Source organism: Muntiacus reevesi, chromosome 9, assembly GCF_963930625.1.
Source record: "Muntiacus reevesi chromosome 9, mMunRee1.1, whole genome shotgun sequence".
NCBI classification, from domain to species: Eukaryota; Metazoa; Chordata; class Mammalia; order Artiodactyla; family Cervidae; genus Muntiacus; species Muntiacus reevesi.
This window is the reverse complement of record NC_089257.1, coordinates 241004-309103: the sequence shown is the minus strand read 5'-3', so window position 1 is coordinate 309103 and position 68100 is coordinate 241004. Positions and strand designations below refer to the sequence as shown.

At 61.3% G+C, this 68100-nt stretch overlaps 2 protein-coding genes across 5 annotated transcripts in view; one reads left to right on the top strand and one right to left on the bottom strand.

Annotated features, from left to right (window-relative positions):
• The window catches only part of GLB1L2 (galactosidase beta 1 like 2), a 25455-nt gene extending 6219 nt beyond the window's left edge, over window positions 1–19236 (top strand). Inside the window, exons 7-20 of the mRNA XM_065944705.1 lie at window positions 5626–5718; window positions 7052–7133; window positions 10992–11062; window positions 12864–12948; window positions 14382–14519; window positions 14921–15001; window positions 15560–15666; window positions 16243–16383; window positions 16518–16589; window positions 16769–16847; window positions 17856–17943; window positions 18104–18215; window positions 18453–18569; window positions 18708–19236. Coding sequence (XP_065800777.1) covers window positions 5626–5718; window positions 7052–7133; window positions 10992–11062; window positions 12864–12948; window positions 14382–14519; window positions 14921–15001; window positions 15560–15666; window positions 16243–16383; window positions 16518–16589; window positions 16769–16847; window positions 17856–17943; window positions 18104–18215; window positions 18453–18569; window positions 18708–18794 — 1353 coding nt within the window. The 3' untranslated portion in view covers window positions 18795–19236. The remainder of the gene's footprint in view (window positions 1–5625; window positions 5719–7051; window positions 7134–10991; window positions 11063–12863; window positions 12949–14381; window positions 14520–14920; window positions 15002–15559; window positions 15667–16242; window positions 16384–16517; window positions 16590–16768; window positions 16848–17855; window positions 17944–18103; window positions 18216–18452; window positions 18570–18707) is intronic.
• A 1789-nt stretch (window positions 19237–21025) lies between these two features.
• On the bottom strand, window positions 21026–48900 carry B3GAT1 (beta-1,3-glucuronyltransferase 1). 4 transcript variants are annotated; one of them, XR_010664388.1, is made up of 8 exons: window positions 48642–48900; window positions 29160–29252; window positions 28905–29051; window positions 25208–25716; window positions 24513–24809; window positions 23594–23693; window positions 22908–23015; window positions 21026–22680 (listed from the first exon to the last, which is right to left on the bottom strand). XR_010664388.1 is itself a non-coding variant. In XM_065944180.1 (7 exons), exons 2-6 carry the CDS (start codon window positions 29161–29163, stop codon window positions 23607–23609), a joined length of 1044 nt encoding a protein of 347 aa, XP_065800252.1. In that variant the 5' UTR covers window positions 29164–29252; window positions 48642–48900; the 3' UTR covers window positions 21026–22680; window positions 23594–23606. The 4 variants fall into 4 exon arrangements, 3 of the variants coding, with proteins under 3 accessions (XP_065800252.1, XP_065800254.1, XP_065800253.1); XM_065944180.1 differs by lacking the exon at window positions 22908–23015; XM_065944182.1 differs by lacking the exon at window positions 22908–23015 and having other exon boundaries at window positions 24513–24641.
• Window positions 48901–68100: the final 19200 nt, after the last annotated feature.

The window sequence follows — 68100 nt, the reverse complement described above, 5'->3', positions numbered from 1 at the left end:
TACAGATATCTGTTTGAGTCCATTTTCACTTCTGTTGGATATATACCCAGAAGTGGTATTGCTGGGTCTTTTCTGTGTGTAAGATTTTGAGGAAAAGTTAAGTGTTCCACAACACACTGTTTTACATTCTCATGAACAAATACACAGAATTCCAATTTCTTAACACCCTGGCCCACACTTGCTGTTTTCTGTCTGTTTCATAAAAGCCATCCTAATGGATGTAAAGTGGTATCTCACTGTGGTTTTGATTTGAATTACTTAATAATTAGTGACGTGGAGTATTTTTTCATGTCCTTACTGGCCATTTATATATCTTCCTTGGAGAAATATTTATTCCAATTCTTTGCCCATTTTTTAACTGGTCTGTGTGTTTTTGTGGTTGTAGGAGTTCTTTCTTCAGTATCTATCAGTATCTTATCAACTGTATGACTTGTAAATATCTTCTCTCGCTCTGAGGGTGTTTACTGGTAAGTCCAGTGCATCTTGTTTTCTCCTTTGGTGCCCGTGCTTTAGGTAAATCATTGCCAAATCCAGTTTCCTGACACTTCTCCCCTGTGTCATCTTCTGAGAGTTTCATGATGTTGCTGTTACATTCTGGTTTATGATCTTCTTTGAGTTGCGTTTTTCAGATGGTATGTATAACGTAAGGGTACAACTTTGTTTTGTGCATGTGCATATCCAGTTTTCTTGCCGTCATTTGTTAAAAAAAATGAGTGACCTTTCCCCATTGAATGATTTTGCCTCCCTTGGAGAAAATCCTTTTGACCATATGTGTGGTCATATATTTCTGGGCTCTCTATTCTATTCCATTGGTCTATATATTTGTCTTGAGGCCAGGACTGCACTATTTTGATTACCGTAGCTGTGTGGTAAGTTTTGAAGTCAGAAAGTGTGAGACCTCTAATTTTGTTCTTTTTTTCCAGCATTGTTTTGGATATTCAGAGTCTCTTGAGATTCCATGTGGATTTTACGATGCCTTTTTCTGCTTGTTTAAAAACACTGGCGTTTTGATAAGGATTACATTGACTTTGTAGATTGCTTTGAGTAGTAATGACATCTTAATAATATTAAATCTTTCAGTCTATAAACACAGGATACCTTTCCATTTATTGATATCTTCTTTCTTTTGGCAACATTTTGTAGGTTTCAATGTATAAGTATTTTGTCTCCTTGATTAAATTTATTCCTAAATATTTAAATCTTTATGATGCTATTGTATGTAGAATTTTTCACTGATAGTGTATAGAAACCATTGGATTCCTTGTGCATTGGTTTTTGTATCCTGCGGATTTGCTGTATTTGTTTATTAGAACTAACAGGTTTGTTTGTGTATATAATCTTCATGGTTTTCTACTCATAAGATCATATTGTCTGCAAACAAGAGATAATTTTGCATCTTCCTTTCCAACTTGGATGACTTATTTCACTCTTTTTTTTCCTAATTACTCTAGCTAACACTCTCTATTCCTTGTTGAATAGAAGTGGTAAAAGCAGGAATCTTGTCTCAGTCTTAATCTCAAAGGAAAAGCTTTCAGTGAGTATGAGGCTAGCTGTGGGCTATTCACATATAGCCTTTTTAAAGGTGAGATAGTTTCCTTATATTAGTATTTGTTGAGTATTTTTATTACGAAATCATGCTGAATTTTTGAAATGCTTTTTTACAACATCATTTGAGATAATCATGTTTTTTTTTAACCTTCATTTCATTAATGTGGTGTATAACATTGATTTTATTGAACCATCCTTATATTCAGGAATAAACCCCACATTTTCATGGTGTATAATCCTTTTAGTATGCTGCTGAATTTGTTTTTTTTAGTATTATGCTTAAGATTTTTGCATCAATATTCATGAGGGACCTTGGTCTGTAGTTCTCTTCACCTGTTAACGCTTTTTCTGGCTTTGGTAATACCGGCCTCATAGAGTAAATTTGGAAGTGTTCCCTTTTTCCAAAATGTTTAGAATTTGAGAAAGATTGGTGTCACTTTCCTCACCAGTTATAAATCTGTTCAGATGTTTCTTTTTTCACAATTCAGTCTTGGCATGTTGTGTGTTTCTAGTTGAGTCTTTTCTTACTCTAACTAGAGATTTGTTAGTTTTGTTAATCTTTTCAGAGACTCAAGAAAAGATCGGTTGATTTTTCCCTATTGTTTTTCTAGTCTTCTATTTCACCTGCTTTCATATTTCTTATTTCCTTCCCTCTGTTACCTTTGAGTTTAGTTTCTTCTTTTCCAGTTGCTTAAGGTGAAAAGATGGGTTGTTGACTTGAGGTCTTTCTTCTTTTTTTAAGTGTTTATAGTGCTTTCATTGTATCCCACAAGTTTGTATGTTGTGTTTTTATTTTGTCTCAAGATATTCTCTAGTTTCCTGAGATTTCTTCGAGTCACCGATTGTTTATTCACAGTCTTGTGAATTTTCCAGTTTCATTTTTGTTGTTGGGTTCTACTTTCATCTTTTCTGTAATAGGAAATGATACTTTATATGATTTCAACCTTAAATTTTATTAAAACTTGCTTTATGGCCTAACATGTGGTTTACCCTGGAGAGTGATCCATGTGCATTTGAGAAAAATGTGCATTGTGCTGTTGTTGGGTGGAGTGTTCTGTATACACTTGTCAGGTCTAACTTGTCTGTAGTGTTGCTCAAGTCTTCTGTGTCCTTCCTGGTCTTCTGTCTGGTTATCCTATTGAAAATGGAGTATTGAAGTCTTCTACTGTTTTCTAGAGAGTTTCATTTCTCCCTTTAATTCTGCCAGTATTTACTTTGGCGCTCTGGTGTTTGGTGCACATATGTTTATATTGTATCTTCTAAATTGGCCCTTTTATTGTTGTGCAAATATGAATATCTATACACCTGTGTACATTAAATAATGTCTTTCTTTCCCCCTTCTAACAATAGTCATCCCCTGGTCTCTTTTGGTTACTGTTCACACAGAGTATCTTTTTCCATACTTTCTCTTTCAACCCATGTAGGTCCGTAGATCTAACACGAGTGTCTTGTAGACAGCCTATAGTTAGGTATTGCTTTTTTATGCATTCTGAAAATCTGTCTTTTGGTTGGGGAGTTTAATCCATTTATATTTAAAGTAATTACTGATAGGGATGCACTTACTTTTGTTGTTTTGTTATTTGTTTACTGTATGTCTTATAGCTTTTTTCTCCCTTATTTCCTTCATTACAGCCTTCCTTTGTATTTAGTTGATATTTTTTTTTTTGCAGCAGATTTTACTAGTTGAATTTTTTAAGTGACAAGTTTTGATTGTTTTTATTTCCTTTTGTGTATATTCTACAGATATTTTGGTTACCATGGAGATTACATACACTGTCCTAAAGTTATGACATTCTATTTTATATTGATACCATCTTAACTTCAATCACATACAAAAACTCCTACTATTTTACAGCTCCATCCCCTTTATATTATTGCTATCACAAATTGTATTTTTATATATTGTGTACCAATTAATATAGACCCATAATTATTTTTATATACTTGTCTTTTAAATCCTGTAAAGAATAAGAAATGGAGTTACAAACTAAAATTATAATAATACGGTTTTTTACATTTTTTCACATATTTACCTTTCCCAGGGAAGTTTTTTTTTGCCCCAGGGAAGTTTATATTCTCAGCTGGCTTTGAGTTTTCATCTAGCATCCTTTCATTTCAACTTGAGGGACTCTGTAGCATTTCCTATAAGACAAGTCTAGTGGTAATATATTCTTTCAGCTTTTATTTGTCTGACAATGTCTTAATTTCTCCATTATTTTTGAAGGACAGTTTTGCCAGATAGAGAAATCTCACTTGCTGGTTTTTTTCCTTCAGTACTTTGAATACAGTATCCTACTGCCTCTGTCCTGCAAAATTTCTGATGAGATATCCACTGGTAATTTCACTGGGGATGGTTAGCAGACATTCAGTCCACACTAAAAGGTCTTGGATGTTTGGTCTTATCCAAGCTATTTAGTGTGGGCCAAATAGGCTCATGGACATTTTGGGTAAAACTAGATTTCAAGGACCTTTTGGCATGAACTGAATGTCATATGAACCAAATCTCTTATGGACTGAATGTCTTGTGGATGTTTTGGATCAAATGTTCTGCAAGGTTGGGAATCCTTTGTACATGTCAAGTTGTGTTTCTTTTGATCCTTTCAAGAATCTCTGTCTTCTGACAGTTTGATAATATGTATTGGTGTGGGTCTCTGGTTTAATGTTACTTGGATTTCACTGAAGCTTGGATCTCTGCCCCTTTCTTCTCCTTTTGGACTTCCTATAGTGAGTGTATTTGTCTGTTTACTGATTTACATAAAGTCTCTTAGGATCTGTTCACTTGTCTTTATTCTTTTTGCTTCTCAGACTCAATAATTCAAAATGACCTGTCATCAAGTTTTCCACACTCTTTCTTCTGCCTGTTTGAATATGCGGTTGAACTCCTATGGTGGATTTTTCTATTTAGATAATGTACTTTTCAGCTCCAGAATTTCTGTTTGGTTCTTTTTGAAATCATTTCTGTCTCTTTATTAATAATCTCACTTTGCCCATATGTCCTTTCCTTGATTTCTGTCCGTGTTTTTTTTAGCTCTTTGATCATATTTATGACAGTTGTTTTACAATTCTTTGTCTTCTAAGTTCAGTGTGTGTGTTTCTTTAGAGACCATTTCTAGTTCCTTTAGACACTGTTTCTAGAGATTTATTTTGTTCTTTGAATGAGTTACATTTTCCTGTTTCTTTGTATGCCTTATTTTGGAGGGTTAAAGTTAGGCATTTATAAAGACAGTCCCCTCTCCCAGTGTTTGCAGTCTTCTGGAAAGACCTTTAGTATTTAGTGGGCTCCTGAGCCTTGAGATCAGCCTGGGATGCAGGTCTGAGATCTTCTCAGGTATTTTCTTGGTATGTATCCTGTCTGGTTTGTGTGCGTGCTTTTTGAAAAAAAAAAAAAAAATTCCCCTAGCTGCTTTTACATGTTGATTTCTCCAAGAGTCTCACCCTGGATTCTTCTTATGGTCTTAGATATTCTATCATATTCCTCTGCCTGTAATCCCTTGCTCCTGGGCATCCATGGGTCTGTAGTCCCCCTGAAATGTTTACAGGCTGTGACCCATCGCTGCCTTTTGCAGCTTCCAGCCTGAGGTCCAAACCATACCAATGTTTTTTGTCTGATCTCCAAGTCAGATGAGACAGAAACTAGTTCTCTGGGGAGCCCACAAATAGCCCTTCTGTCCTGACGGACGGGCTGGAACTCAGACTGTGTCCTTCTGACTGCACCTTGCTACTCCAGGGAGTAGGTGGGACACAGGTGAGCAAAATCCTGGAATGTGCCACCGTTTTAAATGTCTTTTTCTTGATTGGATGTTCCCTTGTTTGCTTAAACATTTGGCTTGTTTCCAGAGATCCTATAAAGTTACTTTAGTCAGTGGTACAGTCGTTTTCCTGTTGTTTCCCTAGGGGGACAGAGGCCTGGAGCTTCCTTCTCCCTGTCTCACTGATGTCACTCAATTGTGTATCAGACCTTTTGAGACTTGAACTTCTGAACGGATGTTCTGCTGTCACTGGTGCTAAGTGTGGTGACATTAGCTGGCGCGGTTCCCACCACAGCCTCAGCTTCTGACTGCTCTCTTGTTTTCTCAGTACAAGCGTGGGGGACCCATCATCGCTGTGCAGGTGGAAAATGAGTACGGGTCCTACAACAGAGACCCCGCCTACATGCCTTACGTCAAGAAGGTAAGAGTCAGCTCAGCTCGCCTCTGCGCCTTCCCTCTACGGGCTCTGCTGCGACGTGTGGGCCTGTCACCCAGCACCATTCACTAAGCGGTGAATCCTTTCTCAGACCTTGATTGCAACAAGGTCTTCACTTGTGCCCGCCACTGACTGAGTTTAACAGGGATTTCAGTACATATGGTGCTGCGGGGGCTGAGAGTAACAGAACTGCTTTGACTGAGGGCGTGGCTGGAGGCCTTCCTGGTGGTGGCGGCTGCTGATCTGACTCCAGCACTCAAAGCAGTGGCCCCTCCTCTGGCCGCATGTTGACTCCCTCTGGGGATTGTTTAAACTCACTGTGCCCAGGCCATATGCCATCCGTTAACCAAGGGCCTCTGGGGTGGAGCTCAGACATCCGATTCCAGTGAGCAGGTGGCTGGAGCCCCTGGCCAAGTGCGCGGCAGACCAGGCAGGGGCAGGGCCAGAGCGACACTGAAAAGAACAGGTGTGCTGCAGTCCACGGGGTTGCAAAGTCTCGGCTGCGACGAGTGACTGAACAACAGCTGCTCAGAACTGGCTCCTCTCACTCGGCAGCTGAGACCTGGAGCAGATGCACCCATTTTTCTAAGCCCCTACTCTCTCTTCTGTGAGTTGGGATCGATGAGAGGGTTTGCCTGTCCGAACTGTATGTGCAGCCAAGTCGCAGGCTCAGTGTTGCTCCAGCATCCAGTGAACAGTCAGCACACAGGACACTGATGACATCACTGGCACCAGTGCTTTGTACTTGGGAGGGTCGGCCCCCGTGTGCATTGAGAAAGCCCCAGTGCCTCCAACTGATCTGATGAGAGCTGCTCCAGCCCCTGGTGTCCTGGGCGACACCCCTGCTGTCACAGGCAGAGTCGTGTCCATCTGGGGACTCCTCTCGTCCCTGCAGACGCTTGGAGGGTCTCACCCAGTGTCCCCTCCTCCTCCGCAGAGGGGCCAGGCTGCCTCAGGGAGGGTGGTGTTCTTGAAGCCAGATGAGAGGGCAGGCTCAGGCCAGCAGGGTGTCTTCTGCTACAGCGCCTCCTTGAGACCCCCTGGGCCAGAGCCACGATGCCTGTTCTCCTGTGCCGGTGAGGCTGGGCCAGGCTTCCCCAGTCCCTGGGCTGCAGGGAAGGAAGCTGCCCGGGTGGTGACCCTGGTGTCTGGGATGGGGTGCATAAAGGGATGCTTGCCTGGTCCTGAAGCCCAGGGGAGGCTGGGCTCCTGGGACGCCCACTTCTCTGGGCCCCAGGGCCTGCTCTAGGCGGAGGTCAGAATGTGACATGGTGGGAGGTGTGAGGAAGGACAGCCTGTTGTCTGACCCCCCTCACAGGCCCTGCAGGACCGGGGGATCGTGGAGCTGCTCCTGACCTCAGACAACCAGGATGGCCTGAAGAATGGCATTGTGGATGGAGGTACCTGCCAGGAGGCCTTGGGGAGGTGGGGGGGCGATGTCGCCCTGGCCTGAGCTCTTGTGTGCTCCGGGCTGGAGGGGCCGACTGGTGGAGCACCGGGGACACCCAGGGCCCCGTGGGTGGCAGGACACGGGACAGCAAGGTGGGCGTCCAGCAGGGTCCACAGAGAGGCCAGGCAGACCACCGGCTGGTGTCCGGCAGGGACAGCTGGCTCACAGCTCGGTCCTCAGGCCCTGTGGGCACCCCCCTCTCGTGGTGCTGGGTCCCCGCCAGCCGCTCCCACTGGAGCAGAGGGTTTCGCCCCGTCTCCCTGCGCCGCGCCCTCCTGGGAGCCTGGCCTGTCCCCTCTGGGCGGCAGTCTCTGCTGGCGCCGCGCTCCTCGCGTCCACGCTCACAGCTCCCAGCGCCTCTGCTCGCCCGAGGGCCGTGGTCCTCTCTCCCCGACGCTGCCCTTTGCAAGGCCGCAGTGGCCCCTTGTGACACGTGCGGTACCCGCAGCCTCCGACCCGGTACAGTGGGCCTCTTCTCTCACTGGCATCCGGGCGGGAACCTCTGGGCAGCTCCTCTCGGTCCGCCCCTCCCGACGCGCCTCCCGAGGGGCCCACACGGTGGCGCTGTGTCCCGTCGGGTGGGGGCAGGACCCGGGCTGTGGGCTGCGGCGTCCGGCCCTGGAGCGCGCTTCAGCCGCGGGGACAGCAGAGGAGCTTCGAGCGGCGGGTGCGGGCTCTCCGGAGCCGCTGGTGGTCCCGCCCCTCCACCACGGACCCCGCCCCGGCACCGCCCCTCTACCGTGGCCCCTCCCCTCCACAGCGGGCCCCGCCCCCGGTACCGCCCCTCTACCGTGGCCCCCTCCCCTCCACCGCGGGCCACGCCCCGGCCCCGCCCCTCTACCGTGGCCCCTCCCCTTCGCCGCGGGCCCCGCCCCTCCACCACGCCCACCTCCCCGGCCCCGCCCCTCCACCGCGGGCCACGCCCCGGTCCCCTCCTCTACCGTGGCCCCCTCCCTCCACCGCGGGCCGTCCCCTCCAACAGGGCCCTCCTTTCCACCACGGCCGGTCCCTGGCCCGCCCCTGCTGCCCGGAGTGATTTTTTTCAGTTAGTTAAACGTGATTGGCACCCCACTCTAGTATTTTTGCCTGGAAAATACCTTGGGCGGAGGAGCCTGGTAGGCTGCAGTCCATGGGGTCGCGAAGAGTCGGACTCGACTCAGTGACTTCACTTTCACTTTCATGCATTGGAGAAAGAGATGGCAACCCACCCCAGTGTTCTTGCCTGGTGAATCCCAGGGACGGGGGAGCCTGGTGGGCAGCCGTCTCTGGGGTCGCACAGAGTCGGACACGACTTAAGCGACTTAGCAGCTGCAGCAGCAGCAGCAAACATGATTTAGACTTTCACCAGGTGTGAAAGGAATCTTGGAAATGCTTGTGAACTGAGAGGCTATCCTTGACTTGTGAATAGGCAGTGAGCGGGATCCTCCGTGCAGCACAGAGCTTTTCTGGGCGCTCGGTGATGACCCAGGGGTGGGTGGGCAGCGGCAGCAGGCCCGGAGGGAGGGGCATGTGTATACCCACAGCTGATCCACGCTGTTGTGCAGCAGACACCAGCAACATTGTGGAGCGGTTATCCCCGAACAAAAACTCAAAAACAAAACAATGAAAGAAACACGCGGTGCAGCCTCCGCGGCCCTTGCCCTGAGGTGCCCACTTTGAGCTGTTTACCTTTCCTTTTGACTCTGCCTCCGTGATCCTAAATAACCTGCACAGAGAGCCCTGTAGTGTGGATGTCAAGCCCCCTCTCCTGCCGCCCTGGCCCCGCGGCTTTCCTGGGTGCAGCTGTGCCCCCAGCTCTGTCTTGATGGCACAATGTTTGGGGCCTGAGTAAAGGTCCTCAGGCCGGCCGGGCAGCCCATCGGCATTCTGGACGGTGCTTGTGGCCAACTCGCTTCCAATGTAATCACCCATTGGTTTTCCTTTTCTTTCAAAGTTTTTCTGTCCCTTCTCTTCCCTGTCTCTCTTAAACACTTGACGAGCAGCTTCCAAACCCCGTCAGGGTGTTTTAAGACGCCTGTGCCTGTCGGAATCTGATCCAGTCCGATGGCGCTGGCCCCTCACTGTGTCCCCATCCCGATGGTGGCCCAGGTCCCCTGGAGACTGGGTCCGGGGACTTTGAAGTGTTGTCCGTCATTTTCTCCACCTGCTGCTGTGACTCGGGCCCTGTGTCTCTGCGGAGCCCGCCCTCCTCGGCGCGCTGTCAGCTGGACAGAGCAATCCTGGAGGCGGCTGCTCCCCGCTGTGCGGTGCCGCCTCTTCTCTGGTTCTGTCCTCTGTGGGTCCAAGGCACACGTTCACCCTCTGCGCCGAGTGGCTCTCCAGCTGTCTGTCTTCTCCTTTCCCTTCTGCTTTCTGAGCAGTTTCCTCAGCCACCTTCTCCCCAACCTTGTATTTCCTGCACTGTTTTCCTCGAATGCGTTTCTTTTCTGATGGCCTACTTGCCAGTGGCTGTGACCAGCGCCCCTCCCTGTGGGGTGACCGGACTGAGGCGGCTCTTCCAATCAGGGGAACCAGGTGTGGGTGTTGGGGTTGACTTTCACAGGATTAAGTGACTCTGGAGAGAACTCTTCGGGCCAACACGATGAGAATCTGGGGGCAGGAAGGTGCAGGTGCCATCTTCCGGGCTTCCTCTTCTGCAAGTGCCCAGACCGCTGGGGTTCGGCTTTCCTAGGGGGCCAGGCACGGGGTGCGGGGAGAGGTGGCTGGAGGGGGCCCCGGGCCTCGGTGGGTCATCACTCTGCTAACCTTAACCCTAACCACGCCCTCTTTGAGTCTCTGGCCGCCCTGCCCCTCCTCACCCTCCATGCTATTCTCTGGGCTCTGGAGGGGGGTGGGGGGTGGGGATGGAGAAGGTGCAGGGCTCCCTCGGCTGCTTTGACCTGTGGCTCCAAGGTTTCTGGGCCAGTTCAGACTGGCACCCTGTCGGCCTGGCTCTTCACTTTAGGTGAGGAGAGTCCAGATGTGGGGTCTTCTCCGTACCAAGTGGGCCTCCCGGGGTCCCAGCTGATGTTTGCTTTTTAAAAACTTGATTAATTTTTTATTAGAGTTCAGTTGCTCTCCAGTGTTGTCAAGATCTCTGTTTTGGTTTTAGTTTACTCAACACGTGGCCCCTGGGACCTTCCTTCCCCAACCAGGGATGGAAACTGTACTTCTGCAGGGGACACGCAGTCTTACCCACCAGACCTCCAGGGAAGTCCCATGATCACGGCTCATGTTCCACAGGAGACCACCCAGTGAGCATCCACTTTCCCGGGCACAGCAGAGCTCAGGCCAGGGCACGAGAGCTCCTCTGTCCAGGGACAGGAAGCAGGCAAGAGCCTCGGAGCCAAATTCTGCGTCCATGCCTGTGGGCCAAACATAGCACATTTTTCTCGGGCATGCTTTTCCCTAGTGGAAAGCCACAGGGCCTATCTCTGGGGATGGATCAGAATACTAACCCTCATCTAAGGTGTAAAAGGGGAGTCTTCTTAGATGGTCACCCAGTGCTGGAGGCTGGAGATGCAAAGTGAATGTCAGACTGCGGGCTCCTGTGAAGGAGGAATTAATGGAAACGCACGCTCAGGTTGTGAAAATTATGTAAATCAAACACAGCTGCTTTGAGAGCGGATCTCTGTAAGGCCCGTGCTGAGTCGTGGAGTTTCCAGGATGAACCAGGAAGGTCTCCTGGTGACAGAGGAACTAAACTCTTGGTTGGCAGTGGGAGACGGTGTCAGGATTTGTCTACCTGCTGGTGAGCTGAGACGTCAGGGGCGTTCAGTCCTCCAGGCGAGGGGGTGATCTCTGTCCCCTGTCTCCTTCCTGCCCGCAGTGCTGGCCACCATCAACCTCCAGTCACAGTCGGAGCTGCGGCAGCTCACCACCATTCTGCTGGGCGCACAGGTGCGTGCGCGCTCAGCCAGGGTCAGTGTCAGGGGCTTCAGTGGGCGGGGGACCACGGGGCTTGGCCTTCAGCTCTTCCCCCTTTCCCGTGCACGGCCCACCCCGCCCGCCCACCCCGCCCCGTGCTGCCTGCCCCTGGGGAGGGGAGCCGGGTGCAGGAAGGTTTGTGGAGGTGGGTTCCTGCCTCTCCATGAGAAAGGGGGCCTTTCTGAAGTCCTGGAACTTGAGAGCTCCGTGGACTCAGCGAGCCCCCAGTGTGCTCCGTGTGGGGAAAATGCTTCCCTGCCTGGGTCTGGCCTTGACCCGCCGGGACTCTCAGGGCCCAGAAAGGCTGTTGTCTGTTGTCTTCACCTGGCGGGGGGCACGGCCCGTCAGGCCAGCGCGGAGTGAGCCTCACGGGCGATGAGGCTTCAAGGCCGCCCTCGCCTGCCTTACGTGCGGGCCGGCGGGTGTCCTCTCTGAGACCCGCGCCTAGCGGGGCTGCTGGAGGGCTCGCCCCCGGCCCAGAGAAGAAGCCGTGGGGTGCTGGGGCACCTGCATCCCAGCCGCTGCTATCGAAAGGCAGGGGTGGGGTCCAGAGGCTCAGCCGCTGGAGGCTCGGGGCAGTGGGAAGTCTCCAGGGCCGGCCCGCCCCGCGCCTCTGTTTGGAGGGAGGGGCAGAGAGGAGGCAGGATGGGGGCGGGGGGAGGGAAGTGCGGAGGTGGGGCCACCCTCCCGCAGCCTGTGCCACACCTGCTGGCCGGGGTCTGAGGCCCCAGGGCCTCTGCCCTCAGGGACACTGAGACCCACTTGGGGAGAGTCCTGGGAGGTACGCAGTGCCCTCAAGGTCGTCTAGGACAAAGACGGTACTGTGACCCTCAGCTTCCCGTCCCTCTTCTGGGAAGCGGAGGTTGTGCTGGAACCGACTCGTAGGGCCGTTTGAGGGTCAAGTGGGTGATGTTTGGGGAGCACCCAGGACAGGCGTGCTCCCCACGGGCTCCTGTGGACTCATGCTTGGAGAAGTGGCCCGCGGCCGGCCAGCCTGCCCGCCGTGCCCGCCGCCAGCGGCCTCTCGCGCACTGCTCAGCCACGTGTTTTCCTCCAGAAAGGGGCCGTGGACCCAGCCCGGTTCAGATCGGAGGCCTCGTCTGGTGCTCAGGGGTTTGACACGAGCCCCACCGGCCCCGGTCCCTGCCCCGTGACGGGAGGGTGGATGCGGGCATCTCCGGGCGCCTCCTGGGCCGTGTGTGCTGACGGCGCCAGCTGCCTCGTCTCGTGTGACTGTCCCAGTAGCCGCGTGACTGGCTGCTGTTCGTCTGTTCTCCAGTTCAGGACACAGATTCCAGGAGAGAGGCCCCCGGCAGTCAGGTCAGGGCACGCAGGACAGTTGGTGCTGAGGCAGCCCTGAGCCACGGTGACCTGGGCTGTCGGCGGACAGTCCAGCCCTGGCCCTCAGCCTGGGGCCCCTCCCCGCAGGGGAGACTGCTGACCTGTGTGACTAGCGACCCTCGTTAGTGACCCAGACGCGGTACGAGTGCCCCCTCCGGAGGTGGGCAGCCCGGAGGAAACCGAGCCCATGGCCTTTCCCGTGGCGCGGTCGGGACCTTCTAATGGACCGTGACTCTGCGGTCCCCAGATGGGACGGGGATGCTCTGTGCGCCGGGGACGCTGACCGCCAGGCCGGCAGCCGCAGGAGCGCCCCCTGCGGGAGGGAGAAGGGCGCGGGGGCCGGAGCTGGGGCAGCTCCCTCGAAGGCCAGCCTGTGGCGGGGGAAGGGCTGGGCGGGCTGAGGTGCCAGCTAACTCCTCCCTTTGGCGCACAGGGCAGCCGGCCCAAGATGGTGATGGAGTACTGGACGGGCTGGTTTGACTCGTGGGGCGGCCCCCACTACATTCTGGACTCCTCAGGTGGGTGCTCGGCGGGACCCGTGCAGGCCTTGTCTAAGTCCTGGCCTCCGACGCAGGACTAAGCTCCAGAGGAGCTGCCAGTGGTGTGAGCTGGCTGTAGTGCGGCCCTCTGGGCGTCTGTGCGCACAGGCAGCTCCTGAGAGGGTCCAGAGTCCTCTGTCTCAACAGGGCAAGGAGCGGTCAGACGCTCCTCTGCGGTCTTTCTAATGGCTCTGGGGTAGTGACGCATGCCGGTTGCTGCCATCCAGCCGACACAGGACGTGTGTAAAGAGGAGATAAAAACCCGGAGTCCAGAGCAGACGCTTCCATGTGTGTAGCGCAGGCATTCTCTGTCTGCACTCTGAGTGCACGTGTAGGTGGAGGTGTGGGCGAGTGTGGGCAGGTGGAGGTGTGGGCGGGTGCGGGTGTGGGTGGGTGTAAGGTGTAGGCAGGTGTGGGCGAGTGTGGGCAGGTGGAGGTGTGGGTGGGTGTGGGCAGATGTGAGAGGCCCAGAAGCCCGGCTTCCTGCACTGTGCGATGTGGACGCCCCCACTGCTCTTGAGGATGCAGAGACACCTCCCTCCTCCATGACCTCTCGTTTTGAAGACCTGGGTGCTTCTGGGCTTCGCTGGTGTCTCAGCAAAGAACCTGCCAGGACCACAGGAGGCCCAGGGTCTGTGCTCACAGACCGAGTTGCAGCCAGCCTCCCTGCACATCAGCCGGGCGCACCTGGCATTTCCCTGGGGTGAATCCCCAGCTAGCACTGCTTTCTTCACCTGGGTGTGAGCTTCTCCAGGAAGAGGACTGTCGAAGATGTCCATTCCCCCCAGATTCATCAACGGCCACTGTTATTTATCAATAATGGTAACATTTGCTGATAGGGGCTCCCCTGTGGCTCAGTGGTAAAGAATCTGCCTGCAGTGCAGGAGACGCGAATTCAATCGCTGTATCCAGAAAATCCCCTGGAGGGAGGAAATGGCGACCCTCTTGCCTGGAGAATCCCAGGGACAGAGGAGCCTGGTGGGCTGTAGTTCATGGGTCGCAAAGAGGCAGACGTGACTCAGCGACTAAACAACAGCAGCGCCTTGTTCAGCTCTTTTCCTTCAGCCAGTGCAGGGGTTTAAAACTGTATGTGATGTTCATTAAGTGTGCATGTTACTCCTCCACTGATTCTGTGTGTGTGGCGGGCTCGTTCTCCAGCCTGGGTGGGCCAGGGGGCAGTCAGACCGTTCTTCTAATCAGGTCCCCTCAGTGAGCACCAGCTGAAGTCCCCTGAGGGGGAGTGGGGGCGGGAGGCGCGGGAACTGAAAGTCGCTGAAAGCCGGGCTTTGGACTCGGGGCCTCCAGCCACGGACTGCTGCTGGGTTCAGGGAAGCCACGGGCCAGAGCGGTGAGGGGCCTCCTGGGGGCTCAGGGCTCGTGACCACTTGGCCATGAGATGTTCCTCCCCGCAGAGGTCTTGAACACAGTGTCGGCCATCGTTGAAGCCGGCTCGTCCATCAACCTGTACATGTTCCACGGGGGCACCAACTTCGGCTTCATCGGAGGAGCCGTGCACTTCCAGGACTACAAGCCCGATGTCACCAGCTACGGTTCGTATCCCCGACAGGCACCCACGCCACTCCCGGGCACTTCAGGGGCGTCCCTCAGGGACAGCGGCTGGCACCTCCCACGTGAAGGTGAGGCTTCGTCCAGACCGTCACCGAAGCTTCCAGGGTGTAGGAGATCATTTGGCTAGGGAAGGAAGTGGGGCCCAGGCCAGGAGGGGTGGCCCTTGGGGGGGTAGCCCCTCTCCCTCCTTAGGGCCTAGAGATGGGGTGACCCTGGACCCCTGCCTGCCAAGTGGGGTCTGGACACGTGTTCAGCGTGTGGCATTCTGACTGACGGCCGGCTCACGTCAAGTGCCTTGCCTGCGGCGTTGCTGGGGCGAGGAGGCCACTGCTGAGCCGCCTCCTCCCGGGATGACGCCCGTGGCCTGTCTGGTGTCTTGCAGACTACGACGCTGTGCTGACAGAGGCCGGCGACTACACGGCCAAGTACACAAGGCTCCGGGAATTCTTCGGCTCCATGTCAGGTGCCTGCAGGCTGGCCGCTGCTCTGAGACCTCAGAAAACGGGCTTCCTCCCCTTCCCCATCCTCTCACACCTCCCTTCCCCACACCATCCTCCCCCTGTCCTCCCCCTCCCCCACCATCTTCCCCATCCCCCCACCTTCCTCCCACCTTCCTCCGCCTCCCCCACCTTCCTTCCTCCCCTCCTCCCACCAGCCTCTCCCTCCTCCCCGTCCTCCCCCTCCTCCCACCATCCTCCCACACCCCACATTCCTCCCCCCTCCCCATCCCCCTCCCCCCCCACCTCCCTGTGCAGGAACTTCCTAGAAAGGATAGGGAAGTCTGGGCGACTGTTCTCATCCGAGTAGGGGTGTTGCCAGCTTCACCTCCTCACAGGTGTCTTATTTCGAAGGGTGTGAGCAGCAAGCCCCTGTCCACCCCCCATCTTCCTGGAGGGTTCTCTGTGTGGCTGGCAGTGGTGTGTTCTGCTGGGTGTGGGCAGGAGCCGGGGCTGGCGGTGGCTGGGGGCGCAGTGACTGTCGGGGTCCTTTGGGGACACCCCGCTGTCTGCTTGTGGTGCAGGGGCCCCTCTCCCCGTCCCGCCTGCCCTTCCTCCCAAGACGGCGTATGACCCGGTGACACCAGCCTTCTACGTGTCCTTGTGGGATGCCCTGAGCCTGCTGGAGCTGGTGAGTGCGAGCCGGGCCCTGGGCTCAGGGCCTCACCCCCCGCCACGGACTGCGGGCTGCAGCTGGGCCCACAGGCGCCCTGAGCTTCCTGGAGCTGCTGAGCTGGAGGACGCAGAGAACCAGTCTCCACGGGGTTCCACCCCGGCTTCAGCTCAGAGTGCAGAGGACAGGCAGACGGCGAGGAGGAGGGAGGAGGGATGCAGGCAGCCAGAGGAGGAGCACGGAGGAGGGAGGAGGCCGAGGCAGGCTCCACCCCAGCCTTAGAGCTCAGAGTGCAGAGGACAGGCAGACAGGGGGAGGAGGAGGATGGAGGGATGCAGGGAGCCAGAGGAGGAGCACGGAGGAGCGAGGGGGCCGAGGTGGGGTCCACCCCGAGCCCCAGGCCCCAGTGCTCAGATTCCTCCTGTCCCTGCCCCCTGACCCTGATGAAGAATCGGGCAGGACTGTGGTGCATGCCCATGTGATAGCAAATATAAAGTGGTCATCCTCACCGCGCCCCGCGTGCTGACCCCATGGGGTCGCCCAAGGCGAGGTGGCCTCTGTCAGTCAGCCTCGCCCCGTCTCCTGTCCGTGCAGCCGGTCACCTCGGAGCACCCGGTCAACATGGAGAACCTCCCGGTCAACGGGGGCAGCGGGCAGTCCTTCGGGTACACGCTCTATGAGACCACCATCACCTCCTCCGGTGTCCTCAGCGCCGTTGTGCGTGACCGGGGACAGGTAGGGGCGACCCCCGCACCCAGATGCGCCCACGTGTGGAGATGTCCCCGCACCGCGCTGCATGTTCTCCCCGCCCCCGCGCCGGGATCCCCAGGCCCCGCCGACGCTGTGGGCCGTATCTGCTCCTCGGGCAGGTGTTCCTGAACACGTTCCTCCTGGGGATCCTCGACTACAAGACGACGACGATCATCATCCCCATGGTCCAGGTTGGCCCGGGGGCGGGGCCGGGAGGGGTGGGGCTGGGCGTGGCCGCAGAGCTGCGTGGGCGTGGCTCTGTGGTCCGGGACCCAGTCTCGTGCTCAGCGTTTAGGGAGAGCCGGGGCGCCCACGAGAAACCCCGAGGGGCTGCTTGGGGCTTCCTCAGGGCGCCCCGTGCTGCCCACAGGGGTTCACGACACTGAGGATCCTGGTGGAGAACTGCGGGAGGGTCAACTACGGGGACAGCATCGACCAGCAACGCAAAGGTGGGTCCTGGCGCCTCCCACCCGGCCCTCCCCACAGGGGCACCGTGGCACGGCGCTGCGCCAGGGGGGGCTCCCGGGTGGACGGGGGTTCCTGGAGGCCCTGGAGGGGGTGAGTCCTGGGTCCCCCTGGAGGGGGTGAGTCTGGGAGCCCCTGGAGGGGTGAGTCCTGGGGGCCCCTGGAGGGTGAGTCCTGGAGTCCCTGGAGGGGGTGAGTCCTGGGGGCCCCTGGAGGGGGTGAGTTCTAGGTCCCCCTGGAGGGGGTGAGTTCTGGGTCCCCCTGGAGGGGGTGAGTTCTGGGTCCCCCTGGAGGGGGTGAGTCCCCTGGAGGTTGAGTCCTGGAGTCCCTGGAGGGGTGAGTCCTGGGGGCTTTCTGAACCTTCTCTCTCTTCCTTATCTATCAAACCCGGGGGGGTTTCATGCAGTCTGAGATAGGAGCTGGACGAGAACCCTCCCCAGGCAGGGTCGCCTCTGTCACCTTGAGGAAGAGATGTGGTCAGACTGGGGCACCCGGGTCCTAGCACGACCCTCCCCTGCCCAGACCCCCGGGGCCTCCCTGAGGGGCTTGCAGCCGTGGCCGCCCCTTCCCCCCATCCTCCTGGGGTCCCTGGCCGGGTCACTGGTCTGCTCCATCTGGGCCCCAGTACACTGACCTCAGTAGCTGCAGGCTGAGACCTTCCAGTCAAACCCGTCCTTCAGGTCTCCTTTCCTGTTGAAAGCCTCAGCCCCAAAGGGAGTGCCCCCCAGAAGGCCCAGAGGCAGACTCCACCCCGGGCGCCCCCCAGAAGGCCCAGAGGCAGCCGCCACCCCGGGCGCCCCCCAGAAGGCCCAGAGGCTTGCGGCTGGCAGACTCTGCCTGCTGGCTTGCCGGGCTTTGGGATGGCAGGGGAGGAATTCGAATGTGAAGAGCCCCCTGGGGGAGCTGGCCTCTCTGGGGAGCCTTTTCTGGAACTTTCTGCCAGGTCCACAGGGCCTCTGTCCGCCCTCCTCGCTCACCTCCTCTTCCTACAGGTATCATTGGAAATGTCTATCTGAACGATTCTCCCTTGAAAAAATTCAAAATCTACAACCTGGAGATGGACAGGAGCTTCCTGCGGAGGTGTGTCCTGCCCTGTGCTGCCCGAGGGCAGAAGAGGCTGCCGGGCCTTGCCCCTGCCCCACCCCGGGGTCCCTGGGACCCCCTTCCCAACCATTGTCGCGGGCCACAGGGTGGGCGGTGACTCTGGACACAGGGCCCTTCCCTGTCCGTCTGCCTGCAGGTTCACTGGAGACATGTGGAAGCCTGTCACGGAACAGCCCATGTTCCCTGCGTTCTTCCTGGGGGCACTGTATGTCTCGGACCCCCCCTACGACACCTTCATGAAGCTGGAGGTGTGTAACCCCTGCCAGCGGCGTGCACACCACGTGTGCCCACAGGCTCCCCATCGTGGCCTCCCTGGTGGAGACCTCCGGGCTCGCTTCTCAGGGCCAGGCTCGGGGGTCCAGTTTGCGCCGGGCGCACTGCGGGGGCAGCTGTGGGCTGGGGGCAGTGCTGGCTGGTCCCTCTGAAGTTGAGAGCCGCCGTCACTCTGAGTTCAGCTGACTGATGCGTTCCCCCGCTTCTCGTAGGGCTGGGAGAAGGGGGTCGTGTTCATCAACGGCCAGAACCTCGGCCGTTACTGGAACATCGGGCCCCAGGAGACCCTCTACCTCCCTGGCGCCTGGCTGGACGCAGGCTTAAATAAGGTGGGGGATCGTCCCCCAGGACCCCTCAGCCCCGCCCTCCCTGCCCTGCGGCATCTCCCGTGGCGGGGCGGTGCGGGCCTGGGTGGGCGGGAGAGGACGGACGTTCCGGCCCGAGACAGGCTGGCCGTCTCCTCCCAGATCATGGTCTTTGAGGAGAAGAGGGCGCAACAGATAATCCAGTTCGTGGACACGCCCAGCCTGGGCCAGCACAAGTACCTGCACTGAGCCGCCCAGGCCCGCGACCCCGCTGACCGGCCTGTGCCCGCTCCGTCCGCCCTCGGGAGCCCGCCCGCGGCTGAAGTTGAGCCTCGCCCTGTAGGCTGGGAGGCGCGAGGAGGGGGCGAGGGGCCCTCCCGGGAGAGCCGCCCCACTCCTCTGGGCCAGACAGAGGCCCGGGGCCTGTTCACCGTGGGGGCCGGTGGGGCCCGGTCCTGAGTGCTTGCTCCTCTGCCCTCGGCCCGGCCGTGCCCTCATCCCCGTAGCCCCGGCTCTGAGCTGGGGGGTGCGTCGCTGTCCATGGAGGGTGGGGGGAGCCCGCTGTCCGTTCACGACTTGCCCAGGCCTCTCTGCCGTCCTGGGAGGATGCCAGTGCGGTGCAGGGCCTGCGCCCCGTGGGGTCGCGTCTAAGAGTCAGGCCTTACCTCCCGCGTCCACGTGTTCCCTCCTCGCTGGCGTGAGGCAGCACCCGCTGAGGAAAGGCCGCTGCTCTGGGGGGCGGGGCGGGGGGCGGGGCAGGCAGTCTCCTCCCGAGTGTCCATCCAGACTCCGGGGTGTGCCCAGGCGTGAGTCCTCTGCTGGGCTCCGGTTCACTGCCCTGAGTTGCAATAAAGTCACAGAGTTGAGTCCAGGCTTGCGTGTTGGTGTCTCTCTGACCTGGTCTGTGTGCGGGGAGCTGAGACGCGGGCTTGTGGGGCTGGGCGCACAGTCAGCCCAGCTGGTGGGGGATGCAGACCGTCTGGTGGGCAGGGGGCGGCTGTACCTGTGGGCGCGCATCCCCACGGACCTGGATTCCCCTGCTGCCAACGGAGCCTCTTCTGTAACAGCCCCAGTTCAAGGGCGGGTTCCTCCCGGGAGTGGGACATGGCTCAGGTCTGCTGGGGGCACTGGTGTGCCGCCCCCGGGCTCAAGAACTGGGTCAAGTGACCGGCAGAAGGTCACAGCGGGCTGGACCCTGTGGTCCTGCTGAAGGCAAACAGTGGAGCTCACTGAAGCAAACCTGTGAACCGTGGCTGGGCGGCAGGGAGGTATCCAGAGCACATCTTGATCTCGTCAAAACTCACCAGCCCTTCCTGCCCCACTTTCCGCGGGAAGCTCGAAGCTGAGTGCAGGAGCCGAGGCCCCTGGCTGGGCCCCACGAAGCCCGTGGGTGCGCATCCACCTGGGCGCGCCTGGGGTCTGCAGGTGAGCACGCCCTGGCATTGCTCTGTGCCACCTGACACGCAGCCCTTCCTGGTCGAGGTCCCTGGGTCCACCCGTCCTCCTGACTTCCATGCCCGGTGACTCCAGCTTGTCTGTCCAAGCACCTAGGCAGGACACGCCCTCCTGCTCACCCAGCCTCTGAGTGCTGGACGTCTCAGGCCCTCCCAGGCCTCCTCCCCCTCTGTCCATACTTGCTGCGGAGGCCATGTGCACGGGGCTTGTCAGCAGCCTTCATTCTTGTTCTCTGCAACATTGCATCCCTGTCCAAACTCCAGGGGCCCCAGCTGCTGGCCGCTCACCTCCACTGTGCGTGTGCGGCAGTCACACAACCCCACACTGTCCTCGCTGTGTGGACTCTTGAAGTCTGCCCGCATTGGTGGACGCAGCTCTCCGCTCTGTCCGGCTCTCCTTGGCTCCGTTCAAACCCTGCACCTGGCCCAGGAGCTCACCCTGCCGCGTGCGCAGACCTGACCACTGCCCTCATCTCTGGCTGCACCTCGCCCGACCCACCGTGGTCTCCGGCTGCCCGCCCGCGTCCTGTTCGTGCGGAGCACAGGAGGCAAGCGATTCTTCTAGAAGGCCAGCTGGACCAAGTCCACTCTCTGCTCCGAACCTCTGGCAGCCCCTCCTCCCACTCCCAGGCCACGAACTCACCCTGGTCCCCAGGCCGCCTGTCCAGTGTCCCCCACTCGTGTGTCTGACCCCGCCCCCGACAGCTGCTCTCAGGGTCTGTCTGCCAAGCGCCTCCCGCTGACAGAGCCCGCTGCCCTGGATTCCGGTCTCTGCTCGTCTGCCCGGAGGCCGTGCTGACAGCGCCCGTGCCCGCCCTGCGCCCCTCGACCGCCTCCTGGTGCAGACGGCGTCTGGAGCACCCCGGCTTTGTGCGTTCGCGTCCTCTCTGGAGGCGACCCCAGGCTTTCGGGGCCCACGCCGCGCCTGGAGCGGGGAGCGTCCAGGGGGCACCTCACGAGAAAGCAGGCGTGGCGGAGGAGGGTTAAGACGGTTAAAAACCATAGTTGACTTTTAATTTCAAAACAAATTAAATACAGTTAAATTAAAACAGACCGACGGTGCAGCTGTGGGGGCCGCCCACCTCCCTGTGTCCTCGGGGCTCTGCACCCCCACTCCCGACGGGGGAGCAAACAAGCTGTGGTCATGGACCCAACCCTGGCTCATAACGAACTCATTCCCAATGAAGACGGAAGCTGCAGTCCACCAGGGTTATAACTGTAAATAAATACACATGCAGCTAAGAGAGGGTGTTAGGTGAAGACAACCGAACTAGTATCTGCCAAAAAGAAAAAAAAAGAGACGATCCCGTTTTGTGGTTCATCACCAATTTCCTGAAAACCAGCCCTGTCTCTCTGGCCAAGACAGTGGCCCAGCCAGGCCAGCTGACCCAGCGTCCAGGGTTGGTCCAGGCGAGCGAGGCCGCGATGCCCGCCGCAAATTCACCCACTCAGCTGGTCGCTGTCACCCCCGTGGTTCCCAGGCACCCGTGTGCCCCGCAAAGCGGCTCAGGGCTGTGGGTAGGGGGCCGTGGATTGCTCCTGGGGCCACGGTGAGGAGGTAAACCCCTTTCAGCACAGGCCGCGATACTGTTTGGCGCTCGGCGTCGCTGCGCGGAGGCCACCGCCCCCGATACCCAGGAGCAGGCTCTCCGCAGCCCTCGGACCCTTCCGGCGAGGTTCAGGGGGGTGGGGGCTGTTAGCGTTAAAAGTAAACACCTGTTCAGGGGGCGCGGGCCGTTCCTCTGCCACTCAGGGGAGGAAAATTGTGCTTCCGGCGGTCAGGAGCGTGAGTGGGGGCTGGCAGAGGGCTGGCCCGCGGGGAAGGCAGGGGAACCAGCGCCTCCCTCCTGGCGGGGGGCTGCGTGGTGGGGGGGATGGGGTGGGACTGGAAGCCAGCTGACTGCGCGCCCCATTAGGGAGAAGCGAGGTTTTGTTTCCCACTGTGTCACGATCTGCCAGCAGTCTGGGCTCGGTCTCCGCCTTCCGGGTCCAGGTCACCGCCGTGCCCTTCTGTGACCCCTCCGCTAGGCCAAAGCCCCCGGCCGGGGGCGGGAAGGCCACCGCCCGGCCCTTCCTCTCTCTGCTCCTGGCCCACCTGCCCCTTGAGCCCCGCCGGCGGCTCTGGTGGGGGGCGCCTGCCTCCCCAGGCCCGGCCCGGGCGTGGCGGGGGCGGGAGGCTCCTTCCGCGCTGGGCGGGGCCGGGTGTTGGGGCGAGGGCCTGGAGGGGCTCTGCTCCCTCCGCGAGGCGAGGTACGGGCCGGCCTGCCGGGGGCTCAGACGGCCCCAGGCTCTGCAGGCGGGAGTGAGGAAAGCACGCTGGGGGCGGCCGGCCTCCTCTCCCGGGAGCAGCTCCCGACGCCAGGGGCTGGGGGCCGCCGTCCCGGGGCCGGGGGGCCCCGTGGCGCCAGGGCCGCTCCGCGGGGCTCTCACCTCCGTCCCAGCCGGGCAGTCCCCTGGTTCGGGGCCCATGGCGTCGACTCCGCAGGACTGCCGGGCGGGTGGAGCACAACGGGTCTGGGGGTTCTGTGCTTCAGGGTCTCCGTCCTTCGTGCCGGCCTCGGGCCGGGCTCTCTGAAGGCCCCACAGGGAAGGGAGGGGGGCAGCGAGTCCACAGGAGTGCGCCTCGGAGGGACACGGCGTGGGGAGAGCAGGCGGCCAGGAGCAGGTCTCAGAAGGCGCTCCTGAGGGGAGAGGGCGAGGGGGCGGCGTGAGGGGGCCGCTGGGAGCTGGGGTCCATGGAGCACCCCCACCCCCGACCCCCGAGCAGCCAGGAGCGTGCTCTGTCTGACCCAGTGTGGTCTCGTCTTGGCCAGGGGATCTGCCACGCTGGGGGTCACGACCCCGCGGTCTCCTGCACAAAAGCTGCAGCCTGACTCGGAGGCCCGAAGACCAAGAGAGCCCCACTCACAGCAAGCCTCCAGCTCTGCTGAGGTCACGGGAGGCCCCCAGGAAGGGCCTGGCTGAGCCGGTCACTGGCACAATCCACTCAGCTTTCCTGAGTCTCCTTCCTGTGCCTCTAAAGCATAGATGGAGCCTGTGAACTACTTCAGTGCAGGATTTTAAAGGACCAAATAAAAGCAGCAGCATTTGGGCAGCGCCAGAGACTGTTTCTGGTGCCCCAACAACCCCTTTTGCAAATGAAGAAAATGAGGGAAATGGGAACCTGGGAGCTGGGCCAGGCTCTGGAGTCCACGCTTCCACCTCAACTGAGGGGGAAACCATGCAGACAGAGCCCGAGTGAGTCCACACAGCAGGGCCTCATGTGGGGACAGGCTTGTGGGCAGAATGGGCCGCCACGAGGCGGTGCTGGGAGGTGAAGGCCTCCAAGCAGCAAGGAAGGGGCCAGGTGTGTGGGGACCCAGGTGTGTGGGGACCCAGATGTGCGGGGGCCCAGGTGTGCGGGGACCCAGGTGTGCGGGGAGCTTGCCACCTGCTGACTTCAGTCCTGCCTCCTCCACTACGTGGGGCCTTTGCCATGACTGTCATGATTAAAGACCAGGAGGAAACGCCTTGGCAGATTTACTCTGCACCCAAGCTTGGGTGGGCCACTGAACTGAACTGAACCCAGGGCGTCACTGGCTCACGTCCCCCTACCTGTGTCCGGGGCTCAGATCTCCACCATGGGGTCAGTGAAACCTTTCTTCCCCTCATTCACCAACACCGGTTTCTCAGTCCGCGTGTGCCAGACCAGGATCTGTGTGTACAGAGACAGGAGACCACGTGGGGCCAGCCCCGACCTCGCCCTCCTACCCTTGCCCCTCCCCTCCAGCTCTTGTTCCAGCAAGACTTTCTCCATTGTTCTGTATTTCTACCTACCCCCTCATTCTTGCTCTTTGTACATAGGCTGCCTTCACAATATCTATTGGAAACAGAAAATCTGCAGCTACAAAAAAGAGACAGCGTGGTCCCAAGTTTTCTTGCTTCTCATCCTTCCCTGTGCTTTTTGATGGGTCTTGAGGGAGACAGTTCTAGGGCCTCCAGCTCAGCTAAGTGCCAGCCTGGTCCCCAGCCGGAGAAGCCCAAACTGGAAGCAAGATGTATCTGTGCATGTGTGTTCATGCCTGTGTGTGCATGTGTACTGGGCGTATGCATATGTGCACATGTGTGCATACATTTGTGCTTGTGTGTGCGTGTGCATGTGTGCCCGTGTCTGTACCTGTGCAGACTGGACATGTGCAAGTGTGCATGCAAACACATGTACCTGTGTGTCTGTGCATGGTGGTGCGTGTGCACTGGCATATGCATGTGTGTATATTCATGTGTATACATGCGCCCATGTGTGCATGTGTGTGCACACATGTAGGTGTGTCTGGCATGGATGTGTGGTGAGGGAGGGATCCACTCCTAGGCTCTGCCTGCCTGGGGGCCCCCTCCTTGTCCCCCCGCCCACCTTTAGTGTGGCTGCCTGAAGGGAGGGAGGCTGGTTGTCCACTGGCAGTGCAGGCCCCTGATTAGCAGGGCCTCGCAGGCAGGAGCTGGCCTGCACTGCGCTGCAGGCCCGGCGGGGGCCCACCTTGGTGCAGTTGGCTGCCTTGGGCTCCAGGTCGCTGAGGGTGACAAGCTCGCGCAGCAGGCTGCTCTCCTGGTAGCCGCCCTTCACGCCGCGCAGCTTGAAGTAGGCCTGGCTCCGCTGAAGGATGAGCTGCAGGTTGACCGCAAATCCCGCCATGTCTATGGCAAATGGCCGGTGGGGGTCGAACACCGTCTTCCAGCCGACCACCTTCCCTGCCCCGTTGACCCTCGGGGCCTCGTACCGAAGGCCCCCGACGAAGGCGACGGGCCACACAGACACCCTCCTGGTGCTGCGCATCTAGAGGGGAGAAGAGTAAGGACACCTGGGCCGCCCAGGGCGGGCATCTGCGGAGGATGGCCAAGGCTGTGAGCAAGGCCACCCTGCAGGCAGCTGGTGCTTCCCTTGTCACGTGACCTGTGCTTTGTCATTTGCTGCAAAAGCTCTGTCTCCCCGATTTAGAGTCTGAAAGGACTCCCTCCGCTACCCCAATGTCCTCATTCCCAAACTCGGGGGGTGGGGGGACACTGAGGGTGGACGGGGAACCCGCCTCCCCTCCCCCATTGGAAGCCCTCCGCCAGACAGCGCCCTGAAGCCAGGCTGCAGCGGGTTGGCCGGTCTGGGAGCCCCATGCAGGCCTCCACCCCCTTCGCCAGGTTCCCCGCCCTCCCTGGTCTGCGTGCATCTGCAGCCCGCACCTCCTCGAAGAGCTCCAGGCTGTAGGTGTTGTCGTCGTCGGCGAAGTACACGACGCCGGGCTGGCTGCAGTTGCGCGGGAAGGTCTCCCGCAGCCAGCGCAGCGCCAGGTTGCGCTGCATCGTGCCCCGAGGGATGCGCGGGTCGCGCGCATCCCCCCGCAGCTTGTAGTTGCGCGGCGTCTCCACGTGCAGGTGCGTGTAGTTGAGGCCGGTATCGCGCAGCAGGCGTGCCGTCAGCGGGGTGCGGCGCGGCGCGTCCTCCACCACCAGCCAGTGCAGGTTGGGCACGTGCAGCAGCGTGTTGGCCAAGCGAGTGAGCTCTGCCTTCTGCACCGGGCGGCTGTAGGTGGGCGTCACCACGTGGATGGTGGGCAGCGTGTCAGACCAGGGCGGGGGCCGCGTGTACACGTACTCTGTGCGCACCACCTCCACGATGTCCCGGTCGGACATGCAGTACTCCCTGGGGTCCGTGCCAGGTGGCGCCTCGCGCCGGGGGTCACCACTATCATCTGCAGATTAGAGAAGGGGGTGTGGTGCTAGGGGTGTGGGGACAGTACTGGGGTACTGCAGGTACAGGTACTGGGTACAGGGGTACAAGAGTGCTGGATCCAGAGATACTGGGTACTGGGGTACTGGGGGTACAGGTACTGGGTACAGATACCAGCTATAGGGGTACTGGGTATGAGCACTGGGTACAGGGGTACTGGATACAGAGATGCTGGGTACAGGGGTACTGGGGGTACAGGTACTAGGTATGGGGTACTGGGTATTAACACTGGGTACAGGGGTACTGGGTGCAGGAGTACTGGGGGTACAGGTACTAGGTACAGGACAGGTTCTGGGCACAGGTACCAGCCCGCCCGGCTCTCCCCTGCTCCTCCTGTGGGAGAGTCAGTGCATGCCTGTCTGCGGTCCTGGGGGCTGCGGCTGGCGGTCAAGGCTGGCTGCCTGACACCCTCCCCCGGGTCCTCCTCTTTTTGACTCCCAAATGACACAGAGATAACCTCTCCCTACACCTGGCTTTCGACAACTTGGAGCTGTTTAAGGGCAGCTGGCCAAACTGCAGCATCGCGCCCTGGGCTCCTGTCTGTGCCGGGTTTTGTATGACGAAGCGCCTGCCTTGCGGCCCATGCCCTCCTCCCCTCCCAGAGCTGGCCGAGGAGCCCGGGCACCAGCACTCGTGCCCGGGGCAGCTTTAGTGCTTCGGTGCTATGCGCCTTGTGGCCCCAGAGTCCAGGAGCACCTTGCCTGGGTTCCAGATAGGCTGGACGGGATCAGAGCCTCCCTCTCAGGCTGTCGCCTCCGTCCTCCCCTCCCCGTCCCCCTCCTGCTCCCCCAGGGGGAAGGGGCCTGCAGGGGGCTGCCCCGAAGGCACTCTGGGGCCTGACCCAGAATCGAGCTCCCGAACCTCGCTGCAGAGTGTGGGGCTTCACCACGGCACTCTGTCCCGGGGGTCTGCCCCTGGTGGGCAAGATGCTTCTGGATCCCGAGCCCGTCCCTTCTGACCGCCGATGTCCCGTGTTTGGGCCAGAGGGTGGGGTGGAGACCCGCCTCGGCTGCCTGTGTGTCTCCTCACACCGCACATTCCCGTCATGCGCTCTCAGCCCCTGGGGCCTTGCCTGTGCCCCCACCACGCTGTGCACCCAGGAGGGGCGTGTGTGGAGCCGGGCAGAGGCCCGCCTCCGTGACACGCAGGCATGGGAGCCCTTGGAGGTGCCCTGCTCCCGCCAGGGTGGCTCTGATGGTCAGGCTTTCTCCTACATCTGTGTCCCCGTGGGGAGCCAGCAGCCCCTCACGGGGGGACAGCCCACAACCCCTCCCGTTCTGAAAGTGCCCCCTGCCCCCGAGGCCTGTCCGGCCACGTGAAGGACTTTGGAGCTCGTTGCTCCGGGGCCATCTCAGCGGGAAGCGGGACGGTCGGAGGCCAGACCTCGGGGTCCGAGCTCCGAGGCTCAGACTCCGGCTGGCTCTGCACTAACCGCACGACCCTGAGCCGGGCGCCTAGCCTCTGGTCACTGCTGGCAGCTGCTAAGGAGAGCTGATAACTGCGTCTCCTTTATCCAGGTTCTGTGTGGGTTCAGGGGCTTGGAACACAGCCCGGGCTCACAACATCTCCCCTGTGCAGAGGGGGATGGTAAGATGCTCTGTTCCTCGTGGCTTCTTGCAACTATGGAAAGGGCGGTGGGAGCAATCCCCTGCGGGGAGTGAAAAAGGCCCTGGGAGGCCGGGCTTCCTACGGCTCTCGTTAGCACGCGAGTGTGGGTGCAGGCGCTGGCGTGGGGCTGGGCACGGGGCTCCAGAGTGACAGATGCGTCCCTGGCTCTGAGAGAGTTCCCACGGGCTAATGACCCCCACTGGGGACACACAGCCCAGGTGGGAGCCTGCCCCCGGGCTGTGGGTGCAGGGTGGGGAGACCGGACCAGGCAACCAAGGGGACTTTCTGCAGGAGTTTTGGGTCAAACTGGGAAAAGAAAACTAGCTTGCAGAGAGCAGCTGCAGACCAGGACATAAATAAGGATTAGTGTATCCTGCTGTGAGCAGAGCTTTGGAAACCGAGGCTCGGGGAGGACACTGCACGTCACTGACCCCCGCCCTCGCCTGTCTGCCCTTCAGTCATGCCCCCACAGGCGGCTCTGAGCCCTGGAGCCTCTGCGAGCCCGAGACGGGCTGGGTCAGGGCTGCCGCCGCCTCCGAGTCCTCAGGGCCCCCATCGCCCTCTGCTTCTGCGTCTGTCCAGCATCGCGGCTGCCCTCTCCCGTCTCTAGGCAGGACCGGCTTGCTGAGCACGGCAGCCTGGGGCCCCTCAGCCCGAAGCGCTGCCGAGACCGGAAGTACGTGGTGTCCTCGCGAGGTGCTGCAGCAACAACCCTAAAAGGACAAGCAGCGGCCCTGGGGTCCGCGCTTAGGACTTGGCGCTCTCACTGCCATAGCCTGGGTTCTGTCCCTGCTCAGGGAACTGAGATCCCAAGAGCCACTCAGCTCGGCCTGCAAGGAGCAAGGGGAGGAAACGCCGGGAGAGCTCCGGTGCCTGATGGACGGTGGGCGCTGAGCCGTGCTCGGCCCGGCCCTCCCAGAGGAAGCTTCAGGCCCCGCAGGGATGAGCAGTCTGACGCATCACGGTGTGGGCCGCCCACCCCAGACTGGGGCTCTCGGCCCTGCCTGCTCTGGGGACTGGGGGCTGCATCAGGGCTTCCAGACCAGGGAAAGAAGACTCTCGCCCTGAAAGGCTTTCAGTGACACAGGCTGGGAATCCCGCCCCCCCAACCCCGAGTCCTCCATGGTGCACCCCCCAGCCCTTCTGTGGGGCATGCCCGACCCCTGAGTCCTCCATGGTGCACCCCCCAGCCGTCCTGTGGGGCATGCCCCACCCCTGAGTCCTCCATGGTGCACCCCCCAGCCCTCCTGTGGGGCATGCCCCACCCCTGAGTCCTCCATGGTGCACCCCCCAGCCCTCCTGTGGGGCATGTCCTCGGCGTGGGTGCAGAGGAGAGCCTGTGAGGCTCTGAGCCTGTGTGCATGGCACCATCCAAGCCCCAGGTCAGCCCCCAAGGGTGCGGTCGTCAGTCAGGTCGTCCCCAGTTCCCCTCTGGCTGAGCAGGGGAGACTCAGGCCTGCAGGCTGCGGCCGCCCCGTCAGGAGACTCAGGCCTGCAGGCTGCGGTCGCCCCGTCCGCAGAGCCCGGCAGGGTGGGACTCACCCTTGCGCGCGGTGAGCAGGGGCGCGATGGTGCTCTGGTGCCACACGGTGACCAGCAGCGTCCAGGGGAGCACGATGAGCACGATGGCGAGGACGTCCCGTCGCTTCGGCATCTCCAAGGCTGGCTGGGCCCACAGCTCCTCGTGAGCTGGGCAGTGGCCGTGGGGGGAGGAAAGCACATGAGTGGGCTGGTCTGGCCGGGCACGGGGCCGCGGGGAGCCGCACGCCAGCCCACGGGCCTGACCGCTCAACCCACCCATTGCCGATGCAGCTCTGCGGAGTCCGGCCCGACCGGAGCCTGGGAAGCGGTGCCGTCCGCGGTGGGTCAGGAGCCCTGCGGGATGGACACCTGCAAGAGGGGACAGAGGCTGGCCGGAGGTCTGGGGGGCTGCCCCGCAGGGCCAAGGACAGGAGGTGCCCCCTCGGTCCAGACACCTCTGGCGGGTTCCCCCGGCTCACCCCTGGGCCTGTTTGCTCTTTTATGAAGTGGGCAGTGCACACTCAGGGCTCAGACACCCTTGCCTCGGTTCCCCTGGCTCAGTCCTGGGCCTGTTTGCTCGTTTATGAAGAGGGCACCTACTTTCCAAGGCTTTAACGCCTGTGAGCCTTGCAGCCTGCCGCCGCGTGGACGCAGCGAGTGCTCAGGGTGACAGCCTTGTGGCTGTGATGGCCACAGCCTTGTGCTCTGACCTCGTTTCACAGCCTGGATGAAGGCATCTGCTCCCACTGAGTCCTCAGAGGACCGGCCAGTGGCGTTTGGAGGTGGGTTCTGGGAGGGTGCATCCTCAGCTAGTTTGGGCAGGACAGGGCCTGGACTGTGGCCATGGCCGGGGGTCAGCCGAGGCGCTCGGGGGTCAGCCAAGGGGATCGCGTGCCGACAGCTCCCCTCCGGGCCAGCTGAGCTCGTGACGAGGGATTGGCGCCCTGCCTCCTGGCAGCCTGGGGACTGTCACCCCCTCGTCCACCCTCCACTTCTGTGCTGAGAGCCCTGCAAGATGCCTCTGGGCCCACAGGGGCGGCCTGGGGGGAGGACAGCCACAGCTGGCCTGGTCTGGCAGGCCGAGTCCCCGAGCCCACCGTCCACCCAGCCGCAGGCAGGCAGACATCCGTCTCCCGTGGGACTGGGAGCCAGCCTGAGCAGGACTCTCGGAGGTGCTGTGTCTCTCCTCCCTGCCCGGTCCTCTCGCCTGCAGCCCTCCTGGCAGGCGGGTGCTCCCGGTGGCCGCCTCGGCCCGTCTGCATGGCCTGCTTGGAGCAGAAAGCAGACAGGTCCGGGGGTCAGATGGCACAGGCTCGGGGCGGGTTCCTGGACCCTGAGCTGCCTCCACGCTCCCGGCCGCGGCCCCGCGGGAGGAGGCCAGAGGCCACACTGCCTGCTCGTCCGGGTGTCGGGGTGCCTCCCCGGCCAGCCCCACTCACACTGAGCCCACGGGTAGGACCCCGAGCGCCGGGTCGGGCCCTCGGTCTGGCTGGCCGCCGCGGGTCACGCAGAGAGGCCTCCTCGGGGTGTGGGTCCCCCAGGGCTTTTCCAGCGTCTGGCCGTAGGGGCTGGCCTGGTCTGGGCACTCGGGCACCCGCCCCCACTGTGGCTGCCCCTGGGGAGCACTTGCCACTCCCTGAGTCCTCCCGCATTCCCTTCTGCCCGATGCTAGCCGAGGCCACAAGTGACGGCTCGTGCTGGGGCCAGACCTGAATCCAGACCCTCTGGGAGCGGGGGAAGGAGCATCAGGCCCCAGACCCCCTTTAGGGGCAGCCCCCTGAAGGTCCTGTCCCTCCGAGAGAGCAGGAGGGGGACAGAGGCAACGGCCTGAGGGGGACGCTCTGATCCCGTCCAGTCTATCTGGTAAAAACATCTATGACGGGAAGGAGGGAGAGGCAGGAAAGCTCTAAAAATAAACTTAACCATAAACCCAGTTGTGCATTAATTACTTTGGAAGCCATTACAGCTTGAAAACCCCATAACTTTAATGGAGGCTATTATAAGCACGGCAGCGAAGTCGTGGAGCTAATTACCAGGCGGTTATGAAGCAGAGCGGGGAGCCCCCAGCCTCTGGGGGAGCCAGTTGGCCAGCAGGGGGCCTGTGGGGGGCGGGCCTGGGGCTGGGTGGCTAAGACCGCGGGTCTGGGGGCCTTGGGTGGGGGCGTGGGGTAGGGCAGGTGGAGCACCCCAAACCCAGAGGCCTGAGTCTGAGAGGGGGCTGCAAGGATGAACGGGGGCCATGGCCCTGGAGGGGTGATGAGCAGCTGGCCTGGGGTCCAGCCTCAAGCAGGCCGCCTAGAAGCAGCTGGGCGAGCTTGGCTTCGAGGCTCACAGCAGCCTGCCTCCTGAGACTGCAGGGATTCGGGCAGAAAGCTCACCCGCACCCCACACCTGGGGAGGGGCTGGTTTAGTCCCACGGGTGGTGGGCAGGGCCCTGATGGATTCAGGGGCCATGTGGTGGCGGTGGCAGGGGGTGGGGTGGGGACGGGCAGGTGGCCATCAGCACCCGGAGGAAGGCTCCACACAGCTCTGTCCTGCCACTCAGGGAGGTAACTGCAGAGCTGGCGCATGCACATGTGAGTGTGTATGCGTGTGCACATGTGTGCCTGTGCGTACACGCGTGCCTGCATGCGCACTGTGTATGCGTGTGCATGTATGTACATGTGTGTATGTGCACGTGTGTGGTGGAGGTCAGTTACCGGGATGTGTACAAGCCACGCGCGTCCTGCCGACCGCCCAGCCCGCGGTCCTTTCCCCGATCGAGCGCCTGTCGCCAGCCAGCGCGGCTCTGCCTGCGAGGCCAAGGACGTCGCGGGAGCTCACAGTCCGCGGGGAGCCACCCCCCAGGGCACCGTGCCCGCGGCCTTGACAGTGACTTCCCTGAAGTGGTCCGCGACTGGGGGACCCTCAGTGAGCGGCCTGCACGGCGTCCTTCAGCATTTGTACGATGTTTCCCACGGTCTTCATCTCGCCTGGAGGACGTTTTCCCGGACTCTCCTCGTGGAACCTTTGGAGAGCATTCAACTTAATTCTCATAGAAACAAGGGCTTTCTTCCTTTCCGGCTTGAATTGCTTTTTTCTGCCATATTCTGTGTTGACAAGGGGCTTCCCTGGTGGCTCAGCAGTAAAGAATCTGCCTACAATGCAGGACATGCAGGAGACCCAGGTTCAATCCCTGGGTCGGGAAGATCCCCTGGAGGAGGGCTTGGCATCCCACTGCAGTCTTCTTGCCTGAAGAATCCCATGGGCAGAGGAGCCTGGTGAGCTGCAGTCTGTGGGGTTGCAGAGTCAGACAGACTGAGCGTGTACAGAGATGACGAGAGCATGCAGGGCCGTTGTAGATGGATGAGGAGCAACCTTACAGACTCTGGGGAGGCTGCAGCTCCCCGGCCCAGAGGGCCCCCCGCCTGCCTGCAATGCTGACAGGCCAGGGCGTCGGTCCTGAGTGGGTGGAGGGGACACGGCTGGGCCGTGAGGACAGCAGCCGCCCCCGTCCCTGGGAGCTGAGTGCCCGGGGCTGTGCAGATGTTGGGGCCGCGCGGGAGGAGGGGCTGGTTTGGAGAAGCTGGGCGGAGGTCAGCGGAGGTCAGCAGAGGTCAGCGGGCAGGATGCCAGGAAGGGCCGGCTCACCCCCGGCCTCAAATGGTCCCTGAGACCCGCAGGAGCCCTAACAGGACTCAGCATCGATCCCGCGGCCCCTGCACAGGACAAGCCTGAGGCCACAGCCAGCCGGCTCCCACCCCGAGGGTCCACATGCATCAGCTGGCCCCAGCCTCCTCCCCGGCCTCCTCGCCCCCCTGGCTCTGTGGGGAGGGGGCAGCACATGGCGGCCACTGTCCCCCGGCTCGGCCCTCACCCCCGGAGTGTGTGGGAGAGGGGGCCTTCCACCCCAGGAGGGCTCGGACAGCCCATGAGGCTGCAGCCCTGCCCTGGGAAGGCAGGGTTCCTTCTCTGCAAGCCTCAGCAGCCTCTGAGGCATGCGGGGCAGTCTCAGCCCCATTTTACAGGCTAGGAAACTGAGGCCTGGAGGGCCCGGGTCAGTCTCAGAGCGCGCACACCCGCCCTATGTGCACTGCTCCTGCCGGCAGGCCTGGCCTCTCGGGCAGCGCCAAGGACCCGGTTCAGCCAGGAGGGGCTCTCCCCCGGCCCTCACGGTGGGGGCTGGAGGGACCCCAGGCCTGGTGCCATCTTCCTCCGCTCTGGCTGAGACCCCAGCCCCCAGCCAGGGTGGAAGGACGCCTGCTCGGCTCAGGCTGGGCTGACAGCTTCGGGCTTCTTCCACGCAGGAGTCAGGAAACAGTCCGTAAAGTGGCTCCTTGGTTTTTCTTCCAGTTATTCAGAGATAGCTTTGGGATTGGGTTTGGATTCTGCCTCAGTAGAGAGTGGAGACAGGGTCTGATGTGCGTGGCCCCCTGCACTGCAGGAATCTGAATGGCACAAACCAGCGGCCCCAGTGGCTTGACTGACGTCTCCATTTTCGGGCAGAAGGTCGTCCACACGCCCCACAGCCCCCTAGCAGGAGGGCGTCACCTGGGGTGCGTCCTGGGTGTCCCGGGCTGGGCCCGAAGCACACGCGTGCCCTGCAGCGTGACTCAAGGTGGGGACACAGACCACAGGGAAAGTGGGCCACCCAACAGCAGCCGGCCAGGGGGTGCGCCCCCGTGGAGAGCCGCTGCTGGAGGGCCTCGGGCAGCTGTCCCCTCCACAAGGCCTGTCACGGCCCTGCTCAGGGGTCTGAGTATCCCCGAGCCCGCTGGCCACCTTGCAGGAAGCCTGGGCCCCACCTGGGCACTGCACCCCACCTCAGCACCGTCCGATTGTAGTTCAGCCCCACAGTGACCGAAGCACCAGCCCCCTGCCCCCGATGCAGTCTGTATTTCACTCGGGAGGCAGCGGGGCTGGGTTCATTCTGCGAGCTCCTCGGAGCCACTGCCCCGGGTGACGTCACACACGTGTGCACGTGTGAGCTCGCGGCCAGCACCACCTCTGAGTGAGTGCATGTGTGTCTGTGGGCACATGAGTGTTCCTGGGCACGTGCGTGGTCTCAGGGCGCAGAGGCCTCTGAGGAACATCCCCCAGGAGAGGCTGTGTGGACGCAGCGGGCAGTCACCCTGGCCCCGGGACACGGCCCCGCCCGAGTCCAGTGTGGCCGCAGAAAACACCCTGGAACACGCGCTCAGCACTCAGCCCCAGGCCCTGGAGGCGTGGGGCAGCTCAGGACACGCTCAGGACACACTGACACGCAGGGCATGGGGCCCCCGGGCACCACCCTAGGTGTGCGGGGGAGGGAGTCAGGGCTCTGAGAGGAAACCGAGGGCAGAGGGCAGGGGCCGGGCGCCTGGGACTGGGTGTCCGAGGCCGCGCTGGCCCAGGACAGTGTGCAGAGCCTGCGGGCCGTGGGCGCGGCTGCGCTCAGCCGTGCTGGGGTGTCAGCGCATGGCCGTCTGTCCCCCCACCCTGCCCCCGCTGTCTGGCCGTCCTGCTTCTCTCTGCCTGTTTCCCTTGGAGCTGGTGGCCTGCGGTTTGGGGCGGGGGGCGGGGGGCGGGGGGCGGGGGTCCCACCCACCCTGCGGTTTCCAGGGGAGACCACCTGGCGCTCTGAGCCCTTGGCCTCACCCCCGAAGCTTGCCCGGCCCCACGCACTCCGCGGCCAGCCCACACCCTGCGTGAACCCACTGGTCTTGCTGGTTCCGCGTCCGTCTGCAGCCCCCAGGCCAGGGCTCCTCCAGACCCCGACGGTTCCCGCACACCGTGGGGGCTGCACTGTGTCTCTGGCACTGAGTCTCCTTTGCAACGCTCACCGGGCACTTTGGGATCCGCTGAGGGGTCCGTGGAGAACCCGGCACAGGGCCTGGCCCACAGAGACCGCCACGAAGGCTGCGAGATGTGGAACATCACAGCAGGGACTGCAGCAGCCCGCTCGAGACTCCAGCTGAGCGCACGGTCGGGCAGAGACGGGACGCGGGGCCCCTGGCTCCTCCTGGCCCGGCCAGCCTCGGGCGGCTCTCACAGCAGGTTCCCCCCGCCCTCAGACGAGGCTGTACTCCGGGGAGGGGTGAGGAGCGGGGTGTGTGCCAGGGCTAGCCCTCCCCACCGCGACCTCCGGGCTCGCGGTGTGGGTAGGTGCCGGGCCAGCCCACCAAGGCCTTGGGGCACCCCCTGCGCCCCAACTCTAGCCCTGTCCCTACCCCAACGCCGGGCGCGGCCAGGGCACGCCTGGCACTTGGGGAGGGCAGGGGCGCCCCGTCTCCCTCCATCTCCAGGGCGAGCGAGCTGAGGCTCCTCCTTCGGGCTTGGGGCTGAGCTTGGAGGTGGGGGCCACGGACACAGGGCCGCCCGTCTCTCCTGCCACCCCATTCCTTTCCTGGGGTCAGCTGCGCCTGCGTCGTGAGACACTGGGAGAATTGAGCAGAAGGTGCGGCTCCAAGCAGGCGGTGACCCGGCAGGGGGTGGGGTGATGGACTCAGGGTCCCAGTCTCAGCCTAGACCCCACCCCAGGGGGAGGGGTGATGGACCCAGGATCCCCAGTCTCAGCCCAGACCCCACCCCAGGGGGAGGGGTGATGGACCCAGGGTCCCAGTCTCAGCCCAGACCCCACCCCGGGGGGGTGATGGACCCAGGGCCCCCAGTCTCAGCCTAGACCCCACCCCGGGGGGGCGTGATGGACCCAGGGTCCCCAGTCTCAGCCCAGACCCCACCCCAGGGGGAGGGGTGATGGACCCAGGGTCCCAGTCTCAGCCCAGACCCCACCCCAGGGGGAGGGGTGATGGACCCAGGATCCCCAGTCTCAGCCCAGACCCCACCCCAGGGGGAGGGGTGATGGACCCAGGATCCCCAGTCTCAGCCTAGACCCCACCCCAGGGGGAGGGGTGATGGACCCAGGATCCCCAGTCTCAGCCCAGACCCCACCCCAGGGGGAGGGGTGATGGACCCAGGGTCCCAGTCTCAGCCCAGACCCCACCCCGGGGGGGTGATGGACCCAGGGCCCCCAGTCTCAGCCTAGACCCCACCCCGGGGGGGCGTGATGGACCCAGGGTCCCCAGTCTCAGCCCAGACCCCACCCCAGGGGGAGGGGTGATGGACCCAGGGTCCCAGTCTCAGCCCAGACCCCACCCCAGGGGGAGGGGTGATGGACCCAGGATCCCCAGTCTCAGCCCAGACCCCACCCCAGGGGGAGGGGTGATGGACCCAGGGTCCCAGTCTCAGCCCAGACCCCACCCCAGGGGGGTGATGGACCCAGGGCCCCCAGTCTCAGCCTAGACCCCACCCCGGCGGGGGGTGATGGACCCAGGGCCCCCAGTCTCAGCCTAGACCCCACCCCGGGGGGGTGATGGACCCAGGGTCCCCAGTCTCAGCCTAGACCCCACCCCGGGGGGGGGTGATGGACCCAGGGTCCCAGTCTCAGCCCAGACCCCACCCCAGGGGGAGGGGTGATGGACCCAGGGTCCCCAGTCTCAGCCCAGACCCCACCCCAGGGGGAGGGGTGATGGACCCAGGGTCCCAGTCTCAGCCCAGACCCCACCCCGGGGGGGTGATGGACCCAGGGCCCCCAGTCTCAGCCTAGACCCCACCCCGGCGGGGGGTGATGGACCCAGGGCCCCCAGTCTCAGCCCAGACCCCACCCCAGGGGGAGGGGTGATGGACCCAGGGTCCCAGTCTCAGCCCAGACCCCACCCTGGGGGGTGATGGATCCAGGGTCCCAGTCTCAGCCCAGACCCCACCCCAGGGGGAGGGGTGATGGACCCAGGGTCCCAGTCTCAGCCCAGACCCCACCCCAGGGGGAGGGGTGATGGACCCAGGATCCCCAGTCTCAGCCCAGACCCCACCCCAGGGGGAGGGGTGATGGACTCAGGGTCCCCAGTCTCAGCCCAGACCCCACCCCAGGGGGAGGGGTGATGGACCCAGGGCCCCCAGTCTCAGCCTAGACCCCACCCCGGGGGGGTGATGGACCCAGGGTCCCCAGTCTCAGCCTAGACCCCACCCCAGGGGGGGTGATGGACCCAGGGTCCCAGTCTCAGCCCAGACCCCACCCCAGGGGGAGGGGTGATGGACCCAGGGCCCCCAGTCTCAGCCTAGACCCCACCCCGGGGGGGGGGTGATGGACCCAGGGTCCCAGTCTCAGCCCAGACCCCACCCCAGGGGAGGGTATGATGGATCCAGGGTCCCAGTCTCAGCCCAGACCCCACCCTAGGGGGTGATGGACCCAAGGTCCCAGTCTCAGCCCAGACCCCACCCCAGGGGGAGGGGTGATGGACCCAGGGTCCCAGTCTCAGCCTAGGCCCCACCCCGGGGGGGGGTGATGGACCCAGGGTCCCAGTCTCAGCCCAGACCCCACCCCAGGGGAGGGTATGATGGATCCAGGGTCCCAGTCTTAGCCCAGACCCCACCCCAGGGGGGTGATGGATCCAGGGTCCCAGTCTCAGCCCAGACCCCACCCTGGAGGAGGGTATGATGGACGCAGGGTCCCCAGCCTCAGCCCCAGAGGGTGGTTCTGTCCCCCAGGTGCATGGGACACAGTAGTGGTCTAGACAGGCTGAGCCTCACGAGGTGCGGGCAGAGGGCCGCCCCACGCGCGGGTTCTGCAAGGGGCCGGCTCCTCGCCTGGGGCTGTCCTTTCACTGGTCCCACCTGTAGCGGTGGCCATGCTCTTGCCTCCCCCTCCTCCAGGGCTGTCGAGCACACTGGCCCAGCGGTTGGCAGTAGATGGTCAGGGAAGGCAGGGCTCCATCCTCCCTGCCTCCCAGGCGCCTGGTTCTCAGAGCACAGAGGTGTCTGCAGCCCCGGGCAGGAAGGGCAGTGGGAAAACACCACCATGGACCGCCTCCGCCCCACAGTCTGGCAGTAAACAGCCTGCCCGTCTGAGGACTGGGCTGGCAAGATGCATCCACATGGAGTGACCCAGCCCAGCAGGGACCAGCACTGACGTTGCTCTGACACAGAGACCTGGAGGACGCTGGGCTCGGGAGGCACGGCACAGCTGGACCAAGCCCCTGACCCACTCACAGAGGCACAACGTTGTGGGACTTGGGCGCAGGGCAGAGGCTGGGGCCCGAGCTTGGGCGGGGGCTGGGGAAGCACACAGCTTCCAGCGTGAAGGATGGGGAAGTCCTGGAGCTGGACAGGCACGCACTGGGACGTCCTTGAGGCCCTGAACACTTAAGAGTCGTTATGGTGGTACATCCTAATTGTGGATTCTATGAATTTCTGCCACAGAAAAGAACCAGTTTCCAACAGCTGTGCTTGGATGGGTCAGCAGTGACACACTGGGGACTGGGCCGGGTGGCACCTGCATGGTCCCAGTGCCAGATCTTCCTTCTGGCTGGCATGGGGGTGTCTCCATGAAGAAACACACAGTGAGCACGTCCAGGGGACGCGCCCCACGGGTTCCAGGTAAGGCCCCAGGAGTGCGCAGGACATGTTGAGAGGATGGCATGCACACATGGACGTGCATGCACACATGCGCACAGTACAGACGGCTGGGTTTCGAGCTGGGGGTGTGGGGAGGGACAGAGGCGTGGATGCTGGCTCCCAGAGGGAGGCTTACGGGAACAGGAAAAAGTCCTTGTCGGCACAGGGTGAGTTAGGCGAGCAACACTTCACTTCACATTAGAGGCTCAGAGGATGAAAGAAAACTGAACAACCTGCTCAGAGGCCATAGAGCAACCAGAGAACAGAGGCCTGGGGGCAGAGGGTGTGCACACCATGTGGTCAGACTGTGTCTGCACAACGTGTGGTCAGATTGTGTGCACACCGTGTGGTCAGAGTGTGTGTGCACACCGTGTGGTCAGAGTGTGTGTGCACACCGTGTGGTCAGACTGTGTGTGCACACCGTGTGATCAAACTGTGTGTCTGCACACCGTGTGGTCAGAGTGTGTCTGAACAGCGTGTGGTCAGACTGTGTGTGCACATCGTGTGGTCAGACTGTGTGTCTGCACACCGTGTGGTCAGAGTGTGTGTGTGCACACCGTGTGGTCAGACTGTGTGTGCACACCGTGTGGTCAGAGTGTGTGTGCACACTGTGTGGTCAGAGTGTGTCTGCACAGCGTGTGGTCAGACTGTGTGTGCACATTGTGTGGTCAGACTGTGTGTGTGCACACCGTGTGGTCAGAGTGTGTGTGCACACCGTGTGGTCAGACTGTGTGTGCACACCGTGTGATCAAACTGTGTGTCTGCACACCATGTGGTCAGAGTGTGTGTGCACACCGTGTGGTCAGAGTGTGTCTGCACAGCGTGTGGTCAGACTGTGTGTGCACATAGTGTGGTCAGACTGTGTGTCTGCACACCGTGTGGTCGAGTGTGTGTGCACACCGTGTGCTCAGAGTGTGTGTGCACACCGTGTGCTCAGAGTGTGTGTGCACACCGTGTGGTCAGAGTGTGTGTGCACACCGTGTGGTCAGATTGTGTGCACATCGTGTGGTCAGACTGTGTGTGCACACCGTGTGGTCAGAGTGTGTCTGCACACCGTGTGATCAGAGTGTGTCTACACACCGTGTGGTCAGAGTGTGTGTGCAGCATGTGGTCAGACTGTGTGTGCACACCGTGTGGTCAGATCTGTGTGTGCACACCGTGTGGTCAGAGTGTGTGTGCAGCATGTGGTCAGACTGTGTGTGCACACCGTTTGATCAGACTGTGTGTGTGCACACCGTGTGGTCAGACTGTGTTTGCACACCGTGTGGTCAGAGTGTGTGTGCACACCGTGTGCTCAGAGTGTCTGTACACACCGTGTGGTCAGAGTGTGTGTGTGCACACCGTGTGGTCAGACTGTGTGTGCACACCGTGTGGTCAGAGTGTGTGTGTGCACACCGTGTGGTCAGACTGTGTGTGCACACCGTGTGGTAAGAGTGTGTGTGTGCACACCGTGTGGTCAGAGAGTGTGTGTGCACACCGTGTGGTCAGACTGTGTGTGTGCACACCGTGTGGTCAGAGTGTGTGTGTCCACACTGTGTGGTCAGAGAGTGTGTGTGCACACCGTTCGGTCAGAGTGTGTGTGTGCACAGCGTGTGGTCAGACTGTGTGTGCACACCGTGTGGTGAGACTGTGTGCACAGCGTGTGATCAGAGTGTGTGTGCACACCGTGTGGTCAGACTGTGTGTCTGCTCAGCGTGTGGTCAGAGTGTGTGTGTGCACACCGTGTGGTCAGAGTGTGTCTGCACACCGTGTGGTCAGACTGTGTGTGTGCACACCGTGTGGTCAGACTGTGTCTGCACACCGTGTGGTCAGACTGTGTGTGTGCACACCGTGTGGTCAGACTGTGTGTGTGCACACCGTGTGGTCAGACTGTGTGTGTGCACACCGTGTGGTCAGACTGTGTGTGCACATCGTGTGGTCAGACTGTGTGTGTGCACACCGTGTGGTCAGACTGTGTCTGCACACCGTGTGGTCAGACTGTGTGTGCACACCGTGTGGTCAGAGTGTGTCTGCACACCGTGTGATCAGAGTGTGTCTACACACCGTGTGGTCAGAGTGTGTGTGCAGCATGTGGTCAGACTGTGTGTGCACACCGTGTGGTCAGATCTGTGTGTGCACACCGTGTGGTCAGAGTGTGTGTGCAGCATGTGGTCAGACTGTGTGTGCACACCGTTTGATCAGACTGTGTGTGTGCACACCGTGTGGTCAGAGTGTGTGTGCACACCGTGTGCTCAGAGTGTCTGTACACACCGTGTGGTCAGAGTGTGTGTGTGCACACCGTGTGGTCAGACTGTGTGTGCACACCGTGTGGTAAGAGTGTGTGTGTGCACACCGTGTGGTCAGACTGTGTGTGTGCACACCGTGTGGTCAGACTGTGTGTGTGCACACCGTGTGGTCAGACTGTGTGTGCACACCGTGTGGTCAGAGTGTGTGTGTGCAGACCGTGTGTTCAGACTGTGTGTGCGCACACCGTGTGGTCAGACTGTGTCTGCACACCGTGTGGTCAGACTGTGTCTGCACACCGTGTGGTCAGACTGTGTGTGCACACCGTGTGGTCAGAGTGTGTGTGCACACCGTGCGGTCAGACTGTGTGTGTGCACACCGTGTGCTCAGAGTGTTTGTGCACACCGTGCAGTCAGACTGTGTGTGTGCACATCGTGTGGTCAGACTGTGTGTCTGCACACCGTGTGGTCAGAGCGTGTGTGCACACCGTGTGGTCAGAGTGTGTGCACACCGTGTGGTCAGAGTGTGTGTGCACACCGTGTGGTCAGACTGTGTGTGCACGGCGTGTGATCAGAGTGTGTGTGCACACCGTGTGGTCAGACTGTGTGTCTGCTCAGCGTGTGGTCAGAGTGTGTGTGTGCACACCGTGTGGTCAGACTGTGTGTGTGCACACCGTGTGGTCAGACTGTGTGTGCACACCGTGTGGTCAGAGTGGGTGTGTGCAGACCGTGTGGTCAGAGTGGGTGTGTGCAGACCGTGTGGTCAGAGTGTGTGTGCACACCGTGTGGTCAGAGTGTGTGTCTGCACACCGTGTGGTCAGACTGTGTGTGTGCACACCGTGTGGTCAGACTGTGTGTGCACACCGTGTGGTCAGACTGTGTGTGTGCACACCGTGTGGTCAGACTGTGTGTCTGCACAGCGTGTGGTCAGAGTGTGTGTGTGCACACCGTGTGGTCAGAGTGTGTCTGCACACCGTGTGGTCAGAGTGTGTCTGCACACCGTGTACTCAGAGTGTGTGTGCACACCGTGTGGTCAGACTGTGTGTGTGCACACCGTGTGGTCAGACTGTGTGTGCACACCGTGTGGTCAGAGTGGGTGTGTTCACACCGTGTGGTCAGAGTGGGTGTGTGCAGACCGTGTGGTCAGAGTGGGTGTGTGCACACCGTGTGGTCAGACTGTGTGTGCAGACCGTGTGGTCAGACTGTGTGTGCAGACCGTGTGGTCAGAGCGTGTGTGCACACCGTGTGGTCAGACTGTGTGTGTGCACACCGTGTGGTCAGACTGTGTGTGTGCACACCGTGTGGTCAGACTGTGTGTGTGCACAGCGTGTGGTCAGAGTGTGTGTGCACACCGTGTGGTCAGACTGTGTGTCTGCTCAGCGTGTGCTCAGAGTGTGTGTGTGCACACCGTGTGGTCAGACTGTGTGTGTGCACACCGTGTGGTCAGACTGTGTGTGCACACCGTGTGGTCAGAGTGGGTGTGTGCAGACCGTGTGGTCAGAGTGGGTGTGTGCAGACCGTGTGGTCAGAGTGTGTGTGCACACCGTGTGGTCAGAGTGTGTGTCTGCACACCGTGTGGTCAGACTGTGTGTGCACACCGTGTGGTCAGAGTGGGTGTGTGCACACCGTGTGGTCAGAGTGGGTGTGTGCAGACCGTGTGGTCAGAGTGGGTGTGTGCACACCGTGTGGTCAGACTGTGTGTGCAGACCGTGTGGTCAGAGCGTGTGTGCACACCGTGTACTCAGAGTGTGTGTGCACACCGTGTGGTCAGACTGTGTGTGTGCACACCGTGTGGTCAGACTGTGTGTGTGCACACCGTGTGGTCAGACTGTGTGTCTGCACACCGTGTGGTCAGACTGTGTGTGTGCACACCGTGTGGTCAGACTGTGTGTGTGCACACCGTGTGGTCAGACTGTGTATGCACACCGTGTGGTCAGAGTGTGTGTGTGCACACTGTGTGCTCAGAGTGTGTGTGCACACCGTGTGCTCAGAGTGTATGTGCACACCGTGTGGTCAGACTGTGTATGCAAACCGTGTGGTCAGACTGTGTGTGTGCACACCGTGTGGTCAGACTGTGTGTGTGCACACCGTGTGGTCAGACTGTGTATGCACACCGTGTGGTCAGAGTGTGTGTGTGCACACTGTGTGCTCAGAGTGTGTGTGTACACCGTGTGCTCAGAGTGTGTGTGCACACCGTGTGGTCAGACTGTGTGTGCACACCGTGTGGTCAGACTGTGTGTCTGCACACCGTGTGGTCAGACTGTGTGTGTGCACACCGTGTGGTCAGACTGTGTGTGTGCACACCGTGTGGTCAGACTGTGTATGCACACCGTGTGGTCAGAGTGTGTGTGTGCACACTGTGTGCTCAGAGTGTGTGTGTACACCGTGTGCTCAGAGTGTGTGTGCACACCGTGTGGTCAGACTGTGTATGCACACCGTGTGGTCAGACTGTGTGTGTGCACACCGTGTGGTCAGACTGTGTGTCTGCACACCGTGTGCTCAGAGTGTGTGTGCACACCGTGTGCTCAGAGTGTGTGTGCACACCGTGTGGTCAGACTGTGTGTGTGCACACCGTGTGGTCAGAGTGGGTGTGTGCACACCGTGTGGTCAGAGTGTGTGTGTGCACACTGTGTGGTCAGAGTGTGTGCACACCGTGTGGTCAGAGTGTGTGTGCACACCGTGTGGTCACAGTGTGTCTGCCCACCGTGTACTCAGAGTGTGTGTGCACACCGTGTGGTCAGACTGTGTGTGTGCACACCGTGTGGTCAGACTGTGTGTGCACACCGTGTGGTCAGAGTGGGTGTGTGCACACCGTGTGGTCAGAGTGGGTGTGTGCAGACCGTGTGGTCAGAGTGGGTGTGTGCACACCGTGTGGTCAGACTGTGTGTGCAGACCGTGTGGTCTGAGCGTGTGTGCACACCGTGTACTCAGAGTGTGTGTGCACACCGTGTGGTCAGACTGTGTGTGTGCACACCGTGTGGTCAGACTGTGTGTCTGCACACCGTGTGGTCAGACTGTGTGTGTGCACACCGTGTGGTCAGACTGTGTGTGCACACCGTGTGGTCAGAGTGTGTGTGTGCACACCGTGTGGTCAGACTGTGTGTGTGCACACCGTGTGGTCAGACTTGTGTACACACCGTGTGGTCAGAGTGTGCACACACCATGCAGGCTGCGATTCACTGGTCTAATTAAAGTTTCCTGTATATTTTCAATGCGCCACCTGTGGCCTGATCTAGCTGACCTTCCCTGGGGCCCTGGCAGAACAGTGTAGGTGCATCCTCCCGCCAGCTGTTCCGGGCGGACAGCAGAGGCCTGGCTGGTTGGTGGGGGAGTGGAGCCCGGTCCCATGGTGGGCCTCTTGCCCTCCGCCTGGGGGGCCTGTCTCCATCCTAAAGAGCACAGGGGACCTGAGATTGGAGGCGGGAGTTAGACCCGGCCACGTCCGGGACCAGGCACCAGGGTGCTCTGTGACCTGAAATAGGAGCGAAACATCCCTGGGCAGCTTCCTGGTCCCTAGAAAGAACACATCTTCAGATGCAGAACCCTAACTCTGGCCGGATGGTCTGCCGGGCCACTGCCGGCTCCCAGACCTGCTCACTCTGCCCCCCGCCCTCTCGGCGGACGTGGACGCCCCCACCCCGCTCCTGGGGTGTTGATCGGGGGCTGACTGGCGGCAGGGTGCGGTTGGGGCAGGACACGGCCACACGCCTCACGCGGCTGTCGTTTTAGATGAGGAGACGAGGCCCCGGGACTGAGTCCGCAGTGAGCGGCTGACACAGCCGAGCCTGGAGGCGGACAGCAGCTGGTCACGGGGCCTGCCCGGCCGGGGGCTCCTCTCCCTCAGGACCAGGGCTGGGAGCCAGGCAGAGACCCCAGGCCCCCACCACCCCCACCTGCCCAGACGCCCTGGAGGCTGGAACCTTGTGTGCTAAGCAGGGCCCTTTGGGGGGCAGCTGGGGGAGCTGCGCTCACTCGCAAAGGCGGACACGACCGAGATGGTGCCGGGCTCTCCGTCCGGCCATGGCCCCACCACAGGGAGGGAACGGGTTCAGGGCCGTGGGCGATGGAGGCAAGGCCACACCTGGGCCCCTCCGCGTTGCAGGCACACTGCGTGTCGTCCAAGTGTCTGTTGGATGAAACGTTAACTGAATGAATAATTTTAAAAATCGCTGGGAGTTCCCCGGCGATTCAGTGGAGAAGACTCCACGCTCCCAATGCAGGGGCCCGGGTTCCAACCCTCAGGAGACTGGACCCCACATGCGGGAACTAAGAGTCTGCAGCTGAAGTTCTGGTGTGCTGCAACTAAGGCCCGGAGCAGCCAGATTTTAAAAAAGGAGGCAAAAATACCTGCTGAGCAAAGCACCTACTGCTCGTGCTCCAAGTGAGTAACACGATTCACTGTGATTCTCCTTTCCACCTCACAAGCATCCCGTTATCATCCTGCTCAGAGACGAGACATGCGGGGGCACAGGCGGTCAGGGGCGGCCCCGGGGCATACAGCGTGGATGCAGAGGGTGCACGTCCCACAGCCCACGCTCTCCACGCCTGCAGGCGCAGGGCTGAGCCTAGGGCAGCGCTCGCCAGGGGCACTCAGGGACGCTGGGCTCATCCTGGAAGCGTCCGTGCTGTCCTGCGGGGCGGCCACAAGCCCCGTGCATGCCTGAGCTCACAGAAAGTGCTGGCATGACTGGGGGATGCCTGCCGGGGAATGGGGCAGCCATGCCACGTCCAGCTGGGCTCTGCGGCTCCCAGTGCTGGGTAAGTGAACAGACTAGCGCTCACCACTCCCCACGGAAGGAAGCAAAACGGGGGGTGGGGGGGTGGGGAGGAGGAGGAGGCAATGGCACGTGCTCAACCTTGGGCAGGGTCCACAAGGACCTCAGGCTGGGTCCCTCCTGACACCTGCCCTCTGATCCCCATGGCCCCGGCCCCTCCCCCTCCTTCATGAACAAGGACCAGGGCCCCTGTCCCCTGACTGTGGGGCGGGAGACCCCCTGCTTAGCGCTCTGATCTCAGGGAAGACATCCCCAGTCCAGCCAGCTCTTGGAGGTCCACCCTGAGACTCCCTGCCATCGAGCTTCTGGGCGGCAAAGCCCCAAGCCCTGCCAGGCGCCTGGCGGGGAGGCCACTGCCCTGCTGTCAGCTGCTGCGCTCAGGGAGCAGATTCATTTTAATATTGGCTTGAGCTAAACCTCATTAGGAAAGTAAATTTGCTGTAGCTGCAGGAAAAAAAAAAAGGCAACCCACACCGTCCTTCCTTCCAAAGCTAAGCTAAACAGAAAACCTGATCTGACTGGGGCCCGCTTGACGCTTTCCCTCCCTGGCCTGGCCCGGGGCCCGGGGCACAGAAGGTGCTCAGTGAGCGAGTGTGGAATGGGCTTGGAGCGCCCCCGCCCACCTGGCCAGCTGGCAGCACTCACACCAGTCGCCACCGGCCTGGGGTTCCTGTCAGCTGCATGGATTTCGGGGGGACACTGGATGAGACGTGCAAGGGCCGAACTGACCGCGGATTCCACACGGAAGCATGTTGCTGCCATTTGGCAGGGGGACCCTGAGTGTGTCTCCCCCAGCAGAACGGCAGGGGCAGGACCAGGCCTCGGGACTGGAGGTGGCAGTCTGAACGGAGAGTGGGCAGCAAGGCAGGTGAGGCGGCCCCAGGGTGGGCCTGAGAACGGCTACACCATTCAGAGCCTTCCGGATGCCAGGGGCTCACGGGGACGGAGCAGACGCAGACACTACAGTGACGCCTCTTGAGCGCTTCACCTACGGACAGCCTGGCAGGACAGGCTCCTGGGCCTCCGGGCCTTCAGGAATCAGGGCCTAGAGGCCTCTGCTTTCCCTGAAGCCCTCCAGGCCGATCACAGGGACCGAGGCAGTCTCGGCCTGGCCAGCCTGTGCCCCGCAGGGCACCACCTCCACGTGCCCACCCCACATGCTCAGCAGGCCCCGCAGAGGACTTCTGGCCTGCAGGCCTGGGCTGCAGGAAGGCTTCCCTTCTCCTTCTCCCCAGAAGGCGTGGGGGTGGGCACACGCAAGAGGGTCCCTTCTGCCCAGGGCTCCCCCTGAACCCCACGCTCCTCTGTGTCTCGGGAAGATCCTCCTTGGGGGGCCAGCCCCCTGCCCTGGCCGCTGGCTGCCGACGCGGGCATCTTGGAAGGAGGCCCGAGGCTGCCCCCGCGCTGCTGGGCCCCCGGTGCCCACGCTTCTGTGTCTTTGTCTGCTTTCTCCCGCTGCTGCTCAGCCTGCCTCGGACTCTCAGATTCTCTCTTCCCGAGCCCGGCCTCTCCTCCCGTCCAGCGCTCAGCAGAGGGGAGCGCTCAGCCCCTCCTCTGGCCAAGCTGGACCAACACGCTTCCCTGACTCTAGAGCCTGGTTCAGGGTCAGCTCACCGCTGGACCCGCCACACTTGTGAAGCTTCCGCCCTCCTCATCACCCAGTGCTCACAACCAGGGAAGGCCAGCCACCCGGGTCCCCTCGCCCCTCAAAACCATGGGGGGAAACCCAGGTGTGTCCAGAGACAGCGGCCGGGGGCAGGGCTGGCCCCCCGCTTCCTCCTCTGGAGCCCCCGGTCTCCACCAGCCCCCCTTCAGATGGGCCTATCTCTGCTGCTCATCCGGAACCTCTGTGTGTGCGTTCAGTCCAGCGCCCATGAGCTGCCAACACACCCCAACAAGGAGGGGCTCACCCACAGGCAGGCATGAAATGGGCACAGCAGCCGCTTGGCGCCAAAGGGGGCACGGATCCATCAAGCCTCCCTGCTCCACCACCGGGGCAAACCTTCTGTGCCCTCCAAGATGGGGAGAGGGGGATGTGTGCAGCCCCAGAAGCTTTGGGGGTGCTGGGCATGGGCTGGGTGAAGTGCAGTCTCTCTGAGGGTCTCACGGGGGAAGGGTCTTTGTTCTAAACAAAGGAAGGGGACTCAACGTCAGGTCCAGTGAGGCCACTAACAGCCCCCAGCTCAGCAGCTTTGGAGGGGACGCCTCGGTCTCTGTGCTGGAGGCAGGGAGCCCTGGGGGACAGAAGGTGGATCTGGGGAAGTGGGAGCCACAGTCCAGTAAAGTCACACGCCCATAGCCCCGTAACTCAGGGAGCTGTGAGCCCCACCCTGACGCAGCCACACACAAGATGTCACCGGCTGCCCCGGGGACATCCCCACCCAGTCCTGGGCAGCAGTGCACGTCAAGCTCCCAGTGGGTTCCCCACCCACCCACCCGGTACCCACGCGGAGCTGCCCCCACCAGCCTGGGGCGACCAGCCGTCTGCAAGGCTGGCCTCAGCATCCAGGCAGAGAGATCCCCAGAGTCCCGCTGCCCCAGCTTCTACAAGAATCCATGCAAGCAGCGTGGGGCTGGGACTAGGCCTGGCCACGGCAGGACAGGCACAGGGCTGGGGAGGGTGCTGTTTCTGCCAGTGCCTGCGCGGTGGGGGGCGGGTTCTCTCAGCCTCAGCTCCAGCCCCAGGCCGTCACCTCCTTCCTGGCCTCCCTCCATCCTCTGCTGCCTCACATCAGTCTGTGCCCCTAAGCTGTGGGCTCTGGTTGTGGGGGGGACTGGGGCCCCAGGCCTGAGCCCAGGTGTTGGGCTGGTGATGAACTCCCTCCTGACTCCTTCCACCCCCTGCACGCCCATCCTGACGCTGGACCCCCTCACCACCGCTCAGGCCCCGGCCTCACGGGAGAGTTGCAGACACTTAACTTGCCAGTGGCTGAAGCCTCTGGGCTTGGGGACGAGCCTGGGGCACCCGGCGCAGCGGTGCTGACCCCCGACTCCAGGCCGCCAGGAACCACCTGCTGAGGTGGGAGGAAGGGCCCCAAAAGGCAAGCTAAGAGCCCAGCCTGCGGCTGGCAGCTGCTGAGAGCCAGCTTCCGCTTCTTGACGCCCCGGCCAGCACCACCCAGGTCTTGTCTCGCAGCAGCCCCCCGACTGCGGCGGGCGCCTCCTGGCCCCGGCAGGATGCTGGCCAGCTCTCCAGCCGCCCCGCTGCGCGCAGCACCATACGCGCGCGCGCGCGCACACACACACACACACACACACACACACGGGCGCGCGCATAGGCGCCCGGAGGACACGGCGCGGGTGCCGATGCGGACGCATAAAGGGGCTCTGTACGCCGCGGTGGGGCCACTGACCTGCGGCGGCGAGTCCGGATCGTCCCCGGCGCGCTCCATCTCGGCGGCGGCCCCTAGGCGCCGGTCCCCGCGCCCCCGGACTGCTGGCCCCGGCCACGCGCGCCTCCGGCCCCGGGGGCTCTCGGGCTGAGGGTCCCCCGAGGCCCCTTCATTGCCGCGGGGTCAGCGCCGCCCCGGCCCGGCCCTTCTGCGCTCGGCGAGGCGGCGGCCGAGTCCGCGAGCGCGCGGGGGGCGCGGGGCGGGAAGCCGGGCAGGGAGGTCGGGGGCGCGGCAGAGCGGGGAGAGCCGGCCGGGCGCGGGGCGGAGGCGCGGGGCCGGGGCGCGCGGCCGGAGCCAGCAGACCGGGCCGGCGCGCAGTCCCCTCGGCGGCGGCGGACGCGCCCGTGCCGCCGCGGCTGTGACAGCGCCGCCAGCCCCGCCCCCGGCCCGCCCCCGGCCCGCCCGCGGGGTTGGTGCCCACAGCTAGCCCCGCCCCGCGCCCCGCCCCGTGCGCCCCGCCCCGCGCGCGAGCTGCCGGCTGGACCACCGCCGCGGACCGCCGGTACCAACCACGCGGGTGGGGGCGGGGGCGCGAGGAGGCGCGGACCCCCGGGTGGGTATCGCCCCGCGCGCCACGCCCTCCCAGGCGCAGGCGGCCCGGCTCTGCGCTCTGAAGCTGGGCTGCGGGATGGGGCGACACCGCCAAGCCTCGCTCCTCGGAGTTAAAGCCCCCCGCCTCCAACCCCGCCTCCATCCCGGCCGTTCCTGGCGCCCAGTTTGGCAGCCTTTCTCAAAGGGTGATTGTTTCCGGGGCCGGGCAGTTGGGGGGCGGTTCTCCGGGCCTGGGAGACTGAGCGCGAGGGCAGAGAGGGAGATGGCCGGTGGGGGCAGGTGGCGCCTGCCGGGACGCAGGGGTGCCTGGTGCGTGGAGATGGGGTTCCTCGGGGTCTGGCCCGTAGGGGGCCCCCCGTCGGGGCGCTGCTGCCTGGTCGGAGGCCAGCCCCCCACCTTCCCCGTCAGAGGAGCCTGGACTTCCCCAGAGAAGGCCACGGGCCAGGCGGTGTCGGGGGCGGGAGGGGTCACAGGAGCAGAGAGGTGCAGGCTTCCAGAGCTTCAAGGGCCCTTTGGGGACCCCAGGGGGCAGCTGGGGCAGCTGGGGCAGCTGGGGACCCCAGGGGACCCCAGGGGGCAGCTCCAGTAGTGGGGGACCCACTGGCCCCAGGGGACCCCAGGGGTCAGCTCCAGTAGTGGGGGACCCGCCGGCCCCAGGGGACCCCAGGGGCAGCTCCAGTAGTGGGGGACCCCAGGGGCAACTCCAGTAGTGGGGGACACCAGGGGCAGCTCCAGTAGTGGGGGACCCCAGGGGCAGCTCCAGTAGTGGGGGACCCGCCGGCCCCAGGGGGCTGAGGATGTCAGGGGCCTCCTCCCCTCCCTCGGTGACCCTCTCCCGACCCTGTGTCGGGCATTGCTGCATTGGAGGGGGACCATGGGGTCCTCGCCTGGCCCCTCTCTGGCCTGGTCACTACAGAGCGGTGGGGGCAGGTGGGAGCAGGGGGTTCGCGGTCAACTGCTTCGGTTGAGATCTTGAGGTGAGGCGGAGTCCCCGTGCAGGCTGCCTCAGGGACATTTGAAAACAGGGTGAGTGACTGCCTCCAGGGCCAGCCGCCCTTCCCCACCCCCTCTCCCATCTGCGTGTTTCACAGCCTGCTCTGCTGTCAAGGAGGCCATGGCAAATCTAGCCCAAGTGCCGCCTGCTGCATGCAGGGTCTCCTTGGTCGTGCGAGGAGACGAGAATGGCAGGGCCCTGCTCTGCTTTCTCTTCCCCAGCTGGAGCAACCCTGCTCCCTCCATGCACCTTCCTCCTTGGTGCTCCTGCGGGGGCAGGGGCGTGGGGAGCACGGAGCGGAGCAGCCCAGAGGAGGGCTTGGCCTTCTCTCCTTCCCGGGGAGTCGAGGTGTACTAAGGGCAGGCCAGAGCCCCCTGGAGCCCTGTAGGTCTCCCCCTCATCTTGCCAGCAGAGAGGTGTCACCCTCTGTGTGAGGAGTGTGAGTGATGGCTTGAAGGGGTCACCCCGTCGTCCATCACGTCCCCCAGGTGCTGAGCTTGTGGGAGTTCGTGCAGAAGCCAGGCCTTCAGGACGACTGAAGGCCCTGCCTGAGACCCCTCCCGGCTGGCGGTCTCCCAGGAACAGTAAGCGGAGGGGCTGGACCAACTGGTCGCGACCCGTCATGTCCTCGCTGCTGTGGCCCGCTGGGCCCTCCCTTGTCTGACAGGAGCATGGCCACACCGGCCGGGCTCACCGTTCTTGGAAGAGCAACGGTGACAAGAGACCCTTTTCCCAGGGCCCGCCTTGCGGTGTAGCCCTGGGCTCTGTTTATGGAATTTCTACATTTTAATTTTTAGAAGCAGCTTAACACAATAACATGGGATTAAGATTAGCATGCTAAGGCTCCCTGGGAACAGAACACCTGCCATTGGTTTCCGCGGGAAGTTTGGGTGACACCCCAGTGCATGGACTCGTACAGCTCTGCGGACACAAAGCATGCACGCAAAGGCGGGTACACACGCGCACACGCACACGCCCACGCCCTCCCTGCCGCGGGGCACCCGACCACATGCTGCAGACACGTGTGCGCACACCAGCCCCTCCGGGTGGTCGCACATGTCTCGCTGCCGGCCCGACGGTCTGTGGGGATGCCCCCCTCCCGCTCTGCATTTAGAGCCTCGCTCTGAACACCTGCGGCAGCCCCTGGGTCTCCGGACCAAGCCCTTCTGCTCAGAGGCCCCAGAGCCACCGCATGTGTTTGGTATGCAAGGCCGGTCTGTCCTCAGGGACAAGCCAGTAAGTGTTCATTGTGCAGTTTGGCCCGACGGGAGCCCTGCCTGGCTCCTGCAGCCTGCCCCCGAGGGTCCCGTAAAGCCTCCGTCTGCAGTGCAGACCGGGCAGTCCTCTGGGAGAGTCTGTGGGTTTTCTCCCAGTCACCTGGGCCCCAGTTTAGTATGAACAACAGCTGTTGTGCTTTTACCAGCTAATGGCTCCTTCTGCCCAGCTTCCCTCTATGCAGGAGTCCCTGATTTCTGAACACAGCCCTTCCCTCTCAGTGCACCACCCCACCCTGCTGCACCCTGCGGTGCTGGGAGGCAGCTGAGCCAACCCCCCTCAGCTGTCTCATTGCTGAGACCCCCGTTTCTAGGAAGCCATCCTCCAGCCCCTGGGATCTATAGCAGGGGGTTGGCCGACGTGACTGAAGGTCACAGGCTGTGGGTGTGCAGGCCTCCCCGAGGTGCAGCTGCCCCCCAGCCAGGGTGAGCCCCTGCCCGGCCGTGCCACGTGGTGTCTGATGGGCACGCATGCCATGGGCCGGCTGGCTGCCCATGGTGGCCGGGGCTGGCTGAGCTCTGGTGCAGGGAGCTCGAGGAGGTGGCCTTCCAACACCTCCCCTCTGCCGGGTTCGGGTCCGAGCTCTGGGCCGTCCTCATCTCCCTTGATGACTGGGAATGTCCTCCTGTGTCCAAGCCCTCAGCCACCTGCTCCCTGCCCCATCCAGGGGCCAGTGTTCTTGAACTGCAGTGAACCTCTGCATCCACACAAGGGGCTGTCCAGGGTTTCAGTGATGGAATTTTTGTCTTACCTTGTTTTTCCACAGCTGAGGGAGGTGTGGGAGACCCTGGAGGACCCGGGACTTGGAGGGCCAGCCTGCTGGGCGGGCGCAGGGAGAAACAGCAAGTTGCCCCTGGACCCGCCCGCAGGCCCCGACTGCACCAGAGCACGTGACCCCAGGCCCTCGGGAGCCCCCTCGCCCAGCCGTGGTCAGTCACCAGTGAGCCCCCGGCCGCTGCAGCCCATCCGGCTCCAGGCCTGGGAGGCAGCGACCTCCCACCGCCCACGGGCCTTCTGGGCTGACAGGAGGCTCTGCTCTGCACGCCCGTGGGCGTGCACTGACCCTGCTGCCCCCACAGGCCCTGCGGCTCGTCCGCTGCTGCTCTGGGTGCTGAGCGCAGGGTGATGGGGATCTGGCGGGAAAGCTGACTGGGACCTGGCTGTTTGCATACCCGGGCGCTGTCCCGCAGCCTCACCAGCAGGAATTGGTTCCATGATGTGAGGTGTCATTTATGAGGCGCTGGGTATGCTGAGGCTCTGCTAGAAATGCCTCTTTAGGTCAGGAATCTGGGGTGTGGTGTGCGGAGGATTCCATCAGGGCCACGTGTGCAGAAGGTGACAAAGCTGGTGTTTGATCCGCAGGCTCGTCGCAGGACTCAGCGGAATCAGCAGGCGAAGAGCTGAGGGGGACCCAGGGGGGGCTCCTTGCATCCCCGGGCCAGAGGGGACCTGCGTGGGGTCATGGCCCCCCAGACCCCCATGGGGTCATGGAACCCCAGACCCACAGCGGGGTCACAGCCCCCCAGGTCTGCAGCAGGGTTACTGCCCCCCAGGCCTGCATGGGGTCATGGCTCCCCAGACCCACGTGGGGACACGGCCCCCTGGACCCACAGCAGTGAGCGGGTCAGGCGAGGGGTCATGGACCCCTGGGCCCACACAGGGTCACTGCCCCCCAGGCCTGCATGGGGTCATGGCCCCACTGTCCTGCATGGGGTCACAGACCCCCAGACCTGCAGTGGGGTCATGGCCCCCCAGACCTGCAGCAGTGAGGGGACGGAAGCTGATGGAGCTGGGCTTGGGGCACCCCGTGTGTCTGAGAAAGAAGACTGAGCAAATGCAGGCAGTGTGGCGGGAGGTGGGGTTTGAGGCGAGTGTGCCTGACTGGCCCGCACTCCTGTCTGCACTTGTCTGCCAGGAGATGTGACGGGTGGTCCTGAGTCTGAGGCCCAGCCCCCCGGGGAGGCACCCCCGGGCCGACGCCCACCCTCAGGGCAGGGACGCACAGCGCAGGTGAAGAGGCCGCGGGTCTCCCTGGCTTTCACCCCTTCACCTGCTGGCTCCACTCACACTGCAAGCACGCAGAAGGCCCGGCTTCCCCCCGGTGGCTCTCCCCACCCTGCTCTTCCCACCGTGAATCCCTGGGTTCTTTGGGAGGAAAGAGCAGCCCTGCAGAACCCCCGAGGGATGGTGGCTGCGGCGGCACTCTGAGCCTGGGCAAGGCCTCCGCGTCTGCCTCGCTCACGACGCGGGGTGTGATGGCGGCTTGCGGGGGAGAGGAGGAGCGGAGACTGAACAGCTGCAGGTACGTTTCAGGCTCGGAGGTTTTTTGACCAGGCACTTTCTCAGAGAGAACGTTTGTGTTAAAAGGCTGCTCGGTCTGTCAGAAGCAGGCTCTCTCCTCCCTCGGGATCCCTCGGGCCTGTGATTTCCCCTCCCCTCCTCTCTTTCCCTGGAGCCAAGCGAAGGGATGGGGACGCACGGGACGGGGGATGCTCAGAATTCGTGGTCTGCTGCCCTTTGTCACCCTGCAAGTGGCCTTCTCTACTTTCGGGGACTAGGAGAGCTCATACTGTGGCCTCCCCAAAGCCTCTTTGGTCTTGAGAAGATGAAGGGTCTGGGCCCGGTGAGGCAACCAAGTGTCAGGATTTCTGGGAAGCAAGAAGGAGGCAGCAGGGAAGGGTGCGCGGAAGGGCTGTGAACAGTGAGAACCAAGCTTTTCCTCGACGTTGGGGAGAAGTGACGGGCCCAGGCTGCCGGAAGCGGCAGCCCTTCAGTGAGAGCCTGTGAGGCCACCCCGAGCCCTGCCCAGACGCGGCTGCTCCCCAGGGCCTCGGGATGGCCGCACCTAGGCCTCCACCCCACGCGGCTTCTGTCTGCGTGCACACGGGGTCTCGGCAGGGGCTCGGGTGGCCTGTCCTGGAACAGTGGTGATAGACCGAGGACAGGAGTCGGGGGACACTCGGGGCCCTCGGGGGCACCCAGGGGGTCCTCGGGGCCGAGCGCTTCAGGGGCACTCTGAGGGGGTTCTCGGGGGTCGCTCTGAGGGGGTACTCGGAGGGCGCTGTGACGGGGTTCTCGGGGGGCACTCGGAGTTCTCGGGGGGCACTCTGAGGGGGTACTCGGGGTCCAAGCACTTCGGGGGCACTCTAGGGAGGTCCTTGGGGGGCACTTGAGGAGGTTCTCGGGGGGCGCTCTGAGGGGGTTCTCGGGGGTCACTCTGAGGGTGTTCTCGGGGGTGCTCTGAGGGGGTTCTTGGGGGACACTCTGAGGGGGTTCTCGGGGGGCACTCAGGGGGTTCTTGGGGAGTGCTCTGAGGGGGTACTCGGGGGCGCTCTGACGGGGTTATCGGGGGGCATTCTGAGGGGGTACTCGGGGGGCGCTCTGAGGGGGTTCTCAGGGTCCGAGCGCTTCAGGGGGCACTCTGGGGGTGTCCTTGGGGGGCACTTGAGGGGTTCTCAGGGGGCACTCTGAGGGGGTTCTTGGGGGTACTCTGAGGGGGTACTCGGGGGGCGCTCTGAGGGGGTTCTCAGGGGGTGCTCTGAAGGGGTTCTCGGGGGGCACTCGGGGTTCTCGGGGGGCACTCTGAGGGGGTTCTCGGGGGTCACTCTGAGGGGGTTCTTGGGGGTGCTCTGAGGGGGTTCTCGGGGGACACTCTGAGGGGGTTCTCGGGGGGCACTCAGGGGGTTCTCGGGGAGTGCTCTGAGGGGGTACTCGGGGGCGCTCTGACGGGGTTATCGGGGGGCATTCTGAGGGGGTACTCGGGGGGCGCTCTGAGGGGGTTCTCAGGGTCCAAGCGCTTCAGGGGGCACTCTGGGGGTGTCCTTGGGGGGCACTTGAGGGGTTCTCAGGGGGCACTCTGAGGGGGTTCTTGGGGGTACTCTGAGGGGGTACTCGGGGGGCGCTCTGAGGGGGTTCTCAGGGGGTGCTCTGAAGGGGTTCTCAGGGGGCACTCGGGGTTCTCGGGGGTCACTCTGAGGGGGTTCTTGGGGGTGCTCTGAGGGGGTTCTCGGGGGACACTCTGAGGGGGTTCTCGGGGGGCACTCAGGGGGTTCTCAGGGAGTGCTCTGAGGGGGTTCTTGGGGGGCACTCTGAGGGGTCCTTGGGGGTCACTCTGAGGGGTCCCAGCACAGGTCTGACAGTCCTAGTTCTCCTAGTTCAGTCCCACTGTCTGCAAATGGAGGGTCATTCTAGACTTCCTGGCCTCCGATCCCTCATTCAGCAGAGCAAGCCCTCTCACCCCCGCAGTGCAGCCTCGTGTGTGCGTGTGTGCGCCTCGGCACTGGCCAGGGCCGCCCACAGTGGCATCTGTGCTGGCATCTGGATGCCAGCAGGGTCTGGAGTCCGAAGCCCCTCGGGCTTGGCAGGAGGGCCGCACATCAAGGGGCGGGCTCACATCCAAAGAAGGCCCTTTGCAGGCCCCAGGGCTGTTTGCTTAAAAGGGCAGGACTTTCCTTAAAGTGAGAGGCAGAGGAGGCTTCAGGTAGGTGGTTAGGGGAGGGCTGAGAGTGAAAGTGTCCGACTCTTTACGACCCCATGGTCTAATCACCCTCATTTGTTCGTCCAGCTGCCATTTATGGGGTGTCCGCTGGTCTCCGGGCAGCTTGTTGACTTGCCTTCCATGAGCTTACGGTCCAGCGGGGAAGGGAGCCATTAAAGAGACTCAAAACAGGACAAGGGCACTTCTGTGAAGTGGGTGGCACGCTGCCAGAGGTGGGAAGTGGTTCTCATCAGATTCCAGCCCCCTCTGCACGTCGGTGCACTCCTGGCCCATGGCTCAGCTCCAGGAGCCAGGAAAGAGGTCCCCAGTGGGCCATCAGGCTGCTGGAATCCTACCTTGTGAGCTAGCTTTTGCCTATCGATGCTGACTGTCTGCCTGGCCACCTGTGGTCACCCACACACCACCTGGCAGAACGCCACGACTGCTGTGTGTGAAGCCCAGCAGGTCCCAACATGAAACCACCTTAAGAGCTCCTAGCACTTTTTGCTAGAAGGCAATGGCACCCCACTCCAGTACTCTTGCCTGGAAAATCCCATGGATGGAGGAGCCTGGTAGGCTACAGTCCATGGGGTTGCTAGGAGTCGGACATGACTGGGTGACTTCACTTTTCTCTTTTCACTTTCATGCACTGGAGAAGGAAATGGCAACCCACTCCAGTGTTCTTGCCTGGAGAATCCCAGGGGTGGGGGAGCCTGATGGGCTGCCATCTATGGGGTCACAGAGTCAGACACGACTGAAGCGACTTAGCAGCAGCAGCAGCAGCAGCACTTTTTGAGAGGGACTGGGATGCCTACACTGTGGATTAAGACTTCAGGGGAAGGATGGATGTGTCCTGGCAATGAGAGGGCTTCTGGGAGGACAACTAGAGATACTGGGATGACCATTCCTCAGGACATTTCTCCTTATTTCCTGGTGAGCCGCTATCATCTTGTGGATTTCATCAGTCTCACCTGTGATAAACCAAGCTTCAGAAGCCTTCAGCAGTAAAAGGTGGACATTTTACTTTTACGCCTGGGCCCACAGAGGCGCACAGAGGAAAGAAAGTTGCCAAGACCACATTGCATAACCACTGGTCTCCCTGCAGCAGGCCCCAGGAGCCAGAGGTCAGGAGGCCTCCTGAGACAGAAGGCTGAAACCCTATTCATTCATGCCAGTGGTTAGCAGTGAATCTTTCTGCCTCTATTGAAGATCCCACAATTAAACAGGCAGAGAAATGTATTTCATAAAATGTGTATATTGTTTGTTTCCTACTAAAGCATTTTAATCTCTTTTAGCTTGTAGGCAAGATGAGCGATGCAAGGATCAATCTTTCAATGCACATCGAAAAGACACTGGACAGCAGCATCTTCCAGGGTGACTGCCTGCTCCCTCTGCATTGTCCTCTTCTCCACCATCCCCACCATCTCCACCATCACCACTGTCTCCACCATCACCACCATCACCACCATCTCCACCGTCACCACCATCACCATCTCCACTGTCACCACCGTCTCCACCATCACCGCCATCTCCGCCATCACCACCATCACCACCATCTCCACTGTCTCCACCATCGCCACCATCTCCACTGTCACCACCATCACCGCCATCTCCGCCATCACCACCATCTCCACCATCACCACTGTCTCCACCATCACCACCATCACCACCATCTCCGCCATCACCACCATCTCCACCATCACCACTGTCTCCACCATCACCACCATCTCCACCATCACCACCATCTCCACCATCACCACCATCTCCACCATCACCACCATCACCGCCATCTCCGCCATCACCATCATCTCCGCCATCACCACCATCTCCACCATCACCACTGTCACCACCATCACCACCATCACCACCATCTCCACCGTCACCACCATCACCATCTCCACTGTCACCACCATCACCATCTCCACTGTCACCACCATCACCATCTCCACTGTCACCACCGTCTCCACCATCACCGCCATCTCCACCGTCACCACCATCACCACCATCTCCACCGTCACCACCATCACCATCTCCACTGTCACCACCGTCTCCACCATCACCGCCATCTCTATCACCACCATCACCACCATCTCCACCATCACCACTGTCACCACCGTCACCACCATCTCTACCATCTCCACCGTCACCACCATCACCATCTCCACCGTCACCACCGTCTCCACCATCACCACCGTCTCCACCATCACCACCGTCACCACCATCTCTACCATCTCCACCGTCACCACCATCACCATCTCCACTGTCACCACCGTCTCCACCATCACCGCCATCTCTATCACCACCATCACCACCATCTCCACCATCACCACTGTCACCACCGTCACCACCATCTCTACCATCTCCACCGTCACCACCATCACCATCTCCACCGTCACCACCGTCTCCACCATCACCACCGTCTCCACCATCACCACCGTCACCACCATCTCTACCATCTCCACCGTCACCACCATCACCATCTCCACTGTCACCACCATCACCATCTCCACTGTCACCACCATCACCATCTCCACTGTCACCACCGTCTCCACCATCACCGCCATCTCCACCGTCACCACCATCACCACCATCTCCACCGTCACCACCATCACCATCTCCACTGTCACCACCGTCTCCACCATCACCGCCATCTCTATCACCACCATCACCACCATCTCCACCATCACCACTGTCACCACCGTCACCACCATCTCTACCATCTCCACCGTCACCACCATCACCATCTCCACCGTCACCACCGTCTCCACCATCACCACCGTCTCCACCATCACCACCGTCACCACCATCTCTACCATCTCCACCGTCACCACCATCACCATCTCCACTGTCACCACCGTCTCCACCATCACCGCCATCTCTATCACCACCATCACCACCATCTCCACCATCACCACTGTCACCACCGTCACCACCATCTCTACCATCTCCACCGTCACCACCATCACCATCTCCACCGTCACCACCGTCTCCACCATCACCACCGTCTCCACCATCACCACCGTCACCACCATCTCTACCATCTCCACCGTCACCACCATCACCATCTCCACTGTCACCACCGTCTCCACCATCACCGCCATCTCTATCACCACCATCACCACCATCTCCACCATCACCACTGTCACCACCGTCACCACCATCTCTACCATCTCCACCGTCACCACCATCACCATCTCCACCGTCACCACCGTCTCCACCATCACCACCGTCTCCACCATCACCACCGTCTCCACCATCACCACCGTCACCACCATCTCTACCATCTCCACCGTCACCACCATCACCATCTCCACTGTCACCACCGTCTCCACCATCACCACCGTCTCTATCACCACCATCACCACCATCTCCACCATCACCACTGTCACCACCGTCACCACCATCTCTACCATCTCCACCGTCACCACCATCACCATCTCCACTGTCACCACCGTCTCCACCATCACCGCCATCTCTATCACCACCATCACCACCATCTCCACCATCACCACTGTCACCACCGTCACCACCATCTCTACCATCTCCACCGTCACCACCATCACCATCTCCACCGTCACCACCGTCTCCACCATCACCACCGTCTCCACCATCACCACCGTCACCACCATCTCTACCATCTCCACCGTCACCACCGTCTCCACCGTCACCACCGTCACCACCATCTCCACCGTCACCACCATCACCAGCATCTCCACCATTACCACCATCACCACCATCTCCACCGTCACCACCATCACCAGCATCTCCACCGTCACCACCATCTCCACCATTACCACCATCTCCACCATCACCACCATCTCCACCATCTTTACCATCACCACCATCTCCATCATCTTTACCATCACTATCATCATTACCACTTCCACTATTAATTTGGCCAGTGATGTATAATTTCACATGAATTCTACAGGAGAATACTGTGTCTTGTTCATTAAATCAGCTCTTTAACCTGGTACAATGTTTGGTACATGATACATGCCTGACAAATACCAGATATTGTAAATGTTTATTAAAAGTGAATGAATGAATGAGGTTTATGTTAGGGTGTGTTTATTCCTAGGTGAACCCCAGGAGCTGGTCTCGCCAGCCCCCAATTGTGCGTGAGGAACTGGAGGCCCAGGGGAGTGGAGTCCTGACCTGGCCCTGTCTCGTGGTCTGACCTCCCAGGGACGAGTGTCCTGCTGTGGCCAGGCGCTCCTCCCTGGGCAGAAGCTGGGCCCTGGCCTCCCTGCCCTTCCTGCCTCCCAGCCCTGCCTGGGTGCCTCCGGGGCTGAAGGCAGCCCCCTGCCCACCAGCTCCCACATCCTGTCAGACTAACCTCGATATGGATAATGGCTCCTGTCAGCTCAGAGCCTGAGGGGCGAATTCTCCATTATCAGGTGGAGCTGGCACAGGGGGGTGGTTGGACTAAATAGATTGTATTTTTTAAATCATCACCCAGTTTCTAATTCTATCTGGGAGATGGACTAATTAGAACAAGAATTAGCTTCACAGCAGGTAAGCCCAATCCTCCTAGCCCTTGACCAGGAAGGGCGGAGAGGGTCTGTGTGAGATCTGAGCGCAAGGAGGCCTGTGGGTCAGAGAGACAGGGGAAGACAAGGGAGAACCAGGTTTCTCAGGAAAACCACGCGTTCTCTTTTGGTTGTGAAGTTTGAGGTGAATGTTAGACTTTCCACGAAGGATCTGAAGAGGCTGCTGGCTACAGCCGGTTTCCCTGGGCCCAGAGGCACTCCAGAGCAGCTGAGGGCTCCTGGCCCTGGGGCAGGGGAGGGGGCTGCCTGCAGCTGAGGGCTCCTGGCCCTGGGGCAGGGGAGGGGGCTGCCTGCAGCTAAGGGCTCACGGCCCTGGGGCAGGGGTGGGGGCTGCCTTTCAGCTGAGGGCTCACGGCCCTGGGGCAGGGTGGGGGCTGCCTTTTGGCCAAGGGGGCCAGTGGCATGCCCCCAGGCTCACGGGAGTTTGCTGCACCTCGAGAGACCTTGACAGCTTGAAAGGCCCCGCAAGGTAAGTTTGGGGAAGTGCTGGAAAGTGGAAACTCCAAAGGGGAACAGCTAGGGTCCCCAAGCAGGCAGGTGGCTCCCCCAGGGAACACGGGGGCCCCTGGAAGAGAAAGCCTCGTGTCCCACGTTGCAAGACTCAGGGCAGGCGGCAGCTCCCGAGGAAGACATCAGGGCCCCTGAACGGGGAAGAAACAACGCAGGATGACCGCATCAGGAGGGAAAGGAAGAAGGATACGCAGGGGCTGGAGCCTGGAGCCTTCGTGTGTAAACAGGAGGAGCTCCAGGAGGAGAAAGCAGACGGAGACACTCTACACCGAAAAGGAGCAGGAAGCTTCCTTTGTTTGCTGGAAAGCTTGAATCTGGAGTTTGGGAAAGCTGGCTGAGTCCTAGGTGGCCCGAGCGACACTTCCCTCCCCTCCCCGCTGGCTGGGTGATGCTGGGGGCGGGAGCTTGTCTTCTCTCCACCGCATCCCGCATCCCTCAGGCTGGAGAGAGGACGGGCTTTGCCTGGAGATGGAGACGCCCTCCACGCCGGCCTGGAAAGAACCTGGGCACCTCGTTCTGTCCGACAGGTCCCGTCGTCAGGGCGTGCATGGAAACCTCAAGGATGTGTACACCTCCCAAATGCGCGGAGACACTGATGGAACAGGAGGTGCAGAGCTCGGCACGCACACAAACAAGGATGGCTGACCAGCCTGGACCCGCCGTCTGCAGCCCAGAGGCAGAGCTGGGTGCCCCAGGGGCGGGTCTGGGGTCTCAGCGCCTGGGGCTGGGTAGCCAGGGGGACACAGTCCTGCTGCCCCTGTGCTGAGAGCGGGCCCCAGGCCCCAGGAAGTGGTCATCAGGCCCACCTCAGTCCAGGCCTCCTGGACTCCGCCCAGGAGAAACAGTCCTGTCAGCGGATAGAAGCACACCTCACATGGCCTGGAAATGCCACCACATCACGTCCTCATCGCTGGGACACTCACCTGGGGCGTGGGGTGATGGTGGATGCACCCAGGACCACCGTGGGTGGAGGCCTCCGCTGGGTGGAGGGGACGAGCTCTGCTCCCTGCTGGCCTGTCCACCCCAGCCTGTGTCTGTGACCCAGTCCCCCAAGCCTGGTGGGGCCCCATTCTCTGCTCTGGGCATGGGGATGGGGTGGGTGGGGCGGCGGGCCCCTCCGAGGCGGGCCCGTGCGGCCACTGCACCTCGGTCAGGGCTGCAGAGGCCCCCTGTGCAGAGTGGGCCCAGCCCGCACACAGCTGACCTGCAAGACGAGCGTCTGAGGTTCTCAGCCGGGGGTTTCTGCACAGAGGGTGCAGCAGCGTCTGACGGAGGCTCTGAGAGCCGGCGTCCCTGGGTTCCTCCTCCACGTTTGTGTGCGGGACTCCCCGCGGTGAGTCTGGTTTTGGGAGGGCCCAGGAGCTTCCCTGTGGATTGCTGCTTCCTGCTGCCCAGCCCAGCGTCTGCCTGCTGCACGCTGGGGGACGTGTTTCCGACCGAGGGCTTTGCCTCTCAGAGTCCACGTATCTCCTCTGCAGCCCGGGACCAGCGGAGTGTGTGTGTCTCTGTGTCTGTGTGTCTGTGTGTGTCTCTGTGTGTGTGCCTGTGTCTCTCTGTGTGTCTGTGTGTGAGTGCATGTGTGTGTCTGTGTGTGTGCATGCGTGTGTGTCTGTGTGTGTGCGCACACGTGTGTGTGTCTCTGTGTCTGTGTGTGTGTGTGTGTCTCTGTGTGTGTGTCTCTGTGTGTTTCGGTGTGTGTGTGTCTGTGTGTGTCTGTGTCTTGTGCACGCGTGTGTGTCTGTGTGTGTCTGTGGGTGTGCACGCGTGTGTCTGTGTGTGTGCACGCGTGTGTGTGTCTCTGTGTCTGTGTGTGTGTGTGTGTCTCTGTGCGTGTGTCTCTGTGTGTTTCGGTGTGTGTGTGTCTGTGTGTGTCTGTGTGTGTGCACGCGTGTGTGTCTGTGTGTGTCTGTGGGTGTGCACGCGTGTGTCTGTGTGTGTGCACGCGTGTGTGTCTCTGTGTGTCTGTGTGTGCGCATGTGTGCCTGGTGTGGTCCTCCTCCAGCAAGTTGTTCCCAGGATGCGGTCAGTGCTGTGGTCACACCTGCAGCTGCCTAAAGGCACCACCCTGCTGACGTACACACGCACAGAAGTGCATGCACACACGCACACACACTTGCACACACACTCACAAGATGACACTTTTTTTTTTCAGAGGTCACATCGGTCTCCTTGTTGTGGCTCAAAGCAGCTGTTCGTTTGTTGTCGTGCCTGCAACCGTTGTGCTGAGCTGCGCCTCCTTCTCCTCTGGCTGGATCGCTGTCCCTGTCTCCGAGCGGGCTGCAGAGTGGCTGGGAGCTCCCATGGGGCAGGCCTCAGACTCTGCAATTCTGCCGCCCGGCTGGATCAGATCCATCTGCCCTCGGGCGCGGGCTGGGACTGGGAGGGGTCAGAGCGCCAGTTCCTCCAAGGAATCTGAGGTCACGGGAGTCCCACCTCCCAGAGGGCAACCTGGACCCCGCAGGGAGGAAGCCGAGGGGAGCGTGCGGCCCCCCAACCTGTCCTCACGCCCCAGCCTGAGGGAGTGTGGGACCCCATGGTGTGTGCTGGGATTTGTGGCCGGGGGCTCAACTGGCTGAGCAGGGGGCGAGGGGAGCAGATGGGGAGCACGTGGAGACAGTGGGGGTGACCGGACACCCCATGTTCGCAGACCCTTCCTGTGATCTCTTGGGATGCAGTTTCCAACAACACTGGCCTTGGAGGGACCGGAGACGCTCCTGTGAGTCTCATCTCCCACTCTCGTTTCTTCCCCATGAGCTGGCCTCACCCCACCGCTGGTCTGATCCTCACACAGACACGCCTGGACTGTCTCCACCTCCTGCTGGGTCCTGAGGAGCCGTTCTCGCCTGTGTCAGTGACTGGGGGATCACCCGGATGAGGGGCCTCTTTATTATCAGAGGTTTGGGACCTCCGTGTGGAAGAGCATGGGTGATGGAGTAAGCACTGTTGGGAAAAATAGGTAGTTTAGATTCTCAGTTTTTACCACAGACCAAAAATGATGTATGTTAATGGGAAATATCAGACCATATTGATATGAGAAGAAACTTTAAGTCAGCATTTACCTCTAAATGAAAAATGGTACCCTCGGTATAGAAGTGCGTGTGGAATAAATAACTATGGATTTGATTACATTCTTAGGAAATCCTGTACCTCAAAAGGATTCTTTGATGAAAAGGCAAAAGTAACACAAAAGTCACAGCTTCCAAAACCAAAGAGTGAATTATGCCGACACCGGTTAAAAAGTGACTAAAACCCCAATAGGAAAAGAGGCAAAGATCATCAAGGGGCAGTTTGAAATACTAATGACTGAGAGGGTGCTGTATCAAAAATGTGAATTGTGCCTGGAAATGAGATGCAAGTGAACAGAAAGGAGATATTGTTTTCACCTCCCAGATGAGCAAATGGCCCCCAGCTGGAGGTGGACTCCTGGGCTCCTGAGGTGTGCCTGTTCAAAAGTGCCCAGAACCTCCAGCGAAGCAGAGGGACCCATCCCCACCCCGAGGGAAGCTGGGGAATCTGGTTTTCAGACGAGCGGTGCACAGGAGACCTAGGTATTTCCTGCTGTTTTTTTTTTTTTTTTTCCTGCTGTTTTTGACAGAAAGGCCTGTCTCAGAATAAAGAGCAGGAGGGTCCGCACAAGGCGTGAGACTCGGTGGAAGCCAGGAGCAGGGTGGGGACCTGGCGGAGGCGGGGTCGCGTGTCACGCCCCCGGGCGCCCTGCAGCCCAGGCCCCTCTGACGAGGGTCTCCTCTGGCAGCCGCTCCCCAGGGCCTGGCGTCCACGCGGCCCGTTGCCCGAGTGGCCATGTTCTGCGTCCGGCTGTCCCAGCACGCGGCCTCTGGCTTGTCCTCTGGCAGGAGTTCCCTCCCCTTTCTCCAGCCGCACCGGGAAGCCAGCTTGTTTCGAGGGTCCTGTGAGAAGCCTCTCTTCTCTGTGAGGCCGAGTGGTCTTTCCGGACCACCCCGACTCAAGCAGGTGTTTTTCTCCGCCCTGTGTGGCATCTGCTGTCGGAACACGCATTTGACCTCCGCCACCTTCGGCCCTTCTTCCTGGGTATCTATTGCTGCTGTGCCCTCCCCGGGCCCCCAGCGGCCCTCCCAGGCCCAGCTCACCAGCCCCCTGCCCTGGGCTTCCCCGCTGGCTTTTTGTGAATCACAATGCATGCTCATTCACCAGAACGAACCCCCAGCAAGGCCAGCAAGTGTGTCCGACTTAGCTCTGCATTTCCGCGGGTGCCCAGCTGAGCGACGGTGTGATGAATGCTGAGTCAGCCCGGGAACGTCTGAGGACTGTTCGATGCGTCTGAGGTTATAGCTTAGCTGTATGCAGTGCCTCCCCCGCGCTGAGTAGGAAGCACTGTACCCGAAACAGGTGCTGAAGGAGCAGGAAACACAGTCAGCGGCGGTCTGTGTGGACGGCACCAGGACTAGCACTCTGTTCGAGGGGCACAGAGCCGTCGGGGAGAGGCGGGGCCTGGCCCACGGCTCGTCTGGCTGGGAGGACCCACCGGGGCTGCCCCCTGTGCACGGGGCGGGTGCGGGCCCGGCCGTGTCGGGGAGTCAGGGCTCTGGCTGGCGTCCAGCGCCTCTGTGGACGGGTGTTTTCACGAGCTCCCTGCAGGACATCAGCTTCTGTCAGGTGTCACGCCCAGGGCCTTCGGGGGGAACCGAGCCTGGGTGTGTTTCTGTTTTCTTCCCGCTCGCCCAGGTGTGTGTTCTGCCGTGGAGACGAGAGTCCAGGAGCTCCCAGGGCCGGAACCGTTCTCGGGAGTTGGGAATCCTCTCAGGAGTGTGGAGCACACCTGAGCTGCCTGTGAAGACCATCTGGGCTCTGTGCCTGGTCCCCCGGCGGCTTGCGTGACACTCTCGGAGCTGGGGGCTCGGGTGTCCCACCCTGCGAACATCTCGGCGCGTGGAGCAGGCTGTACTCGCAGCCCTTCCACCAGACATCTTGGGGAGAGAAGGAAAGCAAAACGAGCTCCCAGGCTCAGGGCCGTGTGCCAAGACTATGGTTGTCCTGACGGTCCCATCACATGTCTTTTCTCCCGAATGAAGCTGTCCTTTTGATCCCAAGATTCTCAGAGAGAAGAGAGACACAGACAACTTATTTTTAAAGTCCCTGAGGCATCACAGCCAAGGAAACGCTGTTTGTGGAGACGGCCCCTAGCCTGCGTCCTGGGCCCTCGGCTGTGGGCCTGGTCGCGGGCAAAGGTGAGGGTGGTCCCAGGCCCATCACCTCTGAGCCTGCCAGCCCTGACTGAGGGCAGTCCCGGCCCCGGCTGCTGCTGACTGCCAGCCCTGGCTCTCGGAAAAGCGCTCGGGTGACGGCCTGGGTCCCCCTGTCCTGGCAGAGAGCCTTGCTGGGGGACAGCTATTTAAGGCCCTGGGGCAGGGCTCAGGCGGGGGGGGGGGGGTGCACATTCAGCAGTGGGATGCAGGGGAGGCCCGATCTGTCCAGGAGGCGAGCTGCCTTGCGGGGGTACAGGGCAGGGCGGGCTCCGCGACGCACACGGCTCCTTCTCCCACACTGCCGCCGGGAGGGACGTGGTCTGACCACGTCCGTGTGTGTTTGGGGGGAGTCTGGGACTCCCAGTGGAGCTGTCCCTCCTCCTTTTCAGGCCAGGCTGACTCCGAGCCAGGTTTCAGGAGGTGCTATGCCCTCGACCCAGGAGGGACCCGGCTGGGCAGGCTGTCTCGGGGGGACTGAGCTCCATGGCCTCCCCCTCTTCCGAGGCCATACAAAATCTCTGGGTCCCTTGGGCCAGCCCCTGCTTCATTCCGGCCCCTCCACTGGGTTCCGGGCCAATCTCTGGGTCCCTCAGGCCAGCCCCCTGCTCGTTCCGGCCCCTCCACTGGGTTCCGGGCCAATCTCTGGGTCCCTCAGGCCAGCCCCCTGCTCCTTCCGACCCCTCCACTGGGTTCCGGGCCGCGCGAGGCTGCCTGCTTCCTGGAAAGCCCACGTGAGCTCCTGGCGTCTGCTTCCCCAAGGGTCCCTTCAGCGTGGTGGAGCCCCCGCCGTCCCTCTCCGGTGGGACCGTCCTGCTGGGAGACGTGCAGTGACGTCCGGGCCCTGCTGCCCTGCTGGGCGGCCTTGGACCGGGTTCCGGGGAAGCGAGGCAGCGTGGGGACCATTCTACCCGGCCGTTCTGAGCCACCTCTGTTATCCCAGCAAGCATGGAAAACCGCAGCCTGCCCTCGGTGGCGGGCCCGCGCCTGTGCTGTGAGCCCGGGGCAGGGGTCGGGGGCCGGCTGCGGGTGGGCTTCCCCAAGCATGTGGGCTGGGAGGTCCAGACCCTGCAGCTCCAGGAGCCCAAAGTCTTGGCCTGAGCCAGCCCTCGGGGTTCCAGCGGCCCCTCAGGTCGTCCAGAGATGAATGGGATCAAGTCTCTGCACTTTCTCCGAGGCTTGTGTTGCCGTTTGCACGCACTGGTGAGCTGACACGCCACCGTGAACTGTCTGACTCCAGGGTCGGCCCCTGGAGGCCATGCTCTGGGGGGTCGTGGCTGATGGGCGGATGGGAAGCGTCTGGAAGATGGGAGGGCTGGGTGTGTGACCCGCCTCTCTGCTTGACCCGAGAAAGTCACTGTTTCTTGGGCGATCCCGACACCCGTGTCCTTCCTGCCAAGTCCTCACACTCCCGCCGAGCCTCACGATCCGGTGCCGCGGGCCTTTGGGGAGAGCTTCGCACCGCTGTCCCAGGGCAGAGGGGCCCCCATGTGTGACCCCCGCTTCATGTCTTGCTGTGGGGACCCCTCCTGCTCCCCCAGTGGTGAGTGGAGGGGTGTTGACTCTCGGTGGGTCTAAGGAAAGGGTGGGAAAGAAACAGAGGCAGAGAGCCCTTCACAGGATCCCTGCCCGGCCTCAAGGTCAGAACCCAGGGCCTACAGGCCAGGAGGAAGCTGCCCACCCAGGATGGGGCCAGCCCTGTGCCCACCCCCAGGCGGGTCTTGCCGCCCCGGCACAGGGACTCAGGGAGGCTGGATCTACCTCCCGAGGGTCGCTCTGCCTTCGCCATCCAACAGAGGACTCTGCGGAGTCCGCAGAGGCCCCGCAGTGCTCTGGG

What these genes read in the sequence shown, in the direction of transcription:
- B3GAT1 (XM_065944180.1), bottom strand. An exon ending in CCTGCTCACCGCGCGCAAGG is followed by an intron (nt 25,717 to 28,904) that starts GTGAGTCCCACC and finishes TCTAATCTGCAG; the next exon opens with ATGATAGTGGTGACCCCCGG. An exon ending in AGGCAGCCAACTGCACCAAG is followed by an intron (nt 23,694 to 24,512) that starts GTGGGCCCCCGC and finishes CTGTACACACAG; the next exon opens with ATCCTGGTCTGGCACACGCG.